The 66,671-nt window shown below is 43.2% G+C and overlaps 1 protein-coding gene across 8 annotated transcripts; it reads left to right on the top strand.

The window, feature by feature from the left end:
• Window positions 1–3,484: 3,484 nt before the first annotated feature.
• On the top strand, window positions 3,485–38,547 carry ZBTB44 (zinc finger and BTB domain containing 44). Of its 8 annotated transcripts, XM_083714548.1 has the most exons (8): window positions 5,999–6,497; window positions 10,877–11,017; window positions 12,814–12,894; window positions 21,248–22,314; window positions 28,075–28,159; window positions 29,493–29,656; window positions 30,628–30,928; window positions 33,188–38,547. In XM_083714548.1, the coding sequence occupies exons 4-8, from the start codon at window positions 21,297–21,299 to the stop codon at window positions 33,468–33,470; spliced, it is 1,851 nt and encodes a 616-aa protein (XP_083570674.1). In that variant the 5' UTR covers window positions 5,999–6,497; window positions 10,877–11,017; window positions 12,814–12,894; window positions 21,248–21,296; the 3' UTR covers window positions 33,471–38,547. The 8 variants fall into 8 exon arrangements, 7 of the variants coding, with proteins under 7 accessions (XP_083570676.1, XP_083570679.1, XP_083570673.1 ...); XM_083714552.1 differs by lacking the exon at window positions 10,877–11,017 and having other exon boundaries at window positions 5,998–6,497; window positions 30,628–30,711; XM_083714549.1 differs by lacking the exon at window positions 10,877–11,017.
• Window positions 38,548–66,671: the final 28,124 nt, after the last annotated feature.

The raw sequence follows: 66,671 nt of genomic DNA on the forward strand, positions 1-66,671 counted from the left end.
CCCTGCTCTGATGTAGGCCCTCTTGAAGATGCCATTCATGCCAACCCTTTGCACCAACCTTTAGGGAAATGGCGGGTCTGACAGCTGATCATATATCTGGAATTAACAGGCTTCGGCAAGGGTCAGACCCAGGCAGCTGGGTTCCAGGACTTGGGAATGAGAGAACTGGCTGTCAACCCAAGTGGGCCAGTAAAAGATGCATGGTCAAAAACAGGTAAGGGTTGAATTCCGTGGCAACAACGGAGCATCACAAAAATCAGGAGTATCATCCCACTCAAACAGGAGTGGTCAAGATCCAAGGCAGCAACCAGGGAAAGAGAGCAGGAGCTTAAGCAGTGTCTTCATACCAAGAGGGCTAGGGAACAAGCTCTAAAACTAGAGCCACACAAAATTTGGTAGATATGGAACTCAGTCTTCCAAACTTATGGTGGAAAGAGAGCAACAGCTGTGCAGGAGACAAGCATCAGAGCCTGCGCACTAGAAGCCCCATCTTAATATAACCCCCACCCTGTTATCTACATGAATTCATGTTGCAAAAGAGGATCATGCAGCTGACACAGAACCTGTTGTGGCTGCTTTAAAAATCTTACATCTGTTTTTATCCTCACTTGACAATAAGAATTATCTTACATTCCAGCTGAAGTGGTTGCTTGATTACTCTGCTACGCTGTTCTCCAATCTACCCAGTGATTTTTTTCTAAGTCAAAGCAACCATGGATCCCTGTTACAAAGTGGATGTTCTCATACACCAGTCATGTGAATTGGCTCTCACTAAAGGAGCTTTAGGTACATCTGTCTACGAGGAAACGGGACACATAAATGATTACATAGAACAAACACTGCAATGTCAACTGCCTCTTTCTGCCGAATCTGTGCAGAATGGAATCCACATACATAGTCAACTATTGACTTCACTCCGAAGCAGCTGCCAAAATCTCAGCAAATGAAACAGTACTGGATGAGAAAACAGAACTGGGAATGCAAGTTGAGAAATGTAACAGAAATGAGTGGGGCAGTTCACAGAACTGGCAGATCCTTCTCAACGGCACTGAATCAATGGGCCAGTGAAATCGACTTGGCATCATTCAAAGAGCTGTCACCATGGGCTGAGTTAATCCAGCTGCCGGCCTAACACACATGTGCATACAGAAACAAAAACAGATTCCTGGAGGAGTGGAACATGTCCCTTGAAACTAAAACATCTCCCAACTAGGAGAGGCAGATTTGAAATGGGCAAGATGCTGGCTTTGACCTTTATGGCCTACCTTTATGGCTTAGGACCAACATACCTTGGAGACTACCTGTTCCCATATGAACTCCCTCCCTCAAAAACCTATTATAGTTCTGCTATAAATTCCTTCATTATGGGAAGCTGGAACATGTGCAGTAAACAGCAGCATCTTCACAGCTTTGGCACCAAAATTAGGGAGCTTATATTTGATCTTAGCACTATGGTGCTTAGCATGTAGAGTATAGATAAAAAGATACTTATCTTCGTGCTTAGATTGAAAATAACTCACCTTGATCTGATTCCATATGATCTTAGATGTTAGACAAGTGGGTGTTGTTGGCCCAATATGGCCTTGCAGGCCAAATTCAGAGATCTGCTAGAAGATTCTCCACTACTGGACCATAGGGCTATCTTATTTTAAAGAGATGATCTTGGGGTTGCTAACTTGGCTTTCGACTGTTTGACTTCAGCTTTTAGTATTTTTGCTGCAGTAATTTTGCTGTAAATTGCTCTGGCTTCCTATAGTTTGAATTGTTCTAGTAATTATTCAATTCCAGCTGATCATTATCAGAACTACTAAGGTAAAGGTAAAGGGACCCCTGACCATTAGGTCCAGTTGTGGCCAACTCTGGGGTTGCGGCGTTCATCTCGCTTTATTGGCCGAGGGAGCCGGCGTACAGCTTCCGGGTCATGTGGCCAGCATGACTAAGCCGCTTCTGGTGAACCAGAGCAGCACATGGAAACGCTGTTTACCTTCCCGTTTACCTATTTATCTACTTGCACTTTGACGTGCTTTTGAACTGCTAGGTTAGCAGGAGCAGGGACCAAGGAACAGGAGCTCACCCCGTCACGGGGATTCGAACCGCCGACCCTCTGATCAGCAAGTCCTAGTCTCTGTGGTTTAACCCACAGCGCCACCCGCGTCCCTTAATCAGAACTACTACTTAACTTTAAAAACTGGTATCTGAGTTTGCTTTATTCCTCTTTACTTTGCATCCCTTTCTTCATTTTGTGTTGTGTATTTTAGATTGTAAATCTGCATGTAAAGACTGTCTTGCTTATACAAAACCATTCTGTAAGCCTTTGGGACTAAACTGTGGGGTGCAAATGCCCTTAATAAATAAAGACAGAGATTTTTTCCAGTCGGAACTCAGTTCCAGCACCTCTCAGGTGGGCACCATTGCCTTTATAAAAGAAGGGAGGCATTCATGGTGCCCTCCTTTTCTAGAAAAATAACACTGAATAAAGACATGAACTTCTTTCAACATAAAAGCACACAAGGTGAGCACATTGACCTAAATCCCACTGACTTAAATGTCAATGGGATTTACTGCTCTATATGTACACTTTTAGATTTACAATCTTCTCCCACACCAAGGGAAACTACACTTGGAACTGGTACAAATTGGACACACGAGCAGATGTATCAGGAAAGTTGTGCAGTGAAGAAGAAGAAGAAGAAGAAGAGTTTGGATTTGATATCCCGCCTTTCACTCCCCTTCAGGAGTCTCAAAGCGGCTAACATTCTCCTTTCCCTTCCTCCCCCACAACAAACACTCTGTGAGGTGAGTGGGGCTGAGAGACTTCAGAGAAGTGTGACTGGCCCAAGGTCACCCAGCAGCTGCATGTGGAGGAACGGAGACGCGAACCCGGTTCCCCAGATTACAAGACTACCGCTCTTAACCACTGCACCACACTGGCTCTCAGTGGTACATTTGGGATGGAAACCAGAAAAAGCATTGGGACTTGCACAAATGAAGCTATAAAAATTTCCTATGAGGGAAACTATACATAGATTTTGCTTGCCATAATCTAACTAAATATCATTATGTAAATCAATAGGCACAGACACTCGTGTATATTACTAAATCTGTTCCTTGTTCGACAAGTACACTTTTATATACACCGTGTACTTCCTCCATCATGGAAGATTTCAGTTCCTCCTGCTCTTTGCTTCTGTCATTTTAACCACAATCACTTATAGTCTAGACTACCATGTTGTGGTGGTGAGAGGGAAGACAGGCCAAGGGAGATATTTTTCAGAGAAGAGCCATTGAACAACATTACTTGCACAACCGTTCTATAATCAGATTTTATTCAGATTGTGAATTAAAAAATTGTGTTCATAAGGAATGTGGCGAAGCACATGCGTCCGCAACTGGAATGTTCTGCCTTGACAACTGTGGACAGAATGGACATGTCCAATAGTTCTGAGGCAGTTGGTCATAATGGGGAGCTGGTTTATGATGGGATTTGACAAAGAGCAGTTTACCACTAGCAGGACAAGGAACCTCTGGAAGTGTGTGACTGCCTCTTTTGAATGTTGGAAAACACTGGCCAGGCAAGTTAGGAATTGTGGCAAGTGAACTTAATAAGGCTTAGTACTTACAGAAAGAGGTAACGAAACCAAGAGAATTAAAAGGCCAGGAACCCTCTCAAAGAAAAACAAAGAAGTCCGGAGGAAAATATTGGTAAGCCATTTATTTACTTTCCTCTCCCTTCAAAACAGACCTGTAATGTTTGCATAATGCACAGCTAAAAGATTTGGTGCCCAAATTATGGTGATGGCAACCAGTTTAGATGGCTTTAAACACTTGGACATCTTGAAATGGGCAGAAGCTGTGCCGTTCTGTTTCCTAAAGAGTTAATGACTCTTGTTACTTTATTTAAATTAATTGCTATCACTGAACTGGATTGCTATTTAATTGATTTATTGTAAGTTTTTTTATTATATACTGTAGTATTGCTTTGAGGTTTTATTCTACATTGGTGTTACACAATTATGTTACTGGCATGCGATATATATTTTTCTCCAGAGGCATGGCCAGATTAGCCTTTACAACAAAAGCAGCAAAAAGTCTTGCCAAATCTTGGAAACCAATGTATTTATTATGGCATAAGCATTTGTGGATCAGGGCCTATGTCAGCAGATACATGTGTGGAGAGATAAATAAATGTATATAAAAACCTTTAGAATAAGGAGCTGAACATAATTCATCTCTCCATCACAAACTGACACAAATTCTTTCTTCTTTTAAATCACAATTCATTTCCAAAAACTCCTGAAATTGCACCCAATATTACGTGGTTGGACAAGCTCCTGAACCTTTCAAAACTTGAATGCATTATGAAGTATGTTACATTTCAACGAACTCATTATCTGTCTGCTTACATTCTTCAACTCTTCACACTGTTGTTAATCATATCTACCCAACTGATCTCAGATTTTTAGCAGCCAATCTAACATCAAAATGAAGCATTATTTCTTCACTGTGCTTTGGTTTTACATGCATCTGTTGCCCTCGTGGTGGGTTTTGATCTTATGTATTTACTCTTGTACTGTGGTTAGAAAATCCTCGCCCCGCCCCCATGTTCCCAAACATAATTCCTCTCCTGAGTTGACATGCTCAGGATTGAACAGTTAAACAGATATTTATTATTTATAAGTTGTTTATGTTTAGGGTGAAGGGTGGTTAATAAAATATAATAAGAAAGAATAAAGAAAGGATGATGTGAGTTTTAATTTGTTTTCTATTATTATTTTATCTTTTTAACTTTCAAGTTATTTTTGTTAATTGTTCAGTGACAATTTTATTGTTATATCCTTTCTTTAAACTCCTTTGAGGGTGTTTACAATCAACCAGTGGGACCAGTTTACCTGCAAGATCACCTTGCCCTACATGTGCCCACTTGACCATTTCAATCAGCAGAATTGGCTACTACAGGTGCCACATAATACCCATTCCACATTCGGAACATCTTACAAATGCAGAACTCAATTGTTTAACATGGCAGGGCCTACACTTTGGAACTCACTGTATATTGAGATTAAGGAGGCGCCTTCACCTTACTCTTTTTTTGTGTGTTGGCCTGCTAAAAATATTCCTGTTTAGGCAAGCCTACCCAGATGCTTAGGAAGTCGAAGTAATTTTATTCTGTTTTGTATCCTTTAAAGCAATATAGCAATTTTTTCTTGATTTTACTGTTTTGGGGTTTCCTACAATCCAGCGGTGTATGAATTTTATGAAATTAATAATAAATCATAAAGCTTATGAAACAAACAAACCATTTGAGGGTTTTTAACCACGATCCCCACCCCCAAAACCCTCCTAAAGACTTGCCTACTCTGGGTTACGCAGCGTGTATTGGGAGTTCCTTGTTAAATAAATTTTGAATTAGGATTGTCAACCTGCCATCCTCTCTTCCCTCCCCGGGCTTCGCCGTGAAACCCTGAAGTTGGTCCCGCCGTTCCCAATGCAGTTTACCCCCCTCCCCACCGAGATAAAAATGATTTTAGGCTCGCAGTGATTTGAAATCACCTCAGAGTGAAGCTTTAAGAGGGGAGAAGAGCCTCCTATTACCACAGCCGAGGAGCACTGTGGTAAAAATTAAAATAAATATAAATATATAAAATAATTACACCGCAAACATTTCTCAGGGGATACGCCGAAAGATAAGCTTTATAGCGACTCCACCTCAGGAGGCCCGGTACTCGCGGCTCGCCCCCGCCCCTCGACAAACGGAGCGCGCGCCGCGCGCGCGGACGCGACGCCAGACGCTTTTCCCTCCGCCGCCTCCCCCCTCCCCAACCTCCTGTTTTGGCCCCGCCCTCTCCGACCACCGCTCGTGGCCCCGCCCACTGCTCTCCGCCAACCCTCCCTCCCGCTTCACAACAGCCGCCGCCACCGCGTTGCATTGTGGGACACAAACAAAGTGCCCGGCTAGGCTAGGCTGGCTGGCGTGGAGGGAGGGAGGGAGGGAGGCAGGAGGGCGGGGGGAGGAGGAGGAGGAGAGCTGTTCTAGCGCCTGGGCCCCGCGCGCGCGCCAGCCGCCCAGCCAGCGCGTGAGTGGCCCCGCGACGCCGCCTCCTCTAAGATCAACCCCCTCCCCTCCGCCGCTTCACCCCCGGCCGTCTGAGAGCGCCTGCGTAAGGGCGCGCGGGCCTCGCTTGCGCTCCCTCCCTCCCCCCTCCCTTTTTATTATTTTGACGCCCGCAGCGCGAGCCCAGAAGAACCAACGGCTGAGGGGGCTAGTGGCGGCGACGGTGGCCGCCATGGCCCAGCACGGGCCTAGACGCGGGCCCAGATAAGGGGGCGGAGGAGGAGGCGCCGCCGCCGTCTCTGGGCCCGGGGAAGGGTACGGAAAAGAAAAGCTCGGCCTCTCACACATATATTTATATATACAGAAAGTCGTATATATTTATATATATATCTACATATATACACACACCGACTGGGCCAGGAGGAGAGGGCCTCGCCAATTGCAGGTAATGGGGACTTAAAAGAGGTTGGCGGGGGTCTGTGGGTGGGTTTGGGATTCGGGAGGAGGAGGAGGGGCGGGTGGAGGGAAACACAGAAGCAAGCCCCGCCCCCTCGTTGCACTTGCCCCGCCCCTTCTCTAACCCCCACCCGCGCGCTCTGTGACCCTCCTTGGCTGGTACCCCTCGGCATCCCCCTGTCCCCGCTCGCCTCCTTCCTGCGTGAGATTTTCCCGCCCTGTCGCTTTCCCTCCGCTGTTTGTGATTTATTTACTTGGGTTTTAGGTAAGGGGAAGGCCCCCCCACCCCGCCAGAATGTAATGGGAAACAAAAAGAAAGGAGCCACGTGGGGTGGATTGGATAAGGGGGATAAGCAAATTTGGATACATTCATGTATTGCATGGTTGCACACAAACACAGCCTAGAAGTATGGCTGCTTCACCAGCATTTATTCACTTGTTTATTATTATTATTATTATTATTATTATTATTATTAAAAATGCATACAAGCTTCTCCCATGCCAATCATTCCCAACAATAACAATAAGTCTACTCACTATTTCCTACAACAAGGCATCTTCTCAATTTATTCCTGATAGTGGCTTTGCCTCTTTCTCTTGCTCCCCCTTAGTTCCTTACCCATTAACTGTTGAATAGACCAGCATTGCTCAACCTGGTGCTCTCCAGTTGTAGTTGGATTTTTGATCCTGTCACCCCTGGCCAGCATCGACCAATGGACAAGGATGATGGGAATTGGAGCCCAGCAACATCTGGAGGGCAACAGGTTAGGAATGGCTGTAATAGATTGTCTTGGCATTGCTTCAGGTTTTTATCTATTTTAAATATCATTGTCAGTTCCCTGAGGTTTGCCTTGCTGTCTGTCATTTATCCACCCTGCTTTCCTTTCTCAGATTTTACAGTGGTAGCAGTCCATAGTTTAGCCATCCTTTCCTTGTGTCACCCCTTAACAGATTTCCCATTCGGCCCTATTGCACTTACGCTTCTATTTTTAAAAGTTGATCTTATGCCTCTTTCAATTTCGTATATTTTCTTAATGGCTAATTTTATTTACACTGTGATGTAGATCACATTTGCTAATCCACAACATAAGCATCTGTCACCTGTTGACAAAGTAAGACTTTTTAAAATACATCTTCTGTTCTTAAAACCTCACTCTTTGTGCAGCAATTCTTACATAATTTCTTCAAACTCCATTTCCTTTACATATTGACTTCTGTCACTTTCCTTAAATATGCCACAGTGCCCAGCAGACCTTTAGGCAGACATTTTGGGGTAATGGAAGGTTACAGAATATAAGGGAAAGGCAACATAAGATTTTTTTAAAAACCGGAACACTGGAAGCTAATCGAAGATTTTAACTGACTTATTTAGTAGAATAGTGACTGCACAGACATTTGTTTAAAAACAAGCAAGTAAAAACCCAGAAGATTCTGGGAAGTATCTAATCTGTTGCTCCTGTACAATCATTTCCTATGTAACTCTCCACCTCATTCCCTTCAAGTTACTTCTTTCCCTGTCTTTTCTTAACACCATCTCAATTCTCCTTCATCAACATTACTCTATTAAGGTATAGCCTTGTTTCCCTTTTTTCTCTCTTCGTACAAACTGGGACATCTCACTACAGAAAGTTGATTGTTATTATTTTGGTCAGTGACTCTTTGTTGTAAGGTGTTTAATTTTTGCATGTACCTCTAGATAAACTACCATAGGCCAACTGACGGTATTGAACTTGTGTAGAGATAGCTTGGAATCAAATCTCAACTCTTGACTGGGGATGGCCTTTTATGAGATTCTGTTTCTTTTCACCAATAGTCTGCTTTACAAGATTATTGTGAGAAAGTAAGGATTCTAATCTGTGCAGCATTATCCTTTGTGAAGTTAGGCATGTGGATTCTCATTAAAATCAGTAGGTATAAGGTTGTCAAACTGCATTGGATTTTAGCCTTGATTTATCAGAGGAGGGAGACCAACATAATAAAGGAACAGTTGGGTATGTTTAACCTGGAGAAGACTGAGGAGATATAGGACAGCTACCTTCAAATATCTAAAGGGCTGTCACATGGAAGATGGAGAAAGCTTGGTTTTGTTCCTGCTTCAGATGGTAGGACCTGAACCAATGCATTCAAGTTACAAGAAAAGAGATCCTGACTAAACATCGGGAATAATTTTCTGACAGTAAGAGCTGTTTGACGGTGGAACAGACTGCCTTGGAAGGTGGTGGACACTCCTTCATTGGAGATTTTAAGCAGAGGAGGGATGGCCATCTGTCATGGGTGCTTTAGTTCCTGCATTGCAGGGGGTTAGACTAGATGACCCTCAGGGTCATTGGCTGATTGAAGTAAAATCTTAATTTATTTCACCAGATGCTAACAAGCCCACATTAGAAGCATTATTGTGTTTAAATGATCTCTCATCCAAGGAGAAAGCACAGGTGGACTAAGAAATGGTGTACAGTGGTACTTCCAGTTGTGGACAGGATCCGTTCTGGAGGTCCATCCGTATCCTGAAGTTTCTGCAACCGGAGGCGCTGCTTCTGCGCATGTGCATGGCATGTAGAGCACTTCTGTGCATGCGCAAACGTCGAAACCTGGAAGAATACTTCTGGGTTTGCTGCTTTCGCAACCCAAAGTTTACGTAACGTAATCCAAAGGTCTACTGTATAGACTTTCCTTCCTAAAGATGATTGCAAATAAGACTGGCCACATTGTGGTAATTGATAAAAAATAGGGGGTTGCTTTCTCCTCTGTGTTTCACACCTTTGCCAGTGAACACATTTTGTTGCCCAGTACCAAATTGGTAATTCACAAGGAAAAAAATGTGCATGTGCAGTTTTTGTTACTTGAGGTAATAAGATAATGGAGCCTCCATTCCGGAGAAATCTGCTGGTAAACAGGGGAAGGTTTTGACCATAGTGTTGCAGGTTAAAAGTTCAAATCATGCTTATTCTCAGGGTTTCCCTATGTCTATGCTTGCCTCCAGGTTGGGAAAGGTATAGAATGCTCAACTTTGCTCAAGGTAGCATGTGTGTTTACATGTAACATTGTATGGATAAGCCTCTGTGTGCTTGAGTGAAACATTGATTTTGTATCTCCACCCACCCTCTTCATCCTCCCACATGCCCAGGATGGTTTACCACAAACTGTGGTTAGTTAGGCAAGCCAGTTTTATAATTCATGATTTGAAGCAGGTTGTCTAGCAACTAACCATTGCTTGTTGTAAGCCACAATTCCCAATTTGTGTGCAATGCTAAGCCAAATTAACTTGGTAGAAGCCCTCCTCCCAGCCACGTGTGAGGAGAAGGGCTCAAGCTTGGCTCAAATTTGTAAAGGCTTGTCCTCATAGCACTCAACTGTGGTTTAGCATTATGTGCATATTGGGCCAGCTGTGAGCATTTGATATGACTGCTTAACATTCTGGGGCACATTTGCATCAGGAAATGTCCTATTGAGGGATAAATTTCAAGGTTGGCGCTAAAGTGGAAAAGGTTACCGTAATCCACACCTGACTTTGTTTCACAACCCAAATATTTCTCTTCCTATATGCCTGTTCATTTGTGTTCTTCCGCCAAGAAGGAAGCAGGGATGGTGTTCTTGGTCTCACAACAAACCTGTGCAGTAAGTTGGACTGAGAGATGGAAATTAGATACTGGCAGCTCAGTGAGTTTCACAGTTAACAAGTATTTAATTAAATATAAGAAACTCGGATGCCATTGTTTATTCTCAAACCACTACATCACACTGGCTTAAAATTATCATGGAAGCAAGGGAATTAGTGTACATAGTGTAGTGGCTATAGAGATAAGTTACAAATCAGGAGGTCCCTGTTTCATTTATACCCTCTGCCATGAAATGGTTAGGTGGTATAAACGCACAGATTCAGTCCTCCCCATCTATAATATCGAGAGGGAGAATATACTGATCTACCTTGCAGGGTTGTTGTAAAAACTAGATAATGCATGTGAAGCATTTTGAACAATTAAAAGGGCTATACATATCTACTGGTGGTATAACTCTGAACCTTATCGTGGTAGAAACAATTCAGGTAGTAGTAGTATTTTGGGATGCATGCCTTGTTAGTTGGTAGTCTTGTGCATCCGTATTCAAAATTATTCTAGAAGTTCTTAGATTGAATGAAAAGTAAATAAATAGTGCTCTTTGTTCATAATGGATCTAATTAATAGTTCCATAGATCAACTTTGTGATCAATGCAATTAATCCACTGATTAGCAGCTAAGAACTTATTTCTGGTGAAATTCTAAGGCACTTAGTTCTCTAAGATTTGGGATAAAATGTGATGGTATTACTGCTTGCTTTTATGTAGATAGTGCAGGTTATATAAAAGTAAGTTTGTGCCCCTTTTCTGTACAGTAGCCCATCCATCTAGTACTGCTACAAAAAGTAGAAAGGCACCTGTACCAAACTGAAGTGGACAGCTCTCTTCTGCTTATCTTGCTGTGGCTTTGTGCGGCAGGCCTGTTGTCTGTGCCAAACAGTTCCCAAAGCAGACAGGTGTGTAAAACTGCAAACCTCAGAATGTTTACCAGGAGTCACACTGGTCTTGGTAAAAATAACCTTTTCCTAACGCATTTACCTGAAAGTAGGTTTTCATGTGATGAAATTAGAGCAGGTACTGCTTGAGCAGAAATAGGCAGCTTGCTCAGCTATTTAAAGTGGACCCAATCTGCTTATTTCAGGTATTAATCTAATTTGAATATGACAGCTATTATTCTCAGCAACAAGCTACAGTTGGTAGAGGTGTTTCTTTTAATCATTTGGTTGTTCCCATTAGATAGCAGCATCCCAGTTGGTTTTTGCAAAACCTCAATATAGTGCACCAAAATCAGTTCAGTGTCTAGCAGCCAGCAGTTATAGCATACTGTAGGTTTTCAGACTGCTCCACAGCTACAGAAGAAAGAAGAGCAAGTAAAAGGGATTTGGGAGCTCATGCCAAGTTGATTGTCCTCGTTTGAAGTATCATATCACATTTGAAGGCTTTTATAATTTGACATTCAAGAAACTTCTGTTTGAGATAATAACATGAAGTAGCTGCCCTATTACCGATCAAATGAAATTTACCAGCTTATTGAAGTTGTCCTTCAAAACAAGTTACCCAATTTTGGATCTTATAAGATGCTTCTCCCTGTACCACCCTCCACCCCTAGGTTAGAGTTAGACAAAGCTGGATCTAGTTTTTGGAAAGTTAGATATCTAACCTGCTTTAGTCGTTCTGTTGGGGTGAAATAACAAAGGTTTTATGTTCAGTCGTGTATATTATGAGCCTTGCAAATAACTTCACAAAAGTTACTAGCCTACAAAAAGCCACGCTATTGATGTACTGTACCTTAATATGAGCCACTTTTTTTGAAGGAATCTAATCTTAAACTTTATAATACATAGGTTTATTCTGGGTTTGCAAGGTTAAGAAAAAAGTTCCATAGTGGGAGGAGGGGATGTGGGCCTTTTCACCATAATAAACTTCAAATAAACATACTTTGCATAGGAGGCCACAGTTACTTGGATTCCTTCCGTAGATTCTAATTGACAAAAAACAAAAGAGTAATTCTTTTTGTGCAAACTGACAGTTATATGCAGTAAAATGTATGAGTTCACAGATGAACATCTTACCTTCTCTTCCCTGGTTCCATTTAATTTGAACCAGGGTTTTCTACCATTGAGACCAGAAGTGATTTACAGTGCTAGAGCTTAGCCCATGTACATTGAAGTAATACGTTGATGTCTCTGAGCATTAGTAAACTGTTTTTTTCTTCTATGGTTCTTCTTCCCCCACTGCCATTCTCTGCTTTACCATAAGCAGTCTTGCACAGCCCTGAGATAAGTTACATGCAAAGGCAGTTTCCAGGCTATTTCTTTTAAGGCGTCAGCAACAAATGCAAATAGCTAATTAAAGCTCACTTGTCACCTTTCCCTATGGCTCAGGGCAAGAAAAAGGTAAATAGATGGAAGAGCTCCTTCCAGAGACAAATACACACCCAAAACTGCAGCCAAATCTGCCAACTCAGTCATTATCTTCATTTGCCAGGTCTTGAGTCACACATAAAAAACAAACACAGCAGAGCAACACATCTGAACTCAGCAGTTTTTCTAAGACAGTCTAGTTATGTTGCTGTGTCGATCAGTTCTGCAGTACTAGGGGGACAAAACTTGGGGTGGGGGGTCTCTAAAGATACTGTTTTGTTCAGACAATTGACTAAAAATTGACTTGATTTAGAAAGGGTGAGGACAATGCCAGGTACTTGTCTTGTTTAAACTTGAGCAAGATTCCTCAAAGTCATTTCCTTTTACAGAAGTGGCTTACATAAGTTGAATGGATGGGTTAACGAATGCATACACACCTTGAACATCTGAGCACAGAAGCCCAAAAACAGGTAACAGTGGGAAGCCGCAGGGGAGAAAAACCACTTTTGGGAAGGTAACTTTTCAGAGGCACAAATAAGAAAAATTGAAAAGTTTTTTGGGGGAAATTAAAAGCTTCATAAGAAAAAATTAAGTCAAACAACTGCTGCAATTTACAGCTCAATAGATAATTTTAGAGGCTGGACTTCATGGTCTCACTAGGGGAGATGGAGATCCTTGTATGTTGCTCCACTTGTGAAGAAGACAACTGATATATTCATTCTCTCCTCTTGTAAATCCACGCTTTACAACTATTTCTTGATTTCTGATATGTTAGCTCAAAAACAAAACTCATGCTTGCCAAGCTTGTTTGTTTTGGTTTTTTTAAAAAAAGAACATTCTAAAGAGCATGAGTTTTCATTTTAAACTCACTTAAATCATACATAACCATCTAGAGTAGACCAATAGGCGCAAACTTTTGCAGACTCAAGACCCGCCATTAACTCAAATGTGCATTTGGGGATCCATTTCTTAGTCTTCTACCAGCAGTACTGGTAGAATAAAATGAGCATCTGTAACCTTCCCATGCTTGGCTGGCTACCTCCTGAATATAAACATATTATAGAAATAATATGATAGGAAATTTGGCAACCAGCATCAGTCCTGGTGGGGTGCAGGTGCTAACATGGGGGTCGTCTCCCAAAATCTTCCTGGTCATTTTCCTGCTTCCTCCCTCCCCCCAGCTGTTGGACCCTAGACTTTGACCTCGGGTTCCAGCCATAGCTGCATGATAACAGAGCCACTGCAAAATTACTACCCAAGTAATCCACTTGAAATGAAAGTGCACACTGTCTTTATGTATTTCATACAGGAGTGAATCTGGGCATCTGCCATACATATTGTTTCTGCAATATAGTAACAAGGTCACACTGATAACAGCCTCTTACTCTTCTCACTTGCATTAAATTTCTGCATTAAGTAAAAAATGAATGTTTGAAAATATAGTTGTGGAACATACTTTTAAAAAGTTGGAGCTTGTCTCAGTTGAAACAACCCTTCAGTTTCCTAAGGTCTGTGAAGCTTAAAGTGAAAGCTCACAGTTGAAAGGTGCAGATCTTTCAGTCACAGGTTTTGAGCAAAAAAAAAAAAAAGCTTTCTGCTTTCAAAGATACTCTTGACTGGAATGGAACAGGATAAATCAAATAAATGCAAATAAAGGATAGCTAACTTTACCATTACTACCAGACTTGCTACTGAATAAGTATGCTCATATTCTATTGAGCTCAATTGGGGCTTACTTCCAGGTAAGCAAGCATAGGATTGCAGCTTCTCATGATACTGTTGAAGAGTTAAGTGTTTTTATAAGGTTTAATTGAATATCCGAATGTATTGCTGCTGTTTAATCTACTTACATTTAGGGATATTTATTTTGGAACTTGTCTTTGAAAATGAACTGGTTCTATTTGCAGCCTGAAGAGTTAAACAGGATTCTTGGAGAGGTGCAGCCATCAACTTACATGCTTGAGCCTTGCCCTTCTTGCATAATAGCAGCTAGCCATAGGGGATAGACTGGCTGGGTTCAGGAAAACGTTGTCGTTGTAAGAGGAAGTGCTTCTGCCTGCTTTGAAGGAGGCAGTTGGAATTATAACAGCTCTGGACCCCAAGGGGTATAACAGCTGTCAGCCCATCACAAATAATCCCCTTTTGGGGTAAAGTGCTTGAGTGAGTGAAGACTGTGTAACTAGGGTCTCTTGGATGAAACTGATCTTCTGGTCCAGGAGTGTGGAACCTAATTCAGCTTGATGACCATAGTCCCTTGTGATGCAACCTTCTGAGGTGTAGCAAAGGTGGATGCAGTCAGACACCACTCTCCATCTGACAATCAAGAGTTATTGCCACAAATCAAGGACATATTCTAGCCAGGCAAAAGCACTAGAGGAAGACCAGTGAATGAGTGGGAGTGTGAGACTTGGGCAGAGTTCTGAGCACTGGGTAGACAGGGCTGAGGTTCCACACCCCTGTTCTAGGCCCATTTCAATATGATTTCAGGCCTGGTTTTGACATGGAAACTGTTTTTGTCACTTAATGGATGACGTAAACTGCAAGATAGGGGGAGTGTGACCATACTGATTCTTCTCAACGTCTCAGCAGCTTTTTATACCATCAACCATGGTATCTTTCTGGACTGACTAGGCAGGGTAGGAGCATAGTGGTGTAGTATTCCAATCCAGTCTGCATGGCTTATACCAAAGGTCTTGCAAGTTGCCACTTATCCGCCATGTTATTTAACACCTTTTTGAAACCAGTGTGAGAGGGGTTTGCAGTTAGGTGTCTTCAGTATGCTGGTGTCTGTGTTTCCTAAATTGGTCTAAATCAGATGGGGCAGTAGAAGAGAGCTGATTCATCTGGTTGTAGTAATCAACTAGGCGAGAGCAAATAAAGACAGTAATAACTTCCTTGCTGTATCAGACCAAAGGCACATCTTGTCCAGTATTTTCCCAGTAGCCAATCAGCCCCCTCAGAGAAGCAAAAAATTGGGACATGAATGAGCACCCTAGCTTTCATTTGCTGTTGTTCCCCAGCACCTGGTATTTAGAGGAATATTACCTCTCTGTTGTAGAAGTAAAACATAATAGCCATGGCTAGTCATGAGTTTATCTAACCCTCTTTTAAAGCCATCCAAGTTTGTGAGTATCACCACATCTTGTAGGAGCAAATTCCCAAGTAAAACTGTACAGTGTGTGAAAATGGGATGGCCTCAGGTTCTAGTACTGTATGAGAGAGAGAAATTTCTTGCTGTTTACTTTTTCTACATCATGCATAATTTTATACCCTGCTATCATGTGTCCCCACAACCACCAACTCAATTTCCCGCCCCCCAAGCTTTAATGCTTCAGACATTCTGACAGTTCCTCATAAGAGAGTAGCATATTTTGTTTTCCCTGCTCTGCACCTTTTCCAACTCTGCAATTTTTTTAGGTGTAGAGGCCAGAAGTGTACACAGTATTCCAAATGTGGGCGCATAGATTTGCATAAAGGCATTTTTAAAATTCCTTTCTTAATGATCCCCTTGTTGAAATCCACCTTTTTCACATCAGCCACATGTAAGACAACTGATAGTAATAGTAGTAGTAGTAGTAGTAGTAGTAGTAGTAATGATAATGATAATAAATTACAATAAGACAAAGGCGCTGGGGCTGGGCAGCTCCCTTATTTGAGAAAGTCTTGTGAAGTTCGTTTTCTTTGTTCGGGATGGGAGCTTTGTCTTCCTTCCCATTTTTACGTTCTTGGGCTTCTCTTTATTCCTGGGACACTTCCCCTTTAAGAGGGGTTTCTTAGGGTCAATTAAGTTTACTCTGAAAATCAGATTCACAGCTTAGAAGTACTCCTTGATCAAGCCTTTTTGGGTTTGCTTTAGGGTCCTTGTGGTGGCGCAGTGCTTTCTAGCAGCTGAGGCTGGTACTTCAGCTGTGACCTCTCCTGGACAGGGATTTTGGGGAGATGCTGATTCACACTAGTGACATCTCATTTAAGCCACTATAATGTGTTAGGCAGAACTGCCCTTTGAGACTCTTAATAAGATACAGTTATTTCAGAATAGAGGAGGAGAATTTAGCTGAGACGATCCATTGGGAACATATTACTAGTTGTGAGAAACGTACGCTACTTGTTTGTTCTCATGTTCAATTCAGTTTTAGTTTTAGTTCAGTGCTAGTTTTAATCCTTTAAAGCACTTCATGGGATGAAACCCAGGTACCTTACAGACCAGTATTGAAAGAAGGTTGTACTTTACTGGAGACTGAAGTTTATTGTTATGTTATTTTAATTGTGTTATTTGTTACATTGGTTTTAATTGTTTTGTTTTGTTTTGTTTCCATTGTAAACTGTCTTGGCATAATTATTTGAAGAGCAATATCCACATGCCTTAAATAAAGTAGATCCTTCTAACTTCTGTAGGACATTGTGCAGGGTTGCATGTAAGCTACCAGGAGCTATTGAGCTTTATTTTGGATAGCACAGCGTTGGAAAGTTCATACTTATAAGTTATCTTTCAGATAAGACTGTCTTTTTTTATAATATTTATTAAAGATTTTCTTAGTACAATAAAGAGAAAAAAACAAAAGAGCAACAAAAAAGAAAAAAAGGAAAAACACTTACATCTTATACAAAAAGCATATCACAACCGAATCAATTAGACAATAAACATATTTTCTTCGCTTTTTGGACTTCCTCACATCTCTCGTTCCTGCGTTCCTGGTTTATAAAACTTTAACCAGCAAATTATCACCTTATATCAATTCTTATTTTATAATTTTCCAATATTGTGTCCCTAGCTTTAGATACTTTTATCCAAACCTTAAATACTTAATTTAGACATAATATTTATCCAAAACTTATCTTTTCTTAGATTTCACTTATGTTCATAATCTTTTCAACTAGCTTAGTGGTGCCATGTTTTTTACAATCTTGCATCTTTCTTAACACTCATACAATTTGCAATGTTTTTGTAAATAGTCCTTAAATTTCTTCCAGTCCTCTTCCACTGCTTCCTCTCCCAGGTCTCGGATTCTGCCGGTCATTTCTGCAAGTTCCATGTAGTCTATCAGTTGCATCTGCCATTCTTCCAGTGTGGGCAAGTCTTGGGTTTTCCAATGTTTGGCTACAAGTATCCTTGCTGCTGCTGTTGCATACATAAAGAATGTTCGGTCCTTCTTTAGCACCCTCTGGCCAACAATGCCTAAAAGGAAGGCCTCTGGTTTCTTAGGAAAGGTATACTTAAATACCTTTTTCAACTCATTATATATCATTTCCCAGAAAGCCTTAACTCTAGGGCAAGTCCACCAGAGGTGAAAGAACGTTCCTTCAGTTTCCTTACATTTCCAACATTTATTGTCAGACAGATGATATATTTTTGCAAGCTTGCCTGGAGTCATGTACCACCTATATATCATTTTCATAATATTTTCTTTCAAGGCATTACATGCCGTGAACTTCATACCGGTGGTCCATAACCTTTCCCAGTCAGCAAACATGATATTATACCCAATGTCCTGTGCCCATTTTATCATAGGTGATTTAACCGTTTCATCTTGTGTGTTCCATTTTAACAGCAAGTTGTACATTCTTGAAAGTACCTTAGTCTTAGGTTCTAACAATTCTGTTTCTAACTTCGATTTTTCCACCTGTCTTTTTATCCAAATTAAAAACCTCTTTGATCTGAGCATAATGTAGCCAATCTCGCACTTTATCTTTTAATTTCTCCAAACTCTGCAGCCTCCAATTATCTCCATCTTTTTCTAATATTTCCCAATATTTTGGCCATTTGGCCTCCATATTGAGTCTTTTCCGAGCCTTAGCTTCCATTGGTGATAACCACCTTGGGGTCTTGTTTTCCAATAAGTCTTTATATTTTGTCCAGACATTAAACACTGCTTTCCTGACAATATGGTTCTTGAAAGCTTTATGACTTTTAACCTTGTCATACCACAAATATGCATGCCAACCATAAGCATTGTTAAAACCTTCCAGATCTAGAACATCAGTGTTTTCCAGAAGCAGCCAGTCTTTCAACCAGCAAAAAGCTGCTGATTCATAATACAACCTTAAGTCTGGCAGGGCAAAGCCCCCTCTATCTTTAGCATCAGTTAGTATCTTAAACTTAATTCTGGGCTTTTTGCCCTGCCAGACAAATTTGGAGATATCTCTTTGTCACCTCCCGAAACACTCCACTTTATCCACAAGCTGTAAAGTCTGGAACAGAAACAGCATTTTTGGCAATACATTCATCTTTATAGCAGCAATTCGGCCTAACAAGGAAAGTTTCAATCTTGACCAACCTTCTAGATCCCTTTTAATTTCTGACCAACACTTTTCATAGTTATCCTTAAATAAGCTCAGATTTTTGGCTGTTATGTTTACCCCTAGGTATCTTACTTTTTTAACCACATTTAAACAGAGTTAAACAGATAAGACTGTCTTAAGCAGTTGACCTGAGATGCCCATTCCTGTATAAGGAGCCTGTTGTGCTATATTTAGAATTCCATGAGTATTATTGAAAGCAGCAAGATTTGAAAAACGGTTGTAGCCTCATCTCTTGTGATTTGTTCACTTGGTCTAGAAATACTACCGGAGTGATAGCCATCTTGCCGTGCTAAAGTTTCTGAAGAGTAGTGTGCTTTTTGTTTAAAGATTTGTTGTCATTGCCCTTAGATGCAACTATCATTGCCCTTAGATGCAACTATCATAATCATCCTGCCAAGTTGCAGTGAGTGGGCAGGATTATTCTTTTCTGCTAGGTTAGAGTCTAAAAGCTGTGGCTAATTAAAGAGCCAAGGATGTGGACCTCCAGTTGGATTTGCAAGTTTCTGACATGGGATTAAGGCAGAAAGTCAAAGGTTGAATATACTTCAGTGGGGTTAAAGGCTCTGCTTGCTAGCGCGTTCAAGTGCTGTGCACCTCAGCATTTATATATTAAAACCACTAGCCTCACAGGAGTGTACCAATGTCCCACAAAATCATAACCATTCTATAGTAATTAGTTAGATGCCTTAAACTTAACACAACTTAATAGATTACGGCAAGAAAGTTGGGAAGGGAAGATTGGGTTACTATTTAGGCTAAGAATGATGAGAAGACCCATCATGCTGGAAGAATAAAGAAAAGCCATTGGCCACATCCAGCCACTCAGTTGTACTAGGGCTAGTTTGATTAAATTGCTGTTGATGTTTAAAGCCACTGCCGCATCATTCCCATGACTACAGGTGCATTCCAGACCCTGATTTGTGCCAGGGTGTGTGTGTGTTGGACTGGGCAGAGATTTCCCCCCAGCCAGTCCTGCTAGACACTGCAGAGTGCTATCAGTGTCACTCCGCCAGTGTGGAGCTCCCGGTACACCTGTCAAATGGGCAGATTGGTAGAAGTGCTTCCAGTGGGTTCCCAGGTAGCAGAAACCCCTAAAATGAGGAATTCAGAGGAGCCCAGGACTTATTGTATCCCAATCCAGCATTGGGCTTGATAGGGAAATTAGAAGGAAGGAGTTTTTAAAGATCAGTTTATAATCAGTAATATTTTGGACTTATTGAAGTCGATTTTATGTTGACTAATAGATATTCAGAACCTTTGTCTTCTTGCAGACAGTTTCATTCAAAAGATATGTTGTGCTTAATTCTTTTTTTCTAAATGGGGCACAATTTCATTCTAAATCCATGTATAGCCAATCTAGTAGGTCTTTGCCTTGTTATATTGTTAGCGTTTCCTTCATAATTTTCAGCTATTGAAGTAGATGAACCATGTGATCTCCATAATGCTAGTCAGTTGATTTTGTGCTCCAGAAGACAAATTATTTTCTCTTGAAGTAATTTGCAATATGATGAGTGAGAAAGCAGGAACAAGACAGGAAAATGAGGTCAAAATTGGCTGTTTTTCAACAGAGTGATGAGTAATTTACCAGGACAACTAAACTGCTACTAAAATGAAGTTTTAGTTGTTATCCTGTAAAATGCATGGTAGATGCCAGCCTTCCTTAAACATGCATGATCTTTTATTTCCTTCCATAACTTTGTACTTTTAGACACACTGGTGATAGTCTTGCATTTAGATGCAGATTTTTGCTTTGTTGATACAGTAATTAATCTTTTTTTTATAAAAAAAACCCTGCAATGATAATGCAATTCTATGCTTTACTTAGAAGTAAACCCTTTTGTGTTCAGGTGGGTTTAAGCCCAGGAAAGTGTACATTTTATTGCAACCTGAGTCACCAAACAAATCCTTGTCTGTCACACTCTTATGAGCTAAACTATCATAGATCCTGATACCTTGGTGCTCCTTTTGCCCTGTCCAGCTCCTATTCCAACCCTAACCCAATTATCAGTGAATGACCAAAATGAAACTTCTCAGTTTTTCAGAACTTGCTGTTAAGAACAATCCTTACTCTGTACTGCCAAAGTTAATGGCCCAGCTTGGATGTACAACTAAACCATAGGCTTCTTTTCAATAAACTTCAGTAACCTCAGCCTATGGATTCCAGTTGCCTTCTTGCAACCACACCCAAGAAAAGAATGGGGAGCACTTGAACCTGAAGCTCAGGCAGGCTTGTTTCCATAACATATTAAACTATGGTCAGTAATTTATCCTCTCTCAACCAGCAGTAATGTAGAATTTCAGCCTCATACTGTCATTTGGGGTGGGCAGCAAACTAGCAGAATAGTTTCTCCTTTGTAGCAGCATAGAAATAAATTACTTACTGGGGCATTCCTATGGAGTTGGACTTGAAGACATACCGGTAGTGATGGCAGATTTTCTGATGAATTCCCAAGCACTGAACCTTTTTCATAGTAACTGTGAGACAGTATTAATTTCACAGTTGACTTTTTATTTATTTTCTAGGCACATTTTGATCTCTTGCATTGTGGATCCTAGCAAACATCGGAGGAAAATGGGCGTCAAAACATTTACCCACAATTCCCCTGCACACAGCCAGGAGATGCTTGGGAAGCTTAACATGCTGCGTAATGACGGACACTTCTGCGACATCACCATTCGTGTCCAAGACAAAATCTTCAGAGCACACAAGGTGGTACTGGCTGCCTGCAGTGACTTCTTCCGTTCCAAGTTGGTTGGCCAAGCAGAGGATGACGGCAAAAGTGTACTTGACCTGCATCACGTGACAGTGACTGGGTTCATGCCTCTTCTGGAATATGCATACACAGCAACATTGTCTATTAACACAGAAAATATTATTGATGTCTTGGCCGCGGCCAGCTATATGCAAATGTTCAGTGTTGCTAGCACGTGTTCCGAGTTCATGAAGTCGAGCATTTTGTGGAACACTCCTAGTAGCCAGCAAGAAAAGGTGCTAGATACAGGACAGGAAAACAGTGCAAATTGCAACTTTACCTCTCGAGATGGCAGCCTTTCTCCAGTTTCCTCTGAATGCAGTGTGGTGGAAAGAACCATTCCTGTTTGCAGAGAGTCACGGCGGAAACGTAAAAGCTACATAGTCATGTCACCAGAAAGTCCACTTAAATGTAGCACTCAGACAAACTCACCACAGGTTCTGAATCCTTCAGCTTCCTATGCAGAGTCTAGAAGTCACCCTGTAGACTCTTCTTTAGCTTTTCCTTGGACTTTCCCTTTTGGAATCGACCGAAGACTTCAGTCAGAGAAGGTGAAGCAAGTAGAAAATTCTCGGACTCTAGAAGTGCCTGGTCCATCTGAAGCAGCTAGAAGAATTGCTGATTATGTGACTTGTGAGAGCACAAAGGCCAGCTCACCTCTGGTCATTGAAGAAGATGTGCGTGTTAAAGTGGAAAGGTTAAGCGACGAGGAAGTCCATGAGGAAGTATCGCAGCCTGTCAGTGCATCCCAAAGTTCTCTGAGTGATCAACAGACAGTTCCAGGAAGCGAACAAGTTCAGGAGGACCTCTTGATCAGCCCACAGTCATCATCTATAGGTACAGTCACTCTACATGTTTTGTTGTGGTTTTATTGGATATTGTTGGATACTGTGTATAAAGGCTTCACCTTGTTATGTAAATATTTCGAATAATAGAGTGACACTTTTTTTCAAACAAGCTCTATAGGCTTTTCTATAAATGCTATCTAATAGCGCTGATTGCTTTTCATTGCTCCTCAACCATTTTGTTTGGTCTAAATAGTGTGAAGTACCTTTGATGGGTTTTGCAACTCAATGTTGAATCTTCTGTCTTGCAACCTAAACATCTCATTTATAGTTTGATTCTAAGCACATTTACCCAGAAGTAAATGCTTTTTGTGGGAATTTTTTATCCTCTAGAAAAGTGGGATAAAAATAAACCAGAGTGGACTCAACTAGAAGTAAATCCCATTGAGTTCTATGGGTCTTACACCCTAGGAAGTGTGCTTATGATTATGGCCTGAAGGGTGGGGGGTGACTAGTCTCTCTGACTTGATCCTTTCAGGGAGGAAATGTGTGAGCCGTCCAGTCATGCTACCTCAGCTGCATTGTTGCTTTAAGGAAGCAGGAACAGTTTTCCAGTGGCACATGCCTCAACATATTTCTGTTGCTATTTTTGCATCATGCTTTGAATAGCTCTTATGTTGACATTCTATATTGGTAGTATTTCTGCTCAAATTAAATTGCTTCACCTACTAGAGCTTTTGCAGACTTTAGCAGTTGCGAATCTTTGAATTGAAGGCACACAAATGTGAATGTGTTATTCATTATCTTGCTAGACGCTTTATAACTAATCTGCCAGAAATGTGAGAATGTGGTTTATAAATTAATGGGGGAGACAGTGTTCTTTCTCCCTTGGCAGCTTTCCTTTAGCAAGAAGTTGGTTCACTTGACTGATGTAATCTGACCCATGCCCTTAAACACATGGAAGTGGGAGTTCAGGGAAGAAGTTGCCAGTGACATGAGATCAGTTATGAAAAATCATTACATGGAAAGTGTGGAATATAGTTTATGGCATCATTTAAAGGAAAACAGAAGCTTCAGCAGACAAAAAAACCCCCCACCTGAAATCAGCGTCAAGGGGAAACAGCAACTTGCCAGCCTAAAAGATCTGTGATCTGATCTAAAACTCTGCAGGTGCTCTGGATACATATAAGCCCACAAGGGTACCAGCATCTAAAGGGTTTCTCCTGTCTGGTGTCACAGGCAGTTCTTCATGTCCCCAGAATCTGTCCCACATTGAAATGAATGGGGAAGTCCTTGTTGATGCTGGAACTCCATTGGCACAGCAAGTAGCTGCTATAGCAGATGGTCAAACTTTATTCAGTTTTCTTGGGAATTTGGAGGCATAATCCCATACATTTGGGTGGGGGGAGGCAATACTAGCCATGGCCACTTCAAAAATCAACATGTATCTAACTTAAGGTATGGCATGAGGCATACTTGTTTGCCTCATCTGTTTCAGTGATGGACTGTATATCAGGTGTGTACTTGAGTTTCGTTTGTTATAGTTTATTCCTGCTTTGGGGGGGCCCCGCGGTAATGTCTGCTTTGTGACTTCTCTTCTTCAATTGCTCCTTTTTTCTTACCAGTCCTGTAAAATGGGATTTCAAGAAGATGCTGGTTGTCTGGGGGCACTGTTCAAGGTTCAGGCCCTCAGGAGTTTCTTCTGACGTTCTTCAGAACAGGCTCCTTGCTGGCTGCCGTTAGTAACTACACAAGGCACCAGCAAACAGAATGTTCTCTGCAGGGTGGCTGTCTTTGGAGTCCTTGAAGATTAGGGGTGCAGTCCACTAGGAGGTTCACTATCTCCTATGAAATAAATACTGTTTAAGCATGTTGCATAACTTCATTTCGGTGGGTTTCTTGCTCAAGACGTAGATTGCATTTTGATGATTCTTGCTTGACTGCACTGCTCTCTGTTCCTTACTTGAGCTTCCCTACTTCTAAAATAAAGATCATCAGAAAGAGGCAGGCAGCAGTCCTAAAAGAGCACATGTCTCTGATGCTTCTCTGGTTAATCTATTTACTCATCCATAATCCACATCATGCATTGTGGTTTACTGGGGGTAGAGGGCATACAGAAATTATATTTGTCAAATATTTTCAGTAAAATATCTTTTAAAAACACAATTTTAGAGTAGCACTGTGTCACTAAACTAAAAGTTTAAGCGTACGATCATTTCCTTTTTTGGCTGGGATATTATTGCATGCTTGGCACAGAAGTAACTAGATGCCTTCTGTGATGGTGCAACGGTACTTTTTCCCCTGGCGCCATTGGGCCCGCCCTCACTTAAATATAGTACACCCACCTGACAGAACACCCAATTCCACGAATTCCTACAAACTACCCCAGATTATCTTGTGGACTTGTGTGAGGGAAAACTTAATAATTTGGAGTCTCAGGCATGATTTGACCAAAGAAACAAGAAAGATTTTATTTAACAAAGGAAGTTTATGACACAAAGTGGGTAAAACATAAGAAACTTCAGATTGTAATGTTATTTCCCTTCAGTTCTTTCTCAGTTGTTGCACAGCTGTTGCCGCTTAATACTTTGGTTCTTAAACAAGGTGGTACTTCCTGTCAGTTACACACCCCTTTGACAACCCTAGGACGCAGGTGGCGCTGTGGGTAAAAGCCTCAGCGCCTAGGGCTTGCCGATCGAAAGGTCGGCGGTTCGAATCCCTGCGGTGGGGTGCGCTCCCGTCGTTCGGTCCCAGCGCCTGCCAACCTAGCAGTTCGAAAGCACCCCCAGGTGCAAGTAGATAAATAGGGACCGCTTACTAGCGGGAAGGTAAACGGCGTTTCCGTGTGCGGCTCTGGCTCTGGCTCTGGCCAGAGCAGCGATGTCACGCTGGCCACGTGACCCAGAAGTGTCTCCGGACAGCGCTGGCCCCCGGCCTCTTGAGTGAGATGGGCGCACCAACCCCAGAGTCTGGCAAGACTGGCCCGTACGGGCAGGGGTACCTTTACCTTTACCTTGACAACCCTACTCCAAGTTACTGGCTCAGTCTCAGCCTCCCAGTTAATTCCTGGCTTATTACCCTTACAGGACACCACACACTGTCCTTCACACTAAGTGCAGAGACTCTTTTCTCTAGCCTTTGATATATTCCTCAGAGTGGATGTTTCTACCCAGAACCAACTCCCTCTCCTCTCCTCTCCCTCCCTATCTCCCAACCTCTATCCCAACCTCCAAACTGTCTCTCCAAAACCTCTCCTGGAACCCCGGCCAATCGGAAGCTGCCATTCATTAACCATTTGGTGGCAGGGAAAAAAGAAAACACTTGGTGAACCAACCTGCCCAGCAAAATCAAACTTTTCCGTCACACCTTCCTGACTAGCATTTGCAGGCACATTCATATACATCCATATCTTACAACTTTTCTGGAGACTACTGCATGCCACAGTTGTTCTGTAAATACCAATATTGCTTTCCTTATTTGGGGGGAAATTAGCAGAAACCAATAGATGCCAATATGATCTTGCCTGCTTTGGGGAAAGAGCAAGAAGCACTCAATTTATTATGATTAGAATATTTATACAAAATAACTGGTAGTGAGTAAAATGGCCTTGAAGCTTTAAACACAGCTGATACAGTGTTACAGAATGGGAAAGATAATTGGTTTAATGCAAAACAAAACGTAGGCCACCCCAGCCCACTTTGCCTTGGCCATAAGCTTAATTAATAGTATTGAGATAGCAGAGGAAGGCTAAAGGTTGAGGAATTACCTTTATATTGAGGTTTGAGGCAGACATTTAGAGACCCAGCTGAACAGTTAGTATTTTTCATAGCTGGTTTATAGGAAGGGAGACAATATGAGGAAAGATTTTGCAGAGTTCAGAGAAAAGGAGAAGGAAACAATATTGGGGACCTAATTTCCTGATCCATTTAAGTAGATCTGGGTGCATAATCAGACTTAACACAGACATATCCCTCACTAGATTGAGAATAGTAGACATAATTCTGCTATGTATCAAAGTGAAAATACAGTCTTATCTGCCCTGTATCGTTTTGGATGGCATGAACATTTTATTGTGTATTTGAATGGTAATCCCCATCCGCATTATTGTGCAACTTACTGCATATGTATATTTTATTTGCATGTGATTAGAGCTGGAAGGGGGCCATTGGCAGCATCTGCCAGATTTTTCACTTATAATTGTGAAGATGACTACAGAGATAATCTGTGTTGCCTAATAGTTTCAATTTTGTTTAATAAATGGATTTAAAAATCAAGCAAATGTCTACATACACGCAGACATTTTCAATAAATAAAGTACATCCTGTACAGTGGACCCTCCGGATACGAACCTAATTCGCCCCGGGGGTCCGTACTTACCCCGAAAAGTCTGCATCCGGAGGCACCACATCTGCACATGCACTCGGCACAATAGAGCGCTACTGCACATGCGCACATGACAAAACCCAAAAGTATAAACTTCTGGGTTTGTCGAGTTCGTAACTCGAAATAACATTACCCGAAGGTGACGTGACCTGAGGTACCACTGTGTAATTAACATTTATTTTGTTTTTATTTGTTTATGCCTGCAGCCTAGAGCTTGCTCTATGAATCTGCTGTTTTATATCATCACAATCATCACAATCTGAATAAGTTGTTAAAACTATGCTAACCAAATGAGTGTACAAAGCCATTGTTTTTATTTTCTTAACAAGTTACAATTCTTAACATAATTAAACAATAGATCTTCACTTAGGGATCTTGTACAATTTAAATGGCTTTGTAGACTTAAGTGCTGACTAAGAAATAAGCCCCACAGAGTTTGATGGGCCTTCCTGGTATTTTTAGGACCACAGGCTCAGATTAATAATGAGCCAGCCAGGAGCTGACGCTTTAAGAATGGTGGACAAGGTCTGGCCAAGAAAAGTAGGCATACACAATTTATCAGCCTCAGTAATCAATGTCTAAGCATCGTCTTTCCAAAGCCACACTTGCTGTCAACAGTGATGTTCTCCAAGAAGTGTTTTCCGTAAAAGAACATTAAATTACATAATCTCTAATATGATTTAATAAAATAGCTGTTCCTTTTTTCTGTTTTGAATATTTATGATATGCTACAATTATGATTTGGGAGATACAAAGAATTAAATGTAGACTGAGTAAAACAAGTATTTGCCTCTGTGCATAGTAGTGTTCTAAACTTACTGCATAGAAGACAGGTCATTGTGTTTAGGTTGCTTGGGAGTGTATTGTGCACACAACAAATCATGTTTGGGGGGGCACAGAAGAGGGAGCTTGTGAGAAAAAGATGTGGACTTCAGAGACTACTTTTTAGTTGGGCACTTGGTCTTTGCCTCTTTCTGCATGCATTGCACCATTTAACATGTCAGTTTGATATCCCTCTCAAGGTATTTTCTACTTAAATCTGAGTTGATAGATTAATTTACAGCTAGATAAAAAGTATATTTTTTATTTTTCAGAAAAATACTTTTAACTTACTCTCTCTCTACAAGTAGGTCCAAAATAAAATCAAGATAGAAAGCTTAATACAACTCCAACCATATCAGTATCTAGGGCAGATAAAAATAACAGAACGTGGATAGGTAGTTCCCAGGCCCAGATTGTGATTTTAGTCGGTTATTTTGAGACACACATTCTTATTATTGAACTATTTATTAAGCCATCCTTGCAATCATTGGCTTTTGAAATGTGTAATCGAAGTAGTAAAGTTCTTACGGAGCTGATTATATATCTTGGTACATACATGCTTCTATTAAACTGAAGATTAATGTGTGTTGTTTCTTTAACTGCCTAGGTTCAATAGATGAAGGGGTCACTGAGGGATTGCCAACACTCCAGAGTACCTCTGGTGGTAACGTTCATGCAGATGATGATGACCGGTACGTACACACACAGTGTGAGAAGTGTTCTGCAGGGCCTAAAATGCTGTGAGACTGCACACATGTATGCAATTTCTGTGCAGAGTAAGATACAGTTCATATCTAATGGATCACATGATTTAGAAAGGCTGTGAATGTTAGTGCTTGATTATGTGCTGAAATGGTTCCGAGGTTGAGATTTTAACTAAAGAATAGAGGAGGGGCATTGTTATTATTTATTGTATTATTATTAGTAGTATCCTGCCTCTTCTCCAGACTGGAACATAAGGCAGCTTACAGAATTTAAAACAACACAGATAAAATACAAAAAGCTAAAAACATATAAAAGATAATTGTTAAAAAGTTATTAAACTATAATAGAATTAAAGCCATGTTAAAAAAACAAATTTATTAAAATACAGATAATAAAAACAGCATGGCACTGTTAAAAGCCTTTCCTTTAAGGAAAAAAAAGTTCCCAAAAGCCTTCCAGAATAAAACAGCCAGTGTGGTAGTTTTGGACCCAGAAGGTCAAATTTCTTTTAGTCAGAAAGCTTGCTGGGTAACCTTGGATCAGTCACCAATTTTCAGCCTAACCTAACTCCCCTGTTACACCATGGGGGAAAGGTGATTGAATACCAAAGTCATAACCAATTGCATGTACTAAATACCATTATCATTGTATCAACAGTTCATATGCCAATCTTCAACCTTGGTTGAGGCTGGCAGGTAAACCTTGAGCTGGGGTATGGGGAAGGAGTGTGCAGTCTCAGAACTATCAGTCTCTTATTGTATAATCGTCTGCTTTTGGTTTTATTTGGTCGTTTATTTTATTTTGTACTGCATTGATTCTATATAAAATCAGTGGGTACAAATTCATAAATAATTTTAACAGCATGGTGAGGTAAGTCACTGCTGTTGTGACTTGTACAAGGCCACCCGAGCAATTCAGATGAGAGGTGGGATTTAAGCCTGGTTCTCGGTCCAGACACTGCAGCTGCACTCTTGATTTTACTAGCCCATCACAAATGTAACCAGTTTTCTGAAAGGCTTACTTTAGCAATGATTCAGTTGCAAATTCACTGTGACAGTATTTTAATACAAATTATTCGTTTTCATGCATTGACTACCAGCATGCTGTTCATTAGTTTCCATAAGAATTCCACTGCAGCCAAAACAGTCTTTTAGGAGATTGAGGGATTTAATACAGTTTAGCAGAATGAACTTCAGTTTTGCTTCTGAATTTGTTGTTGAGGTTTCATTGTTGTTTGTATATACATTCATATTTGCGTTTAGGTATTTTACATTTTTCTCCTTGATCTCCCTCTAAAAGAGTGATTGCTTGCCTCTTCAGATTGGAGAATGTCCAGTATCCTTACCAGCTCTATATTGCTCCTTCAACCAGTAGCACAGAGAGACCCAGCCCAAATGGCCCTGATAGACCTTTTCAGTGTCCCACCTGTGGTGTTCGATTCACCCGTATTCAGAACTTAAAACAGCACATGCTCATCCACTCAGGTAAGGACCTTCCACATTGTGCTTCTGAAATGCATTGTTTGATCGCAACCCGCATGTGACTTGAAGAGCATGCAACATCTTTTTTCACTCAGCAGCCATATCCTTGCTGGTGCTGGCCCTTGAAAATATTATTAATAATAATTATAAATAATAACAATAGCTAGGCTAACATTCTTCCACATTGGAGCCTTATCGCTAGGAGTTCAAAGCCTTCCTAGGAAAAATAAATTAAAATGATGCACAGAGATGCTTTCATAAGGGTTTGGAGCTGTTAAAACAATAAAACTGAACAACACAATCCTCTGCATGTCTACTCAGAAGTTCCAATGCGTGGGGTTCAATTAAGTTGTTGAGTGCGCAGAACAAGGTCTGCTTATGCAACAGGACTTCTCCCATGTCCTCCTGTGCCCCTTAAATCTACTCTAGGGGGTTCATGGAACAGGTTTAGGAGATATGCAGAGGGGAGAAGTGATTGGAACTTGTCCCCTCTGCACATACCACATATGGAGTTCAGTAGGACTTTCTCCTAGCTGGTGTGCATAGGATTGCAACTTCAGAGTGCATTTTCAGTCAACCTGTATAATCAAGAGCAGAGAGGAAAGACTGCTTAGTCTTAACATCTGTCTACCATGAGGAGAAGAGTGCAAAGAATGTTGCACTGTGGCCGACCGAAAGCATTCTTGCAAGCATAACAAAATTCCCAAGCATGCATTATTGCTCCAACACTGTACATCAGATTTAAGTTATGTATCCTGCAGCTGATTGATATCTAATTGAAAGATTCATATTCCCAGCTTTTTGAAAAACCACTGCTATTACTTCCAGCCTTTGACAGCTCTTAGAAGCTTCAGAAAGCAGTTTCCGTGTTAATAGGTAGAGCTTCTGCCCTTACAGTCCGTGAAGAATGGAGTTTGCCCCTCATTGGCTTAAGTTGGGGAGAATCAATTTCCTTCTTCTCTGTCTTCCCACAGGCATTAAACCATTTCAGTGTGACCGTTGTGGGAAAAAGTTCACCCGGGCTTATTCGCTAAAGATGCATCGCCTGAAGCACGAAGGTAAACGCTGTTTCCGGTGCCAGATATGTAGTGCCACTTTCACTTCCTTCGGGGAATATAAACACCACATGCGGGTTTCCCGGCACATTATCCGCAAGCCTCGGATTTACGAGTGCAAAACATGTGGCGCCATGTTCACCAACTCTGGAAATTTAATCGTTCATCTGAGGAGTCTGAACCATGAAGCGTCAGAGCTAGCAAACTACTTCCAGAGCAGGTGAGGTGCACCGCAAAAAACCTATCAGGGAAACATGCCTTTTTTATTATTCCTGAACCATCTCTTCCTGTGTTTGGGGCAGCCTGTAGTATCTTTTTCCACCGGGTTGCCAGTTTATTGCAATCCGGTGGGCTACTGCATCCTTGTCACCAATAATCTCTATTCTGCTTTTGGGGTTGTAAAAAACTGTATATATTCTATATATCACATAATCAGGGCAGGATGTTGCCTTTAGACTGCCTCACATTAATATTCCCTCTGTTTACTGACCAGGAGTATCCATGAGGAGGTTAGCAGTGTTGAATAGGGTATTCCCATCTTCTTGCCTTTGTTTTCATAACTGTTTTAACAGCTGCATCCAAATGTGGCTGATCTGGTTTGCAATGTCTAGTTATGTTTCAATACTACTTTTTGACTGGGAATTAATTTCAGCTGACGTGAAATGGATAGCCCTCCCAGTTTCAGAAAGGAAGGGTACCAACCAAAGTTGATTACACCGGACATTCAGCAAATACTTAAATAAATCTCCCATTGAAAATAATTGAATTGATATGGCTTTATAGTGACTGTCTTCTACTTGGTAGGGCACCCTTTAAAGCCTACCACACAGAAATGTTTGTTACAACCCTTTATTCTTTACTTCTAATATCAGTTTTCTCTAATATGTAATTGACCACAAAACAGTAAACTTGACCACAAACTTGACCATGTAATTGACCTCAAAACAGTAGACAAAGACAACAACTAAACAACAATTGACCTCAAAACAGTAAACTTAAGGAACCTTTTGTTTCAAAACTTTTTTTTTATGTATGCCATTTTGGTTTTTGATTTTGTCACAGATCAAAATGCTGGTATGTATTTTTGTTTAACTTTTGTTTTCTCAGAGCCCTTTTATGATTAATTTTCTTGGGTAGCAGATACATTTCAGTGTCTCTTTAAGTTTCCCACTCCCACTTCAAAAAAATTGAATTGTCCAAACTTCCAAATATTGTTTTTAAATTTTGAAATCCTAGTACAACAAAAATATTTTTCATTGGGTTTCACCCATTAAGGTTTATCCACACTTACCTTTTGCCCTGCTCTTTTCATTAAAGCCTGTGCTTTAATGTTTTGTTTTGTTTTGTTTTGTTTTGTTTTGTTTTGTTTTGTTTTGTTTGCCCCGAGCTTTCCCCATGAAAACCTGCTCTTTAAAGCTGAATCGGAGCAAACGTCAATTCAGGTTTTCTGCAGATTTTCAGGGCTTTGAAAAGCGAGTTTTCATGGGAACAACTCCAGAGTAAAAATAGGGTGCTCAGACATGGAACAGAGGAAAATTAAGTGTGGATAAGCCCTGACTTTGCAATACAAGACCACCCAGTGTCATGGGAGAGTGAAACAATCAGGTTGAGAACTGAGGGTCTCATGCCCACCATGGCCTTTTCCCTGGCAAAATTATCCACAACCGCCTTTTCCCCATGCTGCAGCTTCCCCCAGAGTAGAGGCAGCTAGTGTGGTGCCCTCCAGATGTTATGGTTTACAACTCCATCATCCTCAACTCATGGCCATTGGCCCCAGAGCAACTAGCTTAGTATGGGGCTATCTCTGCCAGGGATAAGGGTGGGGTGAATACGATTCATAGGCCTGATACTTGTTTTGTTTTCTATATTATTTTATTTAGGTCTGCTTCCTTACTGGTTCCTCTTTTTTCAAAGCAGACAAACACGAAATCTTTTCCCATCTTTTGGGGGCATGATTGCACTTTGATTGTACTGTGTGTTTTTCATATGTCTTGATGGGTGGCCAGGTTTGAACCTATGCCCAGATAACGAAATTACCACCGGGGAGTGGGGAGTGGAATACAAAATAGACCTTCTGTAGTTTTGCATGATATCACTGCAATTTGGGGGCAGTTCACAAGTTTCAGCTTAAATGCAGAAAGCTTGTGGGACTGCTGCATGTTGGAATTCTCCATGCTAGCACAAACATTTGGAAAAAAAAGCTTTGTGGTAGCATGAAGACAATAACCATGCTAGAGTCACGGGACAAGCTGCTCTAAAGGAGTGACCTAGCATGTTATATAACACAGGTGTCACACAGCACCTTTGAAAGGCATGAGAGCCATAAAATAGAGATTTAGTTCTTAATGGCAGCTTTTCCTGAGGCCATGCTGTGAAGTTAGTTTGATCGTTGCCTTACGACATGCTGTAGCTAGCACAAGCATGTTGAATGTTTCACTAACAAGTAACTGTCTCTCTTAACCTTTGACCTCCCTTCTAGTGATTTCCTAGTACCGGACTACTTAAACCAAGAACAGGAAGAGACCCTTGGCCAGTATGAGCTAGGAGAGCATGGATTTGAAAGCAGCTCCTCTGTCCAAATGCCTGTCATTTCACAGGTTTCATCAACTCAGAATTGTGAAAGCACTTTCCCCTTGGGGCCTCTGGGTGGGTTGGCAGAAAAGGAAGAAGACATGCCAGAGCAGCCAAAGACGACTGCAAGTGCCGACGTGAGCCGGGATGACCCCCCGAAACCAGGGCTCTCGTCTATCACTATTGAATAAGTCCGCAGTTTGGTTTCATTTTTGTCTTTTTGGAAAGTGCCTGTGTTTGGTCTTGTACATTTTAATTTAATTTTCAGAAAAGAGGGGGGCGAGAATGTACCCCTTTTTAATTTTGTAAGCTATGCTGTTAAAACCATAAACTGCAAAAGATATTACACTATTCTTCACAGCCAAACACGCACTTCTGTGGAAACATTTTAAGACTGAAATGCACAGTAAGGTTCTATCAGAACATCACATGCACTTTTAAAGGAAAGCTAAGCACACTCAAACTACATTTGTGGTTTCTCATTCTGCAGTTTAGACCTAATTGTTAATGGATTGCTTCGCTCACCCCATTTTTGCAGGATTTCTGGTGCAGGAAGAAAAATTAATGGTGCTTAAAATGATGAGTTTTGAGTACGTACACACACACACACACACACACACACAAAAACAACAAGTATGGAAGAGAAAAATTTGCCTGCGTTGGTAGACCTTCATGTATTGTTTAGAAGGAATAATTTTGGTCTGTGCTTTTCTTTAAGGCATGCTTACTATACTGTTTCTAAAGCTTACAAGATCTCTGTTTTTAGAAGCGGATGATTGATTGGCTTTGGCAAAGCAAAGGGGAACATGCCTAGGTATGCTCACCTCTGACATGCCGCTCCTTTTTAGAAACTGTTCATGCAGATGGCCTTATCTGGATTTCATTCTCCGAAGTGGTACATAAAAAAACTCTGTAGTCAAGAAGTCCTAGTTGTATTAAACACCATGGAGTAGTATGAATATACGACAAGGAGAGAGTTTACAAAAGGCAAAAGAGCTTTTGTTCATTAATGTACTCTTTTGCAGTTACACATCTATGTATGCACTTCGGTTTTATTATACGGTTTTTAGATAATGCAAGCAATTTATTTTCTTTTAGAGGCCAAGTTTCTAACCCAACAGGGGTTGTTTACAGAAGGCCTATTAGCAATGATAAAATCTTCCTGTTTTAAAACATTTTTATACCCTTGCCAAGCTGGTTTCATAAAAGCCATTACTCTGGCTACATACACAGATCCAGCAAGCAATAATCAGAAAGACTTGCCATTTCATTTCTCCCTGCAGAGTTTATAAAAGGTTGTAAACACATGATAGGGCATTTTCAGGCCGGCAGTTTTTGGGGTTTTTGCCAACATCTTCTGTTGTTGGTAAGGCTTGGAAATTTAATTCTCATTTGTTTGGTTTTGAGCATCCTGACACATCAAAGCTTCACAATTCACCAAATGTTTTTTTTAAGTGAAATTTATCTGAGGGAGGTACCAATGAAATGAATTTCACATTATCATCAAACTAAGAATATTTTTTTTTAAGTGGGGGGCTGATAGGGGAAAAAATAATTGAGTCACTGCAGAGGTTAATTAGCAGGGCTGATACTTTATGCAGCAATAGTTGGAAATCATAGTTTTGAAGAAATTTGATGTTCTACTAATACAAAAAACTAAGGAGGCATCTCTTTGTACAAGTGTTCTGTTAAATAGATTTAGGTTTTTCTTCCCATGATTTTCAAATAGAATAAAAAATCACACTTCCACTATTTTCAGCAAAAGACGCCCCCTCTGAGGCTCTGTCCCTCTTCTCAGGTTGAACCTGTATGAAGTTTGACGGTTTCATCATATAACAAAAATCAACAAAAGAGAATCGTTTGTACCGCAGTTTTAATTAGTCCTCTGGATGCATTGGACTGTCCATTTATTTTATCCCATAAATGCAGGATGAAACTGACTTGAAGTAGCAAATTCCAATAGGTAAATGTTTTGTTTTGTCTTATCACAAATCATATTAAGGCAACGAGTCTAAATGTTTAACCTCTTTTCCAGAGGATGGAGGGGGGTCTGCCTACACAGTACATCTTATCTCTATAAGGTCAGTTATGAGTCATAATTCGCAAGTGCAAATTGCACATTTGATATGTGCAAATGTGGAGCAGGTGATCTACATTTAGGAGATGTGAAACTTCATATCAGAAGTAATACTAAGGAAAACACTAAATGAAGAAATTCATAAAAAGTGTGTTCAACCTCAAGTTTATTCTTTCATAAGTAAAATTGAGCATAGTTACTGTTTATGTGAATTACGGGCTACTGTGTTGTGTCACAGTACAAAAAACCCATACCTTGTTGTATTTATTCAGTATTTTTAAATCCCAGCCCAGTAAAGGATCAGTTGAAAGTTCTGTCTTCCACAGAAAGAAACATTTTTGTAATACATAAATGTTTCCTGGTGAAGGAATACCCCCCTCTCCACTGAGCTACCTATCTGTGAAAAAGAGTCCTTGTTTTTGTACCTTGACATTTGGAAATCTTAACTTGCTGAGTCAGATGTCTGTTAGAAGCATTTAAAATGAAATCGCGTAGGTGAATTTGGGGTCTTAACCATGTTGAACTTGAAAACATAACCCCCCTTATTTAAATTAAACTTTACTTCCAATTAAAGTGTGCCTAGTTTAAATAAGCTATATGCATAGCATATTTTATTCGGGGGTTGCAAACAGTCAGCCCCATGGGGTATTTATAGGCTTCTTGAAAGTTTGGCCAGTGCTGTGGAGAAATAATTTCCTCCTTTCTCCTGCAGCACCAGTCTCTTTACCCAAGAGTGACTGGTCTTCATCTATCCATCCCAACCTGGGCTCGCAAAGAGAATGACTCCAGGTTGCTGCCACAGTCTTCTATTTCAAAGAGCTTCAGTGAAGTAATCTAAAAGCCACCAGCTGGATGTACAACCCTTCTTAAGGCTTAATAACCTTTGCCCATCCCTGTTTTAAATCCCACTGAGCTTGTGTCTTTTCCATCTTTTCCAAGGCATCATCATAAGAATTGCACTGGGGGAGCTCAATGATGTTTCCAACCCAAGATAATAAAATTGAGTTTCTTTGGTGATGCTTTTGTAGTGTTGGGATTTACAGTTAACCATCCTACGTTATTCCAGCAGTCGTTCAGTGAGACCTACACATTTGATGTAGCACTCAAAGAATCTGGATATATTGTACAGCCTTTCCATGATTTGTGTGTGAGAGAGATTGTTATCCAGAGGAAAAGCGTCTGTTATCACACACAGAATTTGGAAAGGGCGCAGGTGGGAGTTAGGATCTACACCTGACATTTTTCTCATCTCTCAGAAGTTGCACACTAGTGAGGCTGGTTTCAGGTGCCAAGAGGTGAAACCCACAAACACCTATGAAGAGGGTATGTGTACGTGGGAAATGAGACCATGTTCCCCCAAAGTGCAACATGGAACGTCAGTTTCATATAGCAAACCTCTTGCCACCAGCTTAGGGCTCATTTTGCCTTTTATGCATCTTTTGGAAGACCGTTCAGCCTCTTCTCAGACTGACCATTTTCTTTGCTCCCCATTCTAACACAGAACATGGTATCTGTGTCCTTAGTTCTAGTTTTGGCACTTATCCTTAGCCTGAAAAGTGTAAATGTGAAAAAGTGTTGTTTTTAAGCAACCAGTGCCAGTGTAGCAAAATATATGAATATATATATTATATATTTTATAAAATGAAAGTCCCTAGGCCCCAGTTCCCAAAAGAGATTAAAACTGTATTTTTTTAACAATGCATTTGCAAATTTTAAAATAGTGGCTTTGGTCAGATTTTTTGGGGGGAGGGATTGTTACTAATTTTTCTTCACCAGCCTTAAGGTAGAAGATGGCAGAGGGTTAGATCCTGTTCCTCTGCCTTTTTCTTAAAAGTCTGCAGAACGTAGTGCACCAGGAATGGTTTGGATGAGGATCACTATAACAGAGGCAATTTTTGCTCCTAAGTTGCCTTTCTGCAGAAAATAAAGGCTTGCTTTTCTTATCCCAGAAACAAACAGAACAAACAAACAAAGTTAACAGTCCTTGCCCTATGTTTCCTGCTTGGATTCAGGCGTATACTCTGCCATTCAAGGCTTTCGGGGGTCACATTTGGCTGGGAAGCAGAGTAATATTAGAAATAAATAAATACTGGAGCTCATCATAGAATAAAAGCTGGTAATTTTAAAAAGAAATGATGCAAATATTTTTAAATGCAAGATAACTGGTTTTAAAGCTCTGTGGTGTGTTGTTGTTTTTATTTTAATTTCTCTGTGTGGTATCAAGAGTACTTCAGCGGGTCTCGTGAATCTCTCCCAGGGGCCTGCCCACCTCGATGATGCTCTCCAGCAGCACTCTTGTGACCTCCTTTCTGGACGGGGTTAGAGAGACCTCAGAAGGGTGGTGCAGTTTGGTTTGGTTTCGGCTGCCCGCATGCTGACAGCTTTATTCTGACTTCCACCCCACCCCCCAACGGAAGCTGGAGAGTGCTTCCAGGCCCCCCCACCTTTGCAGTGCTGTCTTGTCTCTGGGCCTTTGTAGAATCCTTGAAGGGAAGGGAGTAAAGATGGATCTGGGAATGTGAACTGAACTCTCAAGGGGCTCCCCAGCCACTGTGTGTGTGACTCCCTCCCCTTTCTAACTGTGCCAGTCTTCAGTCACCAGCTGCCCATCTCATACAGCTTTTCTCGTCCGTGCCGACCACAGCTAGGCTACTTGGCATGTTTATTGAACTTAATGGAGAAAAAAAATGTTTTTTGGGTTTGGTTTTATTTTTAATGTTGAAATACACTTTGCATTTTATATACTATATCTGGCTATTAGTATTTTTCAGGAACCCATAGTTCTTGGTGGCTATATATATATTTTTGTGACTTTTTGTAAACTAAAGTGCCGTTTCACTGTTACAATCATTTTTAGAGTTCTTGTAATCAATGTGAATATCATGGTTTTTTCAAAATCTGTTCTGAGCCTGTAGTGTTCGCTTTTGTGATTCTCTGTGTGATGTATATATTCTGTATAGTTACCTTGTACTGAAATATTAGCTTGTTTGATATAAGAAGAATATGTATTGGGTACCTTTTTTGCTAGCCTGGTTGTTTAATCTTTAAAAAAAAGTTCAAAAACAAAAAAAATCTCCAGACTGGTCCCATTAATAAGTCAAAATTGAGAGGGAAGAAAAACTAGTTTTGAGTGTCTTTGGATAGAAACATGATAAGATTTTTCATTAAAATATTAATGTTTTATGGAGTAAGCACCTACTTTTGTGTTGTTATTTCTCCATGTCTGTGTACATGTGATTTTCAGACACCAGGCGGGATCCAAAGGGCACATTGGCCTTATCGTTTATAAGGGAAATGCTTCCCATGCTCATGAGGAACTTTCTGCGCACATGGATGAAGGCCAACTTGCAGTCCCGTAGACTAAGTGCTGTAATAGAGAGACTGTCTGGAATGTAAACTACCATCCTAGCTGTGCAAGCTTTCAGGGTGAACAGGAGGTGAAATCATATAGCTAAGGCCTATTTTAAGAACCAAAGTGAGTCATTCTGCTATACTGGGTTTCATGCATCCTACGCTATCTATGACCTGATACCCTTGCAAACGGGTTTGCAGCCAATAGAACACAATATGTTGTGCTCAGTTCCTGGACTAGATGAGCCCCTGGCCTGATCCAGCAGGACTCTTAAGTTCTTAAATCAACTTGTTGGAGCAAACATATAGCCCTCTGCAAGGTTTCTATCCTTTGGGCTGAAATCTTGCATTGTCACCAGGGGTGAAAGGCTCCACGCGGTCAGGTGTCATTGGCATTTAAGAGACTGCGCCTAGTGACTAGCTTCTGGTTTGCTAAAGAAGGCTGGCAAACAACCTTTAATTGTTGGGGGACCCTCTTCTGTATGATCCAGTGCAGTTAGGTGTGAAAACCATTAGTTTCACTACGTATGCAAGAAAGTGCTACAGATGAGTTGTCAGGCACTTATTTTAAACTTAGTGCAACTTATCTTATCATTTTCTCAAGTGATGGTTTGCTAACCAGGAGAGAGAGGGACTAGTTCCCGTCCCTTTCTCAGTTCTTATCCCATCTGGCTCCCATCAAAGGGAGCTGCTGGAGAGTTTACCAGAAGTGTGTTGGACTGTAGTTTTGGGGGTTTTTTAATAGCTTGAGATTTAGTTATGCATTTGGCAAGTCTCAAAGTGGAAATTGCTCAACATATTAGAAATCTGGACGGAAGCTGAGCATGTGTGAGAGCTCTTTATAAGATCCTGTGGGTTACCCCATGAGACTGGTAAAAGCTGGGGGAACTTTTTCAGCCCAAGGGTTATGTTCCAGTGGTGGGTGGGGCCAGAGGAAAAGTGGGAGGGGCAAAGAGATTAACTTTGTACAGTGGACTAGTTTGTACACGCCACTTAATTCCATCCAGACATGCAAGAGGCATTGGAGTTCAAGGGCACATCCCAGCAAGGCAAAAACACTCAAGGAAGATGCAATGGCGGACCAATGGGGGTGTGGCAGAGGGAGGATGCTGAGGGCCAGATAGGGGAACCTGGAGAGCTACATTTGCCTTTCCTTGGCTAGGGAAACATCTGTAGGTAATGGAATTGTGAGTGCTCCTAGGGGATAAGATGCTGTGGAAGATACATGCATCACCTTTTTCACTAGGATGAGCACACACTGCAGCCAATAGGCTTTCAAATGACAGCTCTGGTTCTCCCCTACTTTGGGAAAGAAAGTGGTTTTTCAGTTCAGGTTCAGTTGGGAGTCAAAACAGCTTTAAAATAAAAGCAGAGCTTCCTACTCAAGAGCTGTCCATACTGGTTTAACTTTGCAGCGGACAGCCTTACATGTTACTGCTTCTGCATCTGAGAAATAGTGTTGTGTTCTACAACCATGTAGGGTGTTTTCCCCCTCGCAGGACATACTGGAAAGCCAAAATCCACAGCAAGAAAACAAACCCTAAAGTCCAAACTGGATTTTCGAGTTCTGCTTCTCCTAACCTTCCATTTTTTGAAGGATCCATTTAAAGCTATGCTTACAACAGTGTAAACAAGCTCATGTGTTATGTAAGAAAATCTAGGCGTGGGGGAGTCGCCATTGCATAATGGGCAACAGAGTATTTTTAAAAGAGCGTCTTCCAAGCATAGACCCCCTTCTCCTTCCCCAATTCAGGGGACTTTCCCCCCCTTTACGTAACGTTGGCAAGCTACAGATTTATTTCAGGGCTGACGTGACAGAAATTATAAACAACTTACATAACCACCAGTTGATTGATTTGAAATTAGTACAGTTAAAAGAGCACATGGGGGGTTATGGAGAACCAGTTAACTTTTTTAAAAGAGTGCTTTAAGGTTGACATTTTCCTCCACAAATTCACAAAAGGCTGAAGGGTTGTGTCAAATAAATGTTCTAAAGGGGAGGGGGGTTAAATCCCTATGGGGATGTTCAGAAGCAAATTCATGTTTATGCTATACTTCGGAGAAGCCCAGTGGCGTGATTTAAGAGTTTAAACTTATTTTGGATCTGGTTTCCTTTGAAAACACTAGGAGAATCTTAAATGTTCTTCAGGAGAGGGGAGTGTTTGTCAGAGATGATACTCTTCTTCCCATGAGACAACCATTTGTGGGACTGAGCACTAGGACTGCGTACATTTGGGGTGGTTTCAAGGGACATGGGTGCCGCTGTGGGTTAAACCACAAAGCCAAGGACTTGCCGATCAGAAGGTTGGCGGTTCGAATCCCCGCAATGGGGTGAGCTCCCGTTGTTCGGTCCCAGCTCCTGCCAACCTAGCAGTTCAAAAGCACATCAAAGTGCAAGTAGATCAATAGGTACCGCTCCGGTGGGAAGGTAAACGGCATTTCTGTGCGCTGCTCTGGTTCGCCAGAAGCAGCTTAGTCATGCTGGGCACATGAAGCTGTACGCCGGCTCCCTCGGCCAGTAAAGCAAGATGAGCGCCGCAACCCCAGAGTCGGCCACAACTGGACCTAATGGTCAGGGGTACCTTTACCTTTACAACGGTTAGCATTGTTGCAGTTTGTTATTTATTGATTTACTCATTACATTTATATACCACATTTTCTTCCAAGGAGTTCAAGATGGTGTTCCCCTTCTCCCCAGCCGATCATCACAACAACCCTGTGAGGTAGGTTAGGGTGCTCCAAGGATCACCCACCAAGTGGGTATCTGCACCCTGGTCTCTTCCAGGTCGCAGTCCAACACTCTCTTAACCACTACACCATTCTGGCTGGAATCGGAGAACTGTAGAGTTGGAAGGGACCTTGAAGCAACCCCTGATATTTCCCAACAAATGCATTACAAAACAGTAATGAAGCGCCTTCAGATACATGTATTGCCACCTCTCCCTTTCCCTGCCCATGGGTGCCTTGAACTGATGTGATGACCTGTGGCTTTTAGCAAACAAATTTGACAGGCGGACAGGTGCTGCTACAGAAAAGCCCACATATGGGAAGTGGGCCGAGTTGTCTGCCTGCCTTTGTCTTTGAGCTAGGGCCTGGATTTGATCTTTTGAGCCAGTTTTGCTACCACTTCAATTTGCTGGAACGCTGCTTCCTAAACTACAGGCACTCGGGTTGCCAAATGGCTAGATAAAGCAGCCCATCTTACATGCAGAGCTGTTGTGTGTGCAGAAATTGGCAGGTGGGTCTACCCCCCGGCGTGAACATAAGCACCATCAGCTGCTAAAATTGCCACTGTCTGTTAAAAGATAGCCATGAGGGCCAGGTTAAAATTGGGCCGCTCCAGCTGATACCTGCAGCTCCGGTTAATTTTTCATTGTCTCCACGGTATTTTGCATGTTAAGTTCTGCCAGTGAGTCAACTGCCCCACTTTGCATACTCCTCCCCCTGCCCTCTTTGCTTGGCCTATGAGAAACTAACGTTGCCATATGTCCAGGAAAACCCGGACATGTCCTCTTGGGGGGCCAACATGCCCATCCAGGCAGATATTTACATTTTAAAGGACTTGGGTGGCTCAGGCTGCTCTGCACACTGTGTCTGCTGCCAGCCTGAGCTGGGGAAAAGAGGCACATGGGCGAAGCAGCAGTGGCCACCCATGTCCACGCCTGAATGCCTCTTTCCCCAGCTCAGGCTGGCAGCGGCTTGGGCTGTCCTCTTTTTTGCTTTTCAAGATACGGCAGCACTACAGAAACTTTGCTGCAGACCTGTGTTAAGCTGCAGAGAAACCTGGGCTGGATCTAGACACATCAAAGAGGCACTTCAGTTCAAACACCTAAATTTAAACAGGGTAAACGGGTAGAGAAAAACAGGACTCCACAGCCCCATCTGGTGGCACAATGTTATATCGCACATAAAGGTAAAGGACCCCTGACCATTAGGTCCAGCCATGACCGACTCTGGGGTTGCAGCGCTCATCTCGCTTTATTGGCCGAGGAAGCCGGTGTACAGCTTCCGGGTCATGTGGCCAGCATGACTGAGCCGCTTCTGGGGAACCAGAGCAGCACACGGAAATGCCATTTACCTTCCTGCCAGAGCGGTACCTATTTATCTACTTGCACTTTGACGTGCTTTCAAACTGCTAGGTTGGCAGGAGCCAGGACCAAGCAAAGGTAGCTCACCCGTCATGGGGATTTGAACCGCCGACTTTCTGATCAGCAAGCCCTAGGCTCTGTGGTTTAACCCACAGCGCCACCCTTATATCACACATACAACACATATAAATCGCTTTTTCTTTACCAATCTAGCTGAGTCCCTGTTAAGTTACCCTTGACATGTGTGTATCTCGTGAAATCAAGGCTCAAGATTTAGTAGCTGGCTTCTTTCGTCTATAACCAAGCTTCAGGATATTGTCAGTCATCCCAATTCATTTGTTAGAAACCATTGGTCGGTGCAAAAGTGCAAACATTATAGATGTACATTTTTGCATAGGTAGTCCCCAGTACACAGCACACATGACATTTTGTAGGAACCATTGGGCTGTTAAGGAAAGCATAGAGACCTTACATTTAGTGTGTGTATCCCCATCCGCTAGAAAATTAACATTCCCCCCCCCCTTACTATTCAAGAAGGAAACTCTGAAAAGCTCCTTTGAGAATTCTATCCCTGGGATACTTACACAGGGAGCAATGTAGTACATAAAGAACAATGTTTTCCACCTCTCCCTGACCACACATACTTGTATAATAATTTCCATCTAAATGTGGGCACAGTTTGGGATCTCAAGAGCTGTAAGTGCCTTCCTTAACACATCAACTGGCAATTATAATAATAAAAGTAAAAAGAACTTAAGAAGAGTCTGCTGGATCAAGCCAGAAGCTCAGCTAATGCAGCTTCTTTTCTCACAATGACCAACCAACCAGGTCCCTGTGGGAAACTTGAGTTCAGCAGCCCTCTGGCCCCCTGCAACTCCCATCAACTTGTAGTCAGAGGCATATTGCCTCCACCAGTGTAGGTGGAATACCATCACAGAACTTCACAAAATAATAAAACAGTGAAAATTGCAAAATATGGAGAGGACATCTAGCTAACGAAAAGTCCCACAATTTAATACATTGCTTTGTGACTCTACTGGCTCATGTTTTAAAGGTGCAATTAAAGAGGCATTTTACAATCAAAATGGGGGGGGGGGGAGATTATATCAGAATACATAGTTGCTTTTCCAGTCCTTTCCCAATCAATCCTAGCCCACTCCTTACTTCAAAAAAGAATCATAATAACAAGGAAGATTTTTTTACATTTGTTGTAATGTATTTTTGTATATTATTTTCAATTTTTCTAACATATGCATTTAGACGCGCTCTGTACTCTGATAGATGTACTTTGGTACGCATTACTTGGCTGGAGAACTGCGCTGCAAAATTCAGAGAGGTGCACATTTCGAAAGGAGGAGGCCTGGCTTTCCCTTTGCATATTCTTTCTGAAAGTGCAAAGTAGGTACCTTTGTCTTTAAATGCGAACTGGGTCAAAAGTCTGCCCCATCCCTAATCTAGATTTTCAGAAGCAAAACCAAAAAAAGAAGACAGGTTTGTTTAAAATATATGTATCTCTCTCACACAAACTCCTGGCTCTTAATCTGCAGCCAGCTCTGTCGTCTTCTTCCTCAGCCTGCTCTGGCCATGGATGGGTTTGTTCTGTTCTGAGAAAGCAAAACAGGCAAAGCCACACGTAAATCATAATGGGGTTATCTTCCCCCCCCCCCCACCTTCCCTGGACGCCTTTCTCCCTCCGCCACAATTTTTAATAACAGTTTACTATTCTGTGAGTGCATATAAAGCACATGCCCTGTTCATCCAGCCAAGGAGTTTGAAAGCCTGTCAGCAAGAGCAACCATCAGACCCAAGTGGCTGATTCATGCAAGCAGAGATACTTGCGCCAAGTCCCAGCCACATAATGGTTTTGATTCTGCACACACACACCCTTCCAATAACTTGGCAAACCTTCCGCAATCACCTTCATCCAAACTTTTGCCTTTTATAGCCTTTGAACAACACTTCTTAATTCTCTCCCTGTCTCGCTCTCTCTCAAAATGCATAAGGTAATAACAATATTACCCAACTATTTCCTGCTTCTTATCTCAGCTGTTTGCAGTTGGGATTTGGTTTGGGAAACATACAGCCTGGAACACACACGTTTGCAAGACCCATGTTCCCAGTTCATGCTTAAACATGGGAAGTGTGCTGGGCCTGGGGGTAACCCATGCAATGCAGTCCAGGATCGGTCCAGAATCCGAAGGTTCCACTAGGAGTCAGTCCAACCGGGCCGAGGCAGGACACCAGGCAGGAAACCAGGCAAGGCAAGGACAGGTAAAGGCTCTCAGGCAGGATCTAGCATACAGCAATGTTGCTCCTGCAAACTGGGGCAGGGTCCGACAGCCTTTTATCTTTGTCGGGGTAGCAGCCGGTCCTCATCCCCCGGCGAGTCACCTCCCTGTTTCGCCCAAAGGTGAACACTCCTCCTGTGAGTACTCAGGTCTCTCCTTCTCTCAGACCTTAGTCTCTGCAGCTCGGGAGACGTCGGTGGGTTACTAGACCCAGGGGCCGCCTCAGCCTCCCCTGACCAAACCAGTAGTGGAGCAGCTATAAGTGATGGCCCAGCTGGAGGCAACGAGATCATCCCCGCATCTGGAGCCAGGGCAGGCTCAGGCCCCTGACTCGGCCCAGCTGCTGTTTGTTGCAGGGGAACCTGTGCAGACTGGGACTCTTCAGGATCAGGCCCCAGATGCCTGAGGCAAAGGATCTGGTGCAGACTGAGTCTTCTCTGGTTCCGAGTCTGAGCTCAAGTCCCAGGCCATCACAGGAAGCCAGTTTTGCATCACAAATCCATTGCAGGGGGTTGGACTAGATGACATATTGGGACACACACACACACACACAGAGAGAGAGAGAGAGAGAGAGAGAGAGAGAGAGAGAGAGAGAGAGAGAGAGATTTACTATAGGTAATGCACAGGAACACAGACAGATGTGACAGTGTCAGATCAACTCCCAAAGCTTTGCATTTACAGCTCCTGCCTTTGTTGTGGCTTTACTTAAGTTTGTTGGCTTGTTTTGCATTTCTATCCCGTCTTTTCCTCCAAGGAGCTCGAGGTGGTATACATTGTTCTCTCCCTACCTATTTCATCATCATAGTGAGGTAGGTTAGGCTGAGAGGCATTGGCTGGTCTAGGGTCACCCAGGCTGGATGGGAGTTCAAACCCTTGTCTTTCAGGTCCTATTAACCATGTGCATTGTCTGACGTACCTTAAGGCAGCAATTTGCTTGTGTGATCTAATTATTACAGCCTTTGGAAAGAGCTCCTCCTCCAGGCTCTGCAACTGGGAGCCAGGATAGACCCCTGCCCCTGCCTGAGTTCCTGGCTCTTCAGAGAATTCAGGCTACGGTGGTGGCTGGTGCTGATCGAGGGGCAGGATGCAAGGCAGGGAGCCCGACAGTAGGGGGCGCTTTGTCCCCCATCCCGCTGAGTTCTAAAAAGGACAACAAGGAAACAGGCAGTGTCCTCATCCTGGAACAGTTAAATGTGGAGAGGTAGGCAGATGGGGGCTGGACAACGGGTAGGTTGAGCTTGGTGGGAGAGTGACCCATTTGCCTTAAAAGATCAGCCTCCACTAGGACTAGAGATTGAAAACCTCATTCCTGGGGGCCCAAAGAAAGGAATGCACCCCTCTGGCTGAAAAGGGTTCCTCATCCCTAGACTAGATGGTCCTCCCAACTCTGTGATAGTTTCTGCCAACTCTATTGTGATTCTGTGACTTAGGACCAAAGGACAAAGGCATCATTAGGGACCAATTCATAGTCCTCTCCCCAACTGCTAACAGTTGCTGGGGTGTCATTTCCACTGGGAACCCAGAAAGAGAGCAGGGCATTTTAACCCTTTCCTTGGCACCAACAGGAGCTTTCCCCCACATGTCATATGAGTGGAGAGGAAGGAAGAAACTCTTGGTGTTGGCAAGGCTGAATTTTCACCACCACATACACAATGCAACGCAACACACACAGTCACCCAGTCTCTCAGACTTGCACACATTCTCAGACACAGACACTCTCTCACACACAAGCTCCTAGATTTATGCTTGTTGTCCAAGTGGAAAAACAGCTGGGGCGGGTTAATCAAATACAGCAGAAGATTTAAAGCAAAATCCTGGAAGGCAGCGTCTGGCGGTGGTGGTATCAAGCGAAAACTCTTCCAAACATGAGGGCCTCCGTGGCTCTGCTCCAGAGCGAGAAGATTTGCACCCAGCCATGATAAACATCAGCCAGAGATGCAGACTGGGCAATCCTGAGAGCCATTCCAGGCAGAAACCAAACCAAAAACAAAACCGCGGGGCAGGATGCACAGGGTTTGAAAAACGTCAACATCTCAAAGCGATACGCACTGACCCCCCATATCTGTGGCCAAATGCTAGAAAGGGCTTTGAGGCATTTCTGGATATTGCTGGCCAAAAGAGTCCATTAACCTCCACATGGCCTCCGTCAGATTTAGGGCTACTGCACTCAGTCAGCCAGGGGTGGCCCAATATATTTTGCTGCCTGAGGCAAAGGGTAAAACGCTCCCTCCCACATTCCACCAGCCAGAATGGCAACACATAGGCTCCACACATAGTATTCTCTTGAAGCACCTTGGAAGTGTGCGCGCGTGCCTCCAAAGAATTCTGGGCAGTGTAGTTTGCTCAGGGTTGTTGAGAATTGTAAGTATCTGATGGCTAGACTCGAGTTCCCAGAATTCTTTGAGGAAAAGAACGTGCTCTGAAGGTGCTTCCTTCAGCACTGGTGACAGAACAACATCCACCACACCTGAGGGCAGTGAACTAACTTAGGGGGCTGCAGAGCACAGGAAGCTCTGTCCCCCAACACCTCGCCACCACCCAGCCTCTGCCACCTGAGGCATCCACCTCACTCTGTCTAATGTGTAGGGCCAACTCTGCTGCCACCGTTTGTTCTTGTTGATCACTCCTCTACCAAGCTCTCTCGTAGGGAAGCTCACGCCCCAAAGAAGCACCTACAAAGAACCAATGAGCAAGTGGACAGTGCAGTCTGCTGCTGCTCCTCCTTCCTCTCCACCACTGATGCCTGGGCCAGAGTGAGGGGCAAGTGAGCAAGCACAAAGAGCAGGTGAGAGAGCTCTTGCTGGTGGCTCCCCTGCCAAACCTTGATGGTACCACTAGTTGGGAGCTGGAGGCCAGCCATTATCTGGAAACCCCCAGGTGCCCCAGCCTTGGCTTCAACACCAGCAGGCAGCCAAAGCCCATTGTTCCAACCTCATATCTCCAGATAGAAAGCCCTCTAAGATGCTTAACACAACTCTTTGCTCCGGTCTCGTCTTGACTATTTTGCAGGAGTTTATCCAAGTGCATACTGGAAATTTAGGTTTGCGCAATTAAAGTTTATCAGTGCACTCTGGTAAAATAAATTTGCTAGATAGGGTCTCCTTTCTCTCTTTCTATACACACATGTGCACTGGGGGGGCAGATCTGTTAGGGCTGGTGGGGCACAGGCCCACTAGTCTCATTCTGCCCTCAGCTGGCCCCCACCTGCCTGCCTTCTTACTTACAGCGGTACCTCGGGTTAAAGCACCTCGGATTACAAACACTTCGGGTTACAGACTCCGCTAACCCGGAAGTAGTACCTCGGGTTAAGAACTTTACCTCAGGATGAGAACAGAAATAGCACAGCAGCGGCATGGCAGCAGCAGGAGGCCCCGTTAGCTAAAGTGGTACCTCAGATTAAGAATGGTTTCAGGTTAAGAACGGAATTAAGTTCGTAACCAGAGGTACCCAAAGGGTCGTTGAGTCCAACTGCCTCTGATGCAGGAATCACAGCTCAACTTATCAAAGAGCACTGGTCCACCTGCACCTTTCTTACGATGTCCTCCCCCCAACCCCACCTCTGGAGGGCGAAGGGGTGCTGCTTTAGTCTGGGAGTTTTTGTTCCGCCTCTTTGTCAGGAGATGAGCACTGGCAGGCATGTGCTGAAATGTACTCTCCATGGCTATTAAAACCATCTGCTCCTTCCAGATGTTTGGTCCTCTGTTTGTTCAAAATCCCTGGACAGCAGCCTCTGCTTTGGATAAATTGGACACTAGATGGTCTGGGGAAGACAGGAGGAGAGGGAAGCGAAGTGGAAGGGGGGCAACTTCATCTGCTACAACCCCAGTCAGCAGCTATTTTTTCTTTAAATATATAGGGCCCATGTTTTTCAACATAGCAAGACTTGGAGGGTCCTCAGGAGAGCCAAAGGACGCTCTCGCTTTCCTGCAACATGAACAGCACCAGACAGTTTGGCAGAGCCTCTCCTTGAAGGCACCTCAGCCTCTTGCCACCATTGGCTTCTGCCTCTTGGATGGTGTGCAAGAGTGAACAGCTGGTGTTCCCAAGGGGAGATGCAGAGATCCAGAGCATCTGGATGCATGCAGACGCATGAGAGAGAGAGAGAGAGAGAGAGAGAGAGAGAGAGAGAGAGAGAGAGATGTCAGTGAGCATATTGTTGATAAACAGACTTATTCCTCTCCAGGATCCAGTGGCGATTGGCGCCCATTGGGAGTAGAGGGGCGGAAGGCTGGGAGGCCAACAGTAGGTGGCACCAGAGCCAATGATAGACAGAGCCAGCTAATTCTAGTTTCGTCCCCCACCCGCCTCCCTGCTCACTGGTCCAAGGGCAAGTGTCTGAGACCATGGAGGAGGCAGCTGACAGGGAAGGCCACTTCCTGGACTGGTTGTGAATAAGAAGGCAGGCAGGCAGGCTTTTCCTTAGGATGTCCCTAATTTCATCCAATAAATGTTGGAAGGTATGGAGTTACGCGACACCCCAGCCAAGGTGATAAGTTACTATACAGCTTTTAGAAGACATCTGGAGGCAGCCCTGTATAGGGAAATTTTAAAAAATGTTTTATTTTGTTTCTATATATGTTGGAAGCTGCCTAGAGTGGCTGGAGCAACCCAGTCAGATGGGTGAGGTATAAATATTATTATTATTATTATTATTATTATTATTATTATTATTATTATTATTACAGAATAGGACGTCCCTATTTTTATCGGAGAAATACTGGAGGGTATATGAGCAACTGGTTAGACTAGGTGACCTGCTGCTTCAGGTGTCTAAGTAGTAGATCCAGCCCCAAGCCGGTGGGCTGCAAGCAGCGGGGGGGGGGGGATGCAATAATCCCGGAATAGCTGGGCTGCCATCCTTTTTCCCTCCCACATTCCCAGTGCGAGAACAGCCTGCCTCTGCCAAAGCCACTCGCCCACCCAACAGAGCTTGATTGGGAAGAGGCGTTTCTGTTGTCAGCGTTTAAACACTATGTTCCTTCAGCCGGCAATTCTGTTTTCCAGGCCTTCTTCCCCCACAATAAACAATGGGTAGACGGAGTGTGGTCCAGAGGAAAATGTGACTCGGGATCCTGGCCATGTGCTTCCCCCAATACCCAATGATAACCATATGCAGGTTGTCTTGGACCTCCAATTCCCAGGCGGGAGAAGGATTTGCAAAGGGGCAGGAAGGGGCAGGGCAGTGTAGACATTGTCTGAAACTGACTCTATGTGCGCATGTGTGTTGGAACACACATCTGTGCATGCACCAAAAATGCCACCCTGATCTCAAGTCAACACAACCACAATGTTATTGAATCACATCAAGCTAAACAGGATTGAAGAATCCTGACTCTCTCTTTCTTTCTTTCTTTCTTTCTTTCTTTCTTTCTTTCTTTCTTTCTTTCTTTCTTTCTCAAGCTGCAATCCATCAGCTCACTGCTGTTTACTCTGTATCCCACACTGCCACAATTACATCATGCCAGCAGGGAGTTTGCTTCCAAGCACACAATTCTAGCATCGTGTGAATCTCGGGGTTTCAATGCAAGTTTCTAGACCTTATGGTGGTAGAGGGGCATTCCTTGAAGGAACGTCAGAAGTCAGGAGAGGTTTGAACAGAACAGAGGCAGGGATTTCCTCTAAGGAGCTCTGGCCAGAGCCTGTGATCTCACTCTTGCCACAATACGTCCTGGGACATAGACGGAGTGGCAATGGTCCCACCAGGCCACCCTGAGGAAGGATCTGAATCCAGAACTCTCCAGTCTAAAGGCTAAACTAGACAGCATCATGGATGCTTTCTGGCTGGTGTTGTGCTGTAGAGCAAGACTGACACTCCAGACAGTGATATTGTAGAAAAACTGGTGAGACATAATAGAACAATGTGTGGGTTGTCTAGCAGAAATTTACAACCAATGCACCATTATTGCATCAATGGCATGTTGAAGGATAAGTCACCAAAACAACCAGTCTGGAGGGGTCCTTATGTCCTCTTCCACCAATCTGATGGTAGGGAAGGCAGTAACAGCAGCAGACTGAGCTTCTGTGATTATGGAGGAGGCAGATTCTCTTTCCCACCACCGCAGCCAGCACAGGCACACTGGCTACTAGACTCTTAGTAGGCTGGTAATTTTTATTTGTTTATTTGTTTGCAGGTCAGCAACCTTTGTTGCTCCAGCCATTGCATGCTGTCCACTCGTCCTTCCAGCATGTATCACCAAACTGATTGTGAAACCCCAGATGGATCTAGACACATCAAAAAAGCGTTCCAGGAAAACTTCAAAGTGGGGAATCACATTGGCGAAAGACAGCGCTATCTGGTGTCACAGTGTCATAACGCATATAAAACACTTTTTTATTATTAATTTAGCTGAGTCCCCTGAGCAGTCCCCAACTTTATTGCACTCCTTTTAATCCTTTCAAAGGCGATTGGAGGTCTGGCCTTCCTAGAACTTGCAATTTGAATGGCTGGTCGCGCAAGCCTTCATTTCAAAGTTCACAAAAGGCAACGAAGAAGAAAGGTCACCCCCAAGCCCTCTTCCTCGTTTTATAAGCGTTAAAAAGTACAAGCGGGCAAAAGTTGATTTTAAAAGGCACAAAACCCAACAGCTGAACACCAGCTTACTCAGGCACCAGGCCATAAGGACTTGGCAAAGGCCCATCTGTGTTTGAGAAACCAACGTCCTCTGCGTAGATGAAAGGCCCCGAGGAAGGATTTTTCTCTTCTTTTTTTCAGGCCAAACGCAAGCCAACTTGGTGATTTCATCGCCAGGGCAGGCTGTGTCAAGCTGGCGGGAGTCAAAGACACAGGAAATCAGCCTTGGACCCCGTTCAGAAGAGGAAGGGAGCATGGCAGCACATACCCAGAATGCAAAGCAAAACAGGAAAGGGTGCCTTCTGGCAGAGCGAAGCTCCATAGCTTGGACACCTTTCCTTTCAAGAGATTAAGCTGTCTTGCGTCTCAGATAACACACCTTAATCCCCCCTTAATCTGAAAAAGCAATTTTATCCCTGTGTTTCTAAATGCAGCCAAGGGACAACTGCGTCCTAGGACACATGACTCAGCCCAAACATGGCGGCTGTTGTGTTTTCTCACAGGCCAGACGGCGGCCCCCTGCTCACAGCCAACGGGTCACCTGACAAGATGCTTGCACCACACCTGCCACCCATCAACCCACACTGAGGTCATTGGTGCAGGTGTGCAAATGGAGATGTTCTGTCAGTGGCAAAATAGTGTGAGGAGGGACAGGCCAGCTGTCACTGTACTGATCCCTTGGGGATTTCTTGGCCGAATATACTGTATATAGACTGGGCTCTCTGCTATGGTCACCAACAAAGACAAACATGTGCATAAAACGTTCATACATTTTATGTCCCATGCACATTGGTATCCTATTTGGCAGGTAATAAGATGTCTGACAGACACAATATCAACAAGTGAAGCTTTTCCTCACAGTTATAGTTTCATGCTACAAAATACTTGCTCTGTTTTAATATCTCCCTGCCACATCACTGTTAAGGGCACAAGAGCCCTGCTCTTCTCCAACGTCAACCCCAAACCATGCAAAGAACTCAAGTTTCATGAGTTGTGCTAATGTAGATCTTTCACCTGCTGGTCTTAGGCTGGCAATACTACAGTCAGTGCAAGACCAGTCTTCGTATTTCAAATGAAGGGGTGTCAAAATGGAGTTAAGAGTTACAGCCGTTCTGTTCAAGTGCTCATGTTTGGATGACATGGCTTACTTTAAAACAAAAACTGAAAGCTAAGAGTCTGAGGCCCCTGCTGGCCTAGTACAAATGGGGCCCCTGGACCTGCCCCCAAAGCAACCCTGTTGCCCCTTTGAGCAAATTCATCCCCATCCCAGCTTCTTCTATGTCATAAGGGAGGGAGGGAGGAGGCACTGAGTTTCTTGAGCTTCCCCTGATTGTTGCCCATATTCACACATTGTACCAAACACAGGTAAAAGCTGTGTCTACACATGTGCAGGAATTCTCTTGGGCCGTCCTCAGAGAGGAGTGTTTTTCATGGGACAGTGTTGATAGCTGCAGGATTTGGAGCACCTAACCTTTTCCTCGTAGAGCAAAACAGTTGGCTAGTTCAGCCGTGTCATACTTAAACAAAACCTCCTGCTCCTTTACTTCCTGGAAAAGAGTGTGGGATTCCCCTCACAAAACACGTGGGAAGGTTGGAAAATGAATGCCAAAGGTGAGTAATCCTACCAGGAACAATTAAAGCAGGAAGACAAAAGGAGGGAGAATTGGGGTGAAGAGAGATAGAGTTTGAAGAAATGGCATGCTTTGCCTTCCCAAGCAAAAAAGTTCCAGACTACAACTTTATTTAAAATACATTGGGGAAACGCTCCATTAAATGATCGGCACGCAGATGATCAACCCGAGTCCATGAAGAGAAAACTTTGTCTTCTAACATCAGTGGTGGGAAATCTTTTGCAACCAAAAGGCCACAGACCTTTCCTGCTTTGCATACAGAAGGTCCTGGGTTCAATATTCGACATCTCCAGGAAGCCATGGAAGAGACTCTGGCTGAAACCCTGGAGACTTGCTACCAGTCAGTGTCGACAATACTGAGCTAGACGGCCCAGTGGTTTGGCACTCTGTTTAAGGTAGGTTCCTATGTTCCTGAGAAGCACCCTTTGCTTTTGGAGAACATAGGACAATCCTCAAGAAGCATCCTTCCTCCTCTCACATGAAGGGATGCTTCTTCTGAGATGAAGCCTGCCACCTGCAGGTCTTATAAGGACTTAAAATAATAAGAGCAAAGCCCATCCGAAAGGGGCCCAAAATGCACGGTGAGGCCCAGCCTGCTGTTTGAGAAACATAGTGCCACTCGACACTGGGGTATACTTCCAGTTCAGGTAAATACCAGATTCTGCCACTGGAGGGTGTCCTAGGAGGGGAAGAAAGGAAATCTCTCCTAGCTCACTGAATTTTTGCCATCAATTTCAGGGGAAAGTTGAAACTCTTATTTCCTAAACCACCTTCTGCAAGATCTGCTTTCCATTCACTAAGAAGCCCTGTGGAAGGGAAGACTTGTCCGGCAAAATGCAGTTCAACTGCAATCCATGGGGAAGAGGTTCTGTTCCTCCGTGGAATCCAAGTCCTCCTGTCCCGGTTGCTCTGGGGATGGAACAACTCAGCCACTTCCTTTAACCTTTATTTTCCTTGGCGTTTCAGTCGGCCCCGTGTGGGACATCTGGCGCGGAGTTTATATGACAGTTTGCTTTGGCCTTGGATTGAGTTTGGCTCGCTCCGTGTTTAAATAGGATTACATGAATTGAACAGTCACCTTCCTTCTATTTTTATTTTCGGGGGTAACGCTTCAAATTAAGGCCTCCACATATGCATTTAATAGATTCACCAACACATTCATTACATGTTAAATAAATATCAGCTGAAGAAATGAAAACCCCTTCGCCGAGGATTAACCAACATATAATCCAGGGGATCCAAAGGCAGCTGCTAAAACTCAATAAAACCTTAATGCTGTAATCGTGCATTTTATTAAGGTAATAACTGCCCTATTTTGTGACGATAACTTGATTCAAGACTGGTTCACACAAGAGAACAACCCCTGCACAATCTTTCCTTCCCCTGATACAGGAATTGTGTGGGTCGTAGAAATCTGCCTTGTAAGACGTCAGACTTTCTGACTCTTTGGCCTATTATTGTCCACTCTGGCAGGCAGGGAGACTTCCAGATTGCCACCCTTCCCTGGTAGGATTTGGTCTCATACCTGCAAATGCTTTTATTTATATATATTTACAGACCACTCTAAGGTCCCAGAACAGCTTACAACAATTACCGTGGTACCTCTGGATGAGAACGGGCTCTGTTCCGGAGCCCTGTTCGCATCCTGAAGCGAACGCAACCCGCGTCTGCGTGTGCGCGGGTCACGATTTGGCACTTCCACACATGCCCGTGGTGTCATTTTGACCGTCTGTGCATGCGCGAGCGGCGAAACCCGGAGGTAACACGCTCCGTTACTTCCGGGTCGCCGCAGCAATCAACCCGAAAATACTTATCCCGAAGCTACTTCAACCCGAGGTATGGCTGTAAATGCAATGTGAAAAACAGTTTTAAACAACTTACAATCACGAAAACAAAGCGGGTCCTATAAAATACACACCTCAATTGCCACCAAAAGCCAGGACAAAGAGGTGTGTCTTCAGCATCCTCCGGAACGCTTAAAGGTGCTCAAGTAAAACACAGAGCTGTTTCCTCCCTCCTCCATGTGACAGCCCTTGAGATATCAGTCTCCTCTTTTCCAGGCTAAACATACTCAGCTCCTTCAACTGTTCCTCATAAGGCCTGGTTTCCAGACCCTTAATCGTTTTAGTTGCCCTCCTCTGCACATGTTCCAGCTTGCCAACATCCTTCTTGAATTGTGGTGCCCAGGATTGGACACCAGACTCCAGGTGTGGTCTGGTCACGTGAAGTGAGCATCACCACAGGTAACAGGCTGCGGGGAGAGAACTTGCAATGGAAACAGGAACTGTGAGGGTACTGTGAGATTTTGACCAGCTTCGGCCCATCTGAAGCTGAAGCTGATACAGGCTCGTCATATCTTGAGCCCAAGCAGAGTGTCGTCACACAGCAGAAGGATAAGCAGTATGTGCCACATTCTCAACTTTATTTACGCTTCTATGCTGAGAGAATACAAACATGCATCTTGCCCCTGTGAGAGCAGAGAAGCAACTCCTCTCGGAAACAAAGAACACCGAGAGAACAGTGAAAAACAGGAAACCAGTGAACGTCACATCCAGTCTCCCATTCCCGTGGGAACCCAACAGTAACTCTGACTGTGGAATGCAAAACAATGTCCTGTGACTGCAGTTGCTGCTCAGTGAGGGAAATAGAAACCAACAGGTACTGCCTTATACCAAGTCAGGCCATTGGTCCATTGAGCACAGTATTGCCCACACTGACTGGCAGCAGCTCTACGAGGCTTCAGGCAGGGGATTGAACCCAGGATGTTCCTCACGCAAAGCAGATGCTCTGCCCTTTAGCTGCAGCCCTTCGTGTTTCCTGCAGCATCTCTGTGTGATGGGTAATTCTGCCCGAGATGGGCCACGTCTTGCAGAAATGTTTGAACAGGCAGGCCACACCAGAGATAACAAAGGAAGCGGTGAGGCCAGCCAACAGCCTTTCCCTCCCTCAGGCTAGGCACTGGTCCTGCCAAGGACAGGCATGTGCCAGCTAAGGATCTTCTGGTGAGGCAAGAGGCCTCTTCAGACTTCCTTGCCCTGCAGGCACAGTCAGGGGAAGAGAGGAACAAGGGTTTACAGAAGGCAGAGCAGGACCGGCCTCCATATGCTCCCTCACAAAGAGGGCGAAGCGTGAACTAGGATAGCCAGAATGACCAAGGGGTTGAAGAAAGTCCTGCAAGCACTGGGGGATTTTCAGTTTAGAGGAAAGGTGAGCAATGGGAGACATGATTAGAAGTGCACAGAATTACGCCTGGTGCAGAGAGAGTGGCCCAGGAGAATCTTCTCTCTCTGTCTCTCGCCACTAGAATTGGGCAACTTCTAATGGTGTGTGGTTTGGGAGCTGCACGGCCAGGGGCAAAACAATGCTGTCCAGGGTTGTAAAAACTGCAGAGAGAATAATTGGGTGCACTCTTCCCACCTTAGATCAAATCTATGCTGTCAGGTGCCATAAGAAAGCTGCAGAGATAGCGCAGGATAGTACGCACCCCAGAAATGATCTCTTTCAGCTTCTGCCTTCTGGGAGAAGGTATAGGGTTATAAAGACCAGGACTAGCTGCCTGAGAAACAGTTTTCTACCCAAATGCAATTCTGGTTTTAAACACAGTATAAGGAGTCTATTATATTGTATTTTAAAATGGGGTTTCAGAGTTTTTAGGGGTTTTTGAATGTCTTATGTAGATTTTGCAATTTCATTGTTCTATATGGGACAATGACAATAATCAATCAATCAATCAATCTTTATTACGGTCCAGAGACCCAGCAAATCATTACAAATCAATACACAATTCATACAGCCTACCTCCAGGTTAATCAAGCATTTTGTTTAGATTATAGGGCTCATTTGTTCTTGCATCCACCGATAAAAACTTTGCCACTGCTAACGTTCTAGCATTTGTCTGGTCTTCCAGTAGGAACCTGACATAGTGAGCCTCTGATTTTCCCGGGAAAGATACCAGCAAGGGTAGTATCAGTTCAGCCCTGGCCTGCTCATATTTTGCACAATGCAACAAAATATGCTTTATGCAATCAATGTCTTGAGCACACGAGCAAAGTCTGTCCTGGTAGGGAACTCCTCTCAACCTGCCATCCAACATTGCAGAGGGAAAGACATTTAGTCTGGCTTTGGTGAAAAGCCTTCAGTAGTTTGGTACTGTCAGGTTTTTGATGTAAGATGTTAACTTAAAGACATACCTATATTGAACTCCTACTGCCAGCGGACTACAGACTGCATGTGATCGAGATCGCAAGTCACTGTGTGCATTATTCCATAATCTTTGCTTTAAAATATTTTGGGCGCCTTCATAACCCAGGTAATACAGTTGGGGGGGAGACAGACCAATAGAGGTGGCTTTTTTAGCCATGGTTTTCTGCCATTTGCTGACAAATTCCTCATTGGTCAGGTGTTGGTACAAGCCCTTCCCTAAATTAAACACTGAAATCCTGAGCCAATGTTTTAGGGCAGCCCACCACGCTTTAGTTGAAATTGGGCATTCACCAGCTTCTAACAGAAGTACGGAGTTGGGGACGCAGTTAGGTACCTGCAGCAGAGATCGTAGAAATTTTGCCTGGAAGCCATCTAGCTTTGGCAGGTCCCCATTATGCCAGACATTTGCTGCATACAGAAGTTGGGAAATGGGCTTTGCGTTGAAAGCCCTTAAGGCTGCTGGAACGTATTTGCCGCCCTTTGTGAAGAAGAATCTAAGTATGGCTAGCTTTGTAATCTCCGCCTTTTGAAGGGAGGTTTGCCAATGGTGCTTCCAAGATCAATGACAATGACAATAAAGATATTGTATCATATCGTAATGAAGCTGGATGTCCAGGACAGGCAAGGGAGAGTCCTCCTTCACGCAGCGCATATTTAAACTATGGCGCTCACTTGGACAAGAGGCAGCAATGGCCACCACCTTGGATGCCTTTAAAGGGGGATTAGACAAATTCATGGGGGAAAACAAGGCCGTCAGTGGCTACTGAGCCTTATGGCTCAGCCCCCTTTGCTGGAAATCACAGGTGGGGAGAGCTCTGTTGCACCCAGGTGCTGCTTTGGGGCTTCTCATTGGGGCACCTGACTGAGGACAGGATAGGTGAAAGTTAAGGCATCTTATCTGATACACCAACCACCTTAATCCTTGAAAAGACAGGTGTCCAACCTCCAGAGTTTTTGATAGCCTTTTAAGACATATACAGTATTTTCACTCAGGCATTTGGGAGAGAGCAATGGGTTTAGTTCAGACATACTGCTTCTCCCTTTTCTTGTACTTTGAATACAGTGGTACCTTGGGTTACAGACGCTTCAGGTTACAGACTCCGCTAACCCAGAAATAGTACCTCAGGTTGAGAACTTTACCTCAGGATGAGAATGGAAATCGTGCGGCGGCAGCAGGAGGCCCCATTAGCTAAAGTGGTACCTCAGGTTAAGAACAGTTTCAGGTTAAGAACAGACCTCCAGAACGAATTAAGTTCTTAACCCGAGGTACCACTGTATGGCTTAAAATAATGGTTGAGGTTTCAAGTGGGGTTTCTTTTTTAGCCAAACGTACCATTTTCATAGAATTTTGCTTTATAAACTGCCCTGAAATCACAGTTTTAAAAAACAAAACAAGCAAGCATCCAAGCAAAGAAAGAAAGAAACAGTGTGAATTCAAGTGGCGAGTTCAAGCCAGGTTCAATCCACAAGTGACAGCGTTGAGCCCTGATGAGTTGTAACTCAACACCATCAGCAGGGATGGCTATTCTGACTGGAGGTCACCAAGGACAACGGGGCTGATTTCCATAGAAATGGTTTCTGCAACAAACGAGCTCACCTCGCCTCTTCCCTCTTCCATTGCACCGTTGTTTCCTATGTTCCCCGTTGCTTTCCTGAGTTTAATTTTAGATGTGCCGATGGGTGAACTTCTCCTCACATCCCTTGGGGAGATTATGCCACACTTTCATCAATCTTCCCATTAAGGGTTCTCCTCTCCACCCTCTCCCCTTTGATTCAGCCTCAATTTTTCCGTTGAGGATTTGTTTTTTTTTTATCTTCCACCTCATGCTAGCCTAGATAAATGCCACTTTTCTTAGTAACATTGCACTTTGTCTATTTGCTCCTTTCTACAGCCTTTTGGGCCTTAGCTAATCTCTCTGCAGCTTCCATTCTATGTAGAGCAGGTTTTTGTTCTGGTACAAGAGATCATTCATAAATAAGAGCCCCCCAATTGCAATCTGAAGATGTACAGCCCAAGAAGTCTACCATCTCAGAAAGAACTGGGCAATTATTTTCTGCTAGGGTAAGGTAAAGGTAAAGGGACCCCTGACCATTAGGTCCAGTCATGGCTGACTCTGGGGTTGCGGCGCTCATCTCGCTTTATTGGCCAAGGGAGCCAGTATACAGCTTCCGGGTCATGTGGCCAGCATGACTAAGCCGCTTCTGGCGAACCAGAGCAGCGCATGGAAACGCCGTTTACCTTCCCGCCAGAGAAGTATTGATCTACTTGCACTTTGACGTGCTTTCGAACTGCTAGGTTGGCAGGAGCTGGGACCAAGCAACGGGAGCTCACCCTGTCGTGGGGATTCGAACTGCTGACCTTCTGATCGGCAAGTCCTAGGCTCTGTAGTTTAACCCATAGTGCCACCCGCGTCCCTTCTCTGCTAGGGTATGTACCTGTTAAAACATGTATATGTACCTGTTAAAACACGTATATCCCGCCTCATAAACCAAAGCAGCTAAATGCTCATATAAAAACATTAACTAAAAAAAAAGCTGTTCAGCAACAGTATTATAATCAAACACTTATTAAATTCCTGCTATAATAAAAGAATTCACAGCCACTAACAGAGGATGTGGTGATGTTGGGTGAGGCCTGACTTTACCACAGTATATCCATATTTGCAGACATTGCTCACACACATTGCAAAACAATTTCCCCATATTAATTAATGTTTTCACGTGGTTTATGCTGATATGTGCATCTTTATGCCCACTTTGCCCCATTATTCTGCATTTTTGTACACGTTACTTGGCTGGAGAACTGCGCTGCAAAATTCCAAGAAATGCAAATTTCATTGGCTGGCTGTGTTTCAGTTTGAATATTGTTTCAGAAAGTGCAAATCAGGTACATTTGCCTTTCAACACAAAATGAATTGCATTTCTCTTCCCCCACCACCAAATTCTCCTCCACACAAAATAACAACAAGAAGTATCTTATTTCTCACAGAAAAGCCCGTGCAGGAAGGAGGGTTCCAACCTAGCAACACATCTCCCCAGTTTTCTGTCTGCATAGATTTGTTTAGCTTTAATATGAGGAAAAAGTAAATTATGTGATTCTTTACACACACACCTGCTGCCTGGTATTGCCCAGAGGCAGGCTAGCCTGCAGCTGTCAGGTGAAATGAGGCCTCCAAACTGCATTCTCCATTGTTGCCCTATAGCAACAAGGCAGAAATTCAATTCAGCTTGCTCTCAGAAGTGAACCTACTTAACTAACAGCACTATTTTACTAGCAAAAAAAGAGGTGCCAGAACTCACCATGAACACCTCCCTTGTTCTCTGATAATGGCAATGGCTCCCACCTGAGAGGTGCCGGAACTGAGTTCCAGAGATTTCCGGCTTTAAAAAAAGCCCTGCCAATGACCACTTTGTGTAGTGATGTAGAAGAACCGAAACAGAGCCATTCTTTGAAATTCACACTTCTCTGAATTTTGCGAAGCAGTTCTCCAGCCAAGTGATGAAAATATTATTTTAAGAGGGGGGGGGCATTGCAGAAAGAAAGAAAGAAAGAAAGAAAGAAAGAAAGAAAGAAAGAAAGTGTATGTGAGGCAAAATTGCATACAAAAATCTGTATATTAGGAAAATAATCTGGTGAATTTTCATGAGAACTTTAAAAAAACTGATAAGGAAATGAGAAGTGAACAGAAAAGATAAGAAAGTGAGAGAAACTTAAATGGACAGATTTCCCCATTCCTCCAGCACATTGGAGACACCTTTGTACAGAGAACAGCCAGCGATGCAGCACCCTCTAGACTAGAGCCACACAGTGAAGTGAAACATTTGTGTTTCCAGGGATGGCTTCCATGCTGGGAGACACTTGAGAAATCTCGTTGTTTTTCTCAATGAAATAAGGGGTGAGCAGAAAGGCATGTGAGGAATTTAACAAGCTTCTGCCGAAAACATGCAACCCAGGCCAAGAGAGATGTCACGGCAGAAGCATCCGTCTGCTTTAACGGCAATTGCGGTCTCCCTTGGGGGGTTGCAAAAGTTTGGCCGGAGCTTCAAGCCAGCCAAAGGCCTCTGTTTTATCTGTCCGGTCCCCTCCGTTATTGCTATAGAGAATTAGATAAAAGTGCCTGCAGCAGCTGAGAAGAATTTTTGTTGTTTCGAAAGCAGACGCTTCCACACGCCAGGGTACAATTGTTCAATTAGTGTGCTTTAATTTATTTTTTTAGCAGTGGCTCAACTATATGGGTGAAGGGGAAATGATTTTTAGAGGGGGGGAGAAAGAGAGAGAGAGAGAGAGAGAGAGAGAGAGAGAGAGAGAGAGAGAAATGGGACAGATTCACAGTTCTGCCATTTGTGATCGTTCATTTGACGGTACAACAGTGAGCCAAAACAATATTTCATATTTATTTAGCAACTCCTTCTAGAGGTAACTTCGATGAAACGATGATTGCAATGTTGAGCGGAGATTCGCTGAAACACAATGCTATTCAGGTTCACAGAATCATAGCACTGTAGAGTTGGAAATGACCCCACAGTCATCTAGTCTGACCCCCTGCAATGCAGGAATCGCAGCCAAAGAATCCCTGACAGATGGCCATCCAATCTCTGTTTAAAACCTTCCAGCGAAGGACTACCACCTTCCACAGTAGTCTGTTTCTACTGTCAGTTTACACATTTAGTTGCCAGTCAGGACTTCCCTCAGGGAAGTGTAGTTTGACAAGGGTGCCGAGAGGGGGCTCCCATTCACCTCAGAAAACTACAATTCCACGAGTGGCTTCACAATCGACCCTCCTTCCCAGGAACTCTGGGAATTGTAGCTCTCTGAGGGGAATAAGAGGCCCTTCTCTCAGCCTTGCCACCCTCACAGGCACGCCTGGTGGGGACACGGGAGAGGGCCTTCTCGGTGGCTGCTCCCAGACTTTGCAACTCCCTCCCTAGAGATGTCCGACTGGCTCCCTCCTTATTGTCCTTCAAATGGCAGGTGAATACCTTCTCATTCCAAAAGGCTTTAGAGAACTGAATGTTTTTAATGAAAGGGCTAGTGCCGTGATGTTTTTTTTGTAATTATTTGTATGTTTTTAAGAGCTCTGACAGATGGAGTTTTAATTCCCTTGTTTAATTATTTAATGTTTAATTATTATTTTCCCTGTGCTTTTTAGCTGTTCTTATTTTATCTGCAAGCTGCCGAAAGTTCCTGTCAGTGAAAAAGGCAGGGAATAAATTAGTAGTAGTAGTAGTAGTAGTAGTAGTAGTAGTATTACAGTGGTACCTCGGGTTAAGAACTTAATTTGTTCTGGAGGTCCGTTCTTAACCTGAAACTATTCTTAACCTGAAGCACGACTTTAGCTAATTGGGCCTCCCGCTGCCACTGGAGCACAATTTCTGTTCTCATCCTGAAGCAAAGTTCTTAACCCGAGGTAATATTTCCGGGTTAGCGGAGCCTGAAGTGTATGTAACCTGAAGCGTATGTAACCCGAGGTACCACTGTATTATTAGTAGTAGTAGTAGTATTAACAACTCTCAGCACCCTTGACAAATTACACTTCCCAGGATTCCGTGGGGGAATCCACGACTATTTAAAGTGGTAGGATACTGTGCAGATAGGACCCAAACGTCACCTTGTCCTGTAACGCTACCAACTCTGGCCTGGATCCTCAGTCAGCTGGTTGTGGCACAGTCCTAGCTGCTCCTCAGCTGCCTATCCCAGCCAGCTTGCAGATCGAATGGCAGCCAATGGGCAGATCTGCTGGAACCTCATGGAACTCCCTAGGGAGACCATTCCCACACTCTGAGCATTTGGCCTAGTTTGAGGGATGCAGCCCAACCCTCCTTTCAAATGTGTCAAAAAGCAGACAGGACTCACTTGGTTAACACACCATTTGCACACACAGGGCAACAGGCCAGCTGTTCTCATCTGTTCTCCACTGTCTGGCAAGAGCCAGATTTTTTTTCAGTGTTTCTTTCTTCACCAGCCCTTCCCCATTGTTATTCTGAGACATCACTGCCTTACTGAAATATTTTGGTTTCTCATTTTTCCAGTCTTCAGGGGAGTTCAGTTCAGTTCCCCACATGTCTGCATCAGTTTGCAAATAATAATAATAATAATAATAATAATAATAATAATAATAATAATAATAATAATGCTATTGTTTGTACTCCGTCCATCTGTCCGAGTTGCCCCAGCCGCTCTGGGTAGCTTCCAGCATATACAAAAACATAATAAAACAATAAACTTTAAAAACTTCCTTACTATACAGGGCTGCCTTCGGATGTCTTCTGGAGGTTGCATAGTTACTTATCTCCTTGACATCTGATGGGCAATGGCTTCTCCAAACAATAAAGTATTCAAGGGGTGCCTGAATGAGAGGGGGAGGGCTCCTGCCACACCCCTGCAGGTAGGAAGTTCCGCTGGGCAGAAATTACCAGCCCTATCAGCTCCGGCTAAGAGTCTAGAACAGAGGTCAGCAACCTAAGGCCCATGGGCCAAACGTGCTGCCCGCTCAGAGACCCCCGCTGCCCGCTCGGTCGGCTCCTGTGCACCGCACTAAACTGGCACGGAGCAGAGTGGGGACCGCCTTCCTCGACGCTGGCTGGCTTCCCATTGGCTGCAGGAAACTTCTTTCATGCCATGCATAATTTTCTAAGCTTCCGTTACGCTGCCTCTTACTCAGGAGTCCCAAACGCCGCAACCTTTGTTTGTAGGATAATCTCGCCACCCACCCCCTGACATGCATCCTGACCCCGATTTCAAAACTGCTCTCACAACTCTCCGCATTGTGGTCCTTTGAATCTTGCAGCTGCCTCGGATCAGGCCAAGGAATCTGCTATTTACCACTCACACTCCATCTTTCTGGCCTGCATGCAGACCATCCTATTAGAACTGGAAAAGACGATCAGGATGGAAAACACTTGGGTCATTTGGCCCAACACCCCTACTCTTCCACTGCCATTGATTTGTTCCTTGATTCTGGATTTTCCTGTGCTCTGTCCAGTTTTAAGTTACTTAAACTATGAGGTTTCTGTCCTTCCTTTCTGAAGGACAGTTCTGTTCCCTGACAGAGTTCATGCTCCAATGGCCAACTCATTGCTCCCGAGTTGTTTTAGAAAGTTGGTAGATTCGGGGTTCGTTTATCTAGATATCAGACCATTACAAAACAAAGGTTTGAGACTAGGGGACTGAAACAGGGAAAGGGGAGGGTGGAGTCTGGGAATCCAAAGGGTATATAATTATAATTTGTTCTGTTTTTATTTTGTTTTGTTATTTGTACAAAAATTGGGAAAGCCGTGGAAGGGAATTTTGGTCGATTTTAGGAAAAATGTTTAAGAATGAGTATTGATGTATAAGTATTGGTGTTTAAGTGTGGATAAGCTAAAATTGGTCTTTAAAATGATCTAAATAAAATGAAAATAAGGTCTGCAAAATTAAATTGATAAGGATTTGCTGAGCTAATAATTCAAATTGGAATACAAGAAGTGGAGGTGTGAGGAGGTCTGAGAAACAAGTTAAAAGAAAATAAGCAAGTGAAATTTTATGTGTTTTTAAGTGTTTTTAAGTTTTGTATTTTTGTATTTTTGTCATTTTTTATTTTTGTTTTTGTTTTTGTTATTGAAAATGCTAATAAATATTCATTAAAAAACAAAACAAAGGTTTGAGAGAATGAAGTTAACTAATGTGCCCACTCACTTACTTAAGTCTGTAAAACTGGCATTTATTTTATTATTTTATTTTATTTTATTTTTACAAATACCACATGTTTGTTTCATACTTACAAGAAATCGATCCATTAGTGTGGCAGCACCTACACATCGAGTACTTTAAAAGAAAAGAAAAAGTACCCCTCTTAGAGTGATTTTGCACAGGTGGGGGCAGAGCCTGCTTCACAAAATCTAGAGATTGGAGGAAGCTTTTGATTTTTGCCTCGATCCGTTATGCAATGCAAAACACAGCTCCCCTTTGAAAGCTGCGCCTCTCTGATTTTTGCAAGTGAGTTTTCCAACCAAACTCCATGTACACAAATTAGTCTATTGGGGGGGAAATGAGCAAAGAACAACAGCACCCTGCGTATGCCAGCGAATATAAGGTATGAAAATTTGCTTGCAAAAAAAAAAGTGCATTGATCAAAATTACATACACAAATGTGCTTCTTACGACAAATTTGCCCTTAAAATGCTGGGAATTTTTCATGAGCATTTAAAAAAACAAACAATGACCGCTCACCCCCTCCCAAGAGGTGGATGGAGTTTGCCTTACCTGGCTAGGTGCCCCCCACCTTGCTGCAGGGTGGCCGTCGCCCCGTCCCCATCTTGGCAGGACAATGGGCTTCCGGTTGGGGGTGGGGTGAGGGCCAGGTAAAGAGCTGGTGCTCTTTTCTCCATTCTCACTTTGTTGGTTTGGGGGCCTTGGTCAGTATTCTATAGTCTATTTTTGAGATGGGGGGTAACATCCTTGTGCACCCCCACACAGCGGCATTTGCAGGGCCCATTAAAGGGTTGATTGCGGCATTCACTGGCCCTAGAGTGATGGCAAGTAGGTCAAACTCCAAGTTTTGGTGAGGTGGGAGGGCACGCTGTATAAATGCACGCTTTACAGTCCCCTCCCACTGCACCTGACTGCCCTGTGCATCCTCAGTCCCTGTTGGATGGAGAGGGATACCTTCCAAGGCCTAATCCTACACCTGAAATTCAATAAAGTTGTGGCCTAATTTAAACCTATACATTGTTGTCATGTCTCATTTCGGGGGGGGGGGTAAGTTCTGGAGACAGGTTTTAGCATGTGGGCTCACAAACCTAACTTGCAGATTGATGCAGAGATGTAGAGAACTGAAAGTAAGATTGCAAAAATTAGACGTTGACATAGTCAGTCGTCCCTACTTTATACAGAGTGGTGCCGCTGCACATAAAACGTGGTGTGCATCTCAGGTGATCCCACCCCTCCACCATGCAAAATCCTCAGCCAGCTCATGCCATTGCCACTGCGTCACCAACTAGGACCCTTCGCCATCTCCACTCTGACCCTGTGCACCCTTTCCCGTGCTGCTTTACCTTACCCAAAGAGGATCCTCTCCAGGGCTTCATGCTAGTGGTGGGCGGGGCCAGAGGCAAATGTGGGTGGAGCAATTGATGCAAATTTTACCTGTTACATTAGCCTAGCTTCTATACACACCTCTCTATCCTCTGTCCAAGCGAGCAAGA

This window comes from Podarcis gaigeae, assembly GCF_964106915.1.
Source record: "Podarcis gaigeae genome assembly, chromosome: 15".
In the NCBI taxonomy this organism is placed as follows: Eukaryota; Metazoa; Chordata; class Lepidosauria; order Squamata; family Lacertidae; genus Podarcis; species Podarcis gaigeae.

What these genes read in the sequence shown, in the direction of transcription:
- ZBTB44 (XM_083714550.1), top strand. Translation starts at nt 21,297, where the DNA reads ATGGGCGTCAAAACATTTACCCACAATTCCCCTGCACACAGCCAGGAG. An exon ending in CCCACAGTCATCATCTATAG is followed by an intron (nt 22,315 to 28,074) that starts GTACAGTCACTC and finishes TTAACTGCCTAG; the next exon opens with GTTCAATAGATGAAGGGGTC. An exon ending in GCACATGCTCATCCACTCAG is followed by an intron (nt 29,657 to 30,627) that starts GTAAGGACCTTC and finishes GTCTTCCCACAG; the next exon opens with GCATTAAACCATTTCAGTGT.